The sequence below is a fragment of the Panicum virgatum genome, chromosome 9K, assembly GCF_016808335.1.
Source record: "Panicum virgatum strain AP13 chromosome 9K, P.virgatum_v5, whole genome shotgun sequence".
Lineage (NCBI taxonomy): Eukaryota > Viridiplantae > Streptophyta > Magnoliopsida > Poales > Poaceae > Panicum > Panicum virgatum.
This window is the reverse complement of record NC_053144.1, coordinates 64,619,719-64,688,393: the sequence shown is the minus strand read 5'-3', so window position 1 is coordinate 64,688,393 and position 68,675 is coordinate 64,619,719. Positions and strand designations below refer to the sequence as shown.

Genomic DNA, 68,675 nt, shown 5'->3' with positions numbered 1-68,675 from the left:
GCGCTGCCGACATGGCTTTGGGCACTGAATAATATCCCGCGCGCCAGCTCCTCCTGCCGCCCACTCGCCCAGGCCCGTGATTGTGTTAAGGATCAGCATGGCACGCACGCACGCACATGCCTAGTTCAGTGTACCAATCTGCAGGAGCACACAGTTTTTTCAAAGGTAGTAGGGTTCATGCACATTCAGCACTGCTTCACTTTCAGAGTTTCAGGTTCCGATCCATTGTCCATCCATCTTTCTGTAGTGTGCCAATCAGAACCGTCCAGCAACTCATAAATCACAATAATGGTTCTATCCTCTCTTTTCCTCCCTTAGAGTTGCATTAAAACAGCAGTAAGATTGAGTCCAACAGCATGAGGCAATCGCTTTTTTGCCTCGCGCTGGACACTGTGCCTCGACGAGCGCCGCTCCAACAGCAGAGGCAGCGGGCGAAGCATTTTGCTTCGCGAGGAGAGAGGAGAGCCAAAAATGAATCGCCTCTCTCCTCCTACGCATTTCTCCGCGCCCACGGGCGAGCGCGAGCGCGGCGGTGGGCGAGCGGCGCGGGCGCGGGCCGACTGGCCGCGGCGGCGGGCAAGCTCGGGGGCGGACGCGGGCCACGGGCACGACCGGCGGTGTGGCAGAACCGCCTAAATTATCCCGGCTCAAGTGCGCAGGCCATCACCATAAAGGCAACATTAGCTTAAACGCACTTCAAACGGAACAATTTTTGGTCTGTCGGGTAACGTCCCGATACAACCACCGATTCTCGGATCGAACAAGCATACCCCGCACGAAGGCGAGTTCAGAGATATTACAACCATAATTTTACAACACATGCATAGTAATGATTACAAACCAGTAAAAATCATTATTTACAAGGCCAACTTAAGTAAAACAGTTATACAAACCATAACTTAAGTTCAGAGTTTAAAACAGCGGAAGATAAAACATGACTGCTACAACACGTCGCAAAAGGACACCAGGCTAGCCCAAACATGGTATCACTCGTCATAGTTATTGCCGGTCGCAGACGTATCCCACTCTACGGACCAGCCAGGAGGCAACGAGCAAGGGTAGGTTAAGCTAGCGATCTGATCCTCGAAACTCATACCTGAAAAAGGGTTTCAACAGCAAGGCTGAGTATTCTAAAACTCAGCAAGACTTAACCGTCAACGGGTATAAGTAGCCCACTTTACTAGACTATGCAAGGTTTTGTGAAGCTCTAGTTTTCCTTTTGCTGAAAAGCAATAAAGAGTATGTCCTTACTTTCAAGTTTTAGCTTTCAAGATTCTAGTTTGATTAACCATTCTATGTAAGCAACTACTATCCAAACATGGTAGAAATCTAAGCAAACATCAAGATTGATTAAAGTATTGTTGCTCTTCTTACTCTGTGTGGCAAAGAGATCAAGCAGTCTCATTTCATCGTGAGAGGCGGACGATTCTGAATCGAAATTCAACCTTGCAAGGGTAACCTAGTACACACGTCTGGAACACCGTCGGGTCATTCCCAAACAACCGTTGACCTTTCTTTTCGGCTTGTGGATAGGAACACTCTCCCCGACTACAGGGCTCCAAGGTCCACCCTTCTACGAGGTCCACCCTTGTCCCTTGAAGTCGCAGTGTTGCGCAACATAAAAATAAAACCTATCCCTAAGAGAGAGTGTCAGGTATATCCACTCCCCGGTCCAATCGGCTACTAGGCTTGCCGCGTACCATATTGACGGCATGTGGCTAGTACTTTCAAAGACTTAACCAACGCTACCACACACCGCGACCTTAGCAAGTTCATTAACACAGACGGGGTCTCACATGAAGTTATGAAATCGATCACAACCCCGTCCGTCGTTCTTATATTGTTAACAGAAAGTAAACAGGCAATTCCTATAAAGCTCGCGAGTGACAGGCAATCACTCGACTTTTACCGGTCCTATAAGCTTAGCAAGTAGTCGAACTCAAGTCTAGTGTTCAGTACATAGGTTCCTAGGATCATGCATCTAGGGTTTCAATTCAAATCCTAAGAACTGTAAATGCACAAGTAAGTAATACAGTAAATGATATTAATTTGAAATATAGGTTATGTCCGGGGCTTGCCTTCTCGATAGTTGCTAACTATTTCAGCCCTAGGCTCTTCCAAACTTTAGTCCGGGGCTTCAGTTAGTTCAGCAGTGTTTACTTGAGCTTCGAGATCACCTCCGTCAGACTCCGGGATCAGCTCGTACGTCCCGTCCGATAAGGCAGTCGTGTCTATATGTAATGCAAGAACAACATTAAAAACAGACATGGGCAATCGCTTATAGAGTAGTTAAATAACAAATTTAACTACACAAGGCATCATGATCAACAGCACAAGCAAGATATACTAACTTCATAAAATGAGTGGTGTTTGATTCCTATAGCACTTAACTCAAGGTTTGCTAATTAAATCAACCACTCAGATCACAAACAACAATAAATTTACCAAAAAATATCCTAAACAGACCATGAACAGACTAAGCTACCCTGCAAAAATCATGCCAAGATATGTAGCCAATTAAACACAATAATTCTTTCATTCAGATAACACCTAGATAAAAATTGAATTATACAGGTCAAACTAGAGCAAAGTAGAAGCTCAAAATTTAACAGAGGGTCAACACAGAAATAAACTAGCAACAGTGAATTTTTCATGATTTTATCTTTACAGAAATAAATACGAGAAAATAAACAAAACAGACAACAGATTAAAAAGATTTATTTTTAGCCCCTGATCTAGCAACGAACTGAAGCTCAAACTTCCTGGAAAAGATAATATACTCCAGATGAACACTCAGGAATAAATTAAGGATTTATAAAGAAAAGAAACTATTTATCATAAATAAAGTCTATTAAAAAAGGATTAAATCAAATAAATAGCTACACAAGAGAACTGATCATGAATTTTTTATAGAAAAACAAGTGTTACAAGAGTGAACAACCATAAAAGTTTCACTGCAAGACATGGCTTTATACAGTAGTTAAGAAAAAGATGAAAACAACTAACATTTATACACTAGAAACATAAATCAATTTCTACCGCAAAAACTTGCAACTAAAGCCTAACATATTATGGTTCTACTGCATAGATCTCTTCAAGAGGATTCCAAAACATCAAGATTTGCTATTTTACGAATTTTCTACGAATTGATATCGAATTTCAAAGTTCACTGAAAAACATTACAAAGCAGTCCCTAAGGCACTATTCATCTGAGTCTAGGCCTATTCAAATAACCCCCCGGGTTCTCTGGAATTTCAAACCCGAGGTCCCTAGGCCGGGTCAGAGGGGGAGCGCGGGTTTGACCGGCGGTTTTCCGGCGAGGGGCTCACCGGCGGCGAGGGTGGAGGGGTGCGTGAGCTTCACGGGTTCACGGCGCACCTCTAGGTGGTCTAGGGTTGCGGGGAGGGGCTCGGAGGCGGCGGCTCGACGGAGCAGGGCGGCTTGGCGGCGGAGGCAAGCGACGGCGAGGTAGCTCCGGCGAGGATTGGGCGATGGGAAGCGGTCTGGGAGCTGCGCGAGGTCGAGGCGCGGCTAAAGGTGGGGGCTATTGGGGTGGAGCGGGCTTGTGGTGGCGGCTCCGCGGCGGGGTGAGCTCGCCGGGGTTCGGGTGGTGCGGCGGCGGCGTTCCGAGGCGGGGGAGCGAGGGGAGAGCAAAAGGGCGGTAGGAATTGGTTTCTGGGGTATTTGTAGGGCTCGGGCGCTCGCTAGACGAGGACGGCAGCTGCTACAGCTGGCTCTCCACCGCGACGGCGAGGTGGCGGCCGTCGGGGCGGTTCTGGAAGCGGCGGGGCGCGTGGCACGGCCGGGGAGCTCCAGCGCGAGGCAACAGGCGGGGGAGGAGCTCCGGGGCGACGCGTGGGTGACAGCGCGAGGCGAAGTAATGGCCGGGATGGCCGGGAAAGCTTTCCCCGGCGCCGGCGGGGGCGCTGTCGGTGGGCGGCGGCGCAAAACAGAGCAAGGGGGTGGAGGTGGAAGACAAGGGTAGTTTTGCAATTTCCAAAAATTCCAGGGACCCCACTGTAAAACAGCGATAACTTTTAAACCAAAGCTCAAATGGAAAAGTGCCCAACATGAAAGTTGTTCAACTTTTCAAGATCTACAACTTTGATGTTGTGCAAAAATTTATTTGACCAAAGATTCAAGAGCTAAAATTAAAATCATTGAAGGGATTTTGAATTCTAGGAAATTTGTCTTTTTTCAAAGCAAATTCACTTCAAACATAGACTTAAAAGTAAATTTTGCTGCCATGCATTAAATGCACTGAAATTTTGCAAAAACACCCTCCATAAAAGCTATATTCAGAAATAACTAAAGAAAGGACCTTGCATAAAATCATAATTACACATATAACCTTTCATAATTACAAAAAGATCCTTTTTTAAGTAACTCAAGCACATGATGCCTAGCAAACATACACAATTACTGTGCAGACACCTATTTAATTACTGTTCAGACACCCGGGGTGTTACAGGCGGCCCCCTACTTCACCTGCTCCGGCGAGCGGCGGGCACGCTGGCCGGAGCGTCGCGCGGCGAGACAAGCAGCGGCGAGCTTCGATGGCGGCGGCGAGCAGGCGAGGGTGGCGTCCCCTTCTCGGCCTCCCCTGCTCCCCTGCTCGGGTGCGGCGCGGCTCGGCCTCCCCTGCCGCGGCAGGATGGGGAGGAGGCGGCCTCCCGACGGCGGACGGCGAGCAGGAGGAGGGCGGGTTCTTGCGCCAAGAGGTGCTCCACTCTGGGTCTTGGGGCGGCGGCCGCGGCGAAGGCGAAGGCGGCGTACAACGCGCCACGCGCGCCGGTGCGTGGCGTCTCCGACGAGCGGGACGACAAGGTGAGGGCCGTGCCCTCGTCGCCCCCCTGCAACGATCCAGGCCAAGAACGGGGCGGGCTCCTGGCGGGATCCAGCCGGGGCGGCCCTGCGTGGCGGCGCGATGACGAGGAGGACGAGGGCTCCGCACGGCGATGGGCACGATGACGAGGACGACGAGGGGCAGCAGGATGATGATGATGATGAGGAGGAGACAGGTCGAGCTCGAGGCAGCGGATCCGCGGAGGCACCACGGCGGATCGAGCTCGAGACGGCCGAGCTCGACCTCGCGGCGCGGATGGCGGCGGCGAGGTCGGCGGGGTCCTGATGGACTTCCGCTCCTCGCCCTCCCCTGCGCGGCCGGGGCGGAGCGGCCGATTCGAGCTCCGCCGCCACCGAATCGAGCTCCGCCGGCGGATGGGCTGGCCTTCCTCCCCCCCCCCGCGCGGCCTCCCTCTGCTCCTGCGACGGCGGCGGAGCTCCCTCTCCTCCGGCGGAGGGGGCGAGGCGCACCGTCGGACCGTCGGCGCAGACGGTCCGCCACCGGAGGACCAAGACCACCGGGGCCTTCTGCGTTAGCTGTTGGAGACTGTAAAAAATGCGTGGGGAACGCATCCACAGTAGACGATGCAAACGAACGGATGCATGTCCCATTTTGCGTATTGTTGTTGAAGTCAGCCTAAGACGATTCAGATTTCGCATTCGTACTACAGAGTTTTTCCCCCCTTCTGACGTTTGGAGTTCGGCAAGTGACAACCGAACCGAGTAAGTCAATCAGATCAACACTCGCTGGCTCCTACTTCGCCCAGTTCCAGCCACACGCGACTCAGCAAAGTCTACAGTTTGTGCACCAATCTCGCATCAGAAACGCGGTCAACAAAGGAAATGACACCCAAACGGCTTATGGAAATGTAGCATAGCCTTGATAAAAGGCTTCACAAAGCATATGAATACCTGCTTGCTTTACCCGGGTCAACGTTTACCAAGCTAAGCTATACAGTGATATGTCATGATCAAGCCTATCAGCCTAAGTGATTGCATACATTATCCCTAAGAGGGTAGCCTTTTCTTGCCAAGTGAATCTTGTTGTCATGGCCAACTCATGGGTTGGATTGTTGGATGGGTCTCTGAAAACGATCAGGTGCTCTAGCCTAAGAGGGGGGAGGGATGAGAGGAAGCGAACTCTCGACACGAGGATTTATCCCATGGTTCGGATTGCCACAAAGGCGCCCCTACATCCACGTTGTTGAAGCACTCACGAAGAGTATCGCTTCTCGGCAATCAAGTCTCTTCCGTGAACACAATCACGGTCACCTTGATCCCGATCTTCACTAAGGGGGATTGCCCACGAAGGAGGGGTCTCCGTCCCCCGCACAATGTCGTCGACGCCGCTCCACACCAAGCCGGAGGGTCGTTGACTTGCCGGCGAGCCACCAATTGCTCAAGGGGACGGCGCACCGTAATACAAGTGTGGTTAACTCTAGAACCATCCACAAGGATCTCAACCTTGCTTGTTCACTCACTCAAGAGCTAATCTAGCACTCACACTTTACAAAGCTAGTGCTAAAACCTAAGGATATGATCAATGAGCTCTTGTATGGTTTGGAGGTGTTCTTGGGTGTGTGTGTGTGTATGACTTCTAGCAACTCCAGCAAACTCAAAATGGCAAGGGTGAGGCGTATATATAGGCCACCAAGTCTTGTAGCCGTTGCTCCAACGGTCAGCAGAAATCAGCATACCATCGGATGAACCGATGCCTCTGCAAGGGGTGGCGTCGGTTCATCCGGTCACTCTCAGACCTGAAGTAGCCGTTGAGCTTCTGACGCACGGTCTGCAGCACCATCTGTTTAACCGATGATTATGTGTCGGTTAAACCGGTCACTCACAGCACTCAACTAGCCGTTGGACCTCTTTCTCTTCTGCTGACGTCATTACACCGGTGTTATGTTTCGATGCACCACCGGTTCAACCGGTGCTGAAGACTTAGCTCCTGCGTGCTTGACATCGTCTCTAGAACTTAGTACATCAAATGCACCGATGCCTAGCTTGACGCCGTCGGTTCAACCGGTGACCTGACTATCTTGACTTGGTCTTCGCTTGATCTCCATTTGGTGCTCAGACCTGCACCGATGCCAGGGCGTAGGAACTTCCGACAACCATCGGATGGACCGATGCTACATGCATCGGTTCTTCCGGTGCTACTGGTTTCAGTAGAACTCGTCCAATTCAGCGTTTCTTTGAGTTCTTTCTTCGTGTATTTGTTTGTATGGCCTTTTTACTTCATCTCTGGGATCTATAAATATTCACTTAACAAAATCATTAGTTCCATTGATTGTGTTGTCATACGATCACCAAAATCACTCGAAATGGCATAAATGGTGCCATGTTCATTACAATCTCTCCCTCTTTGGAATATTTTTCCTTCTTGGGAACATCTCTCTCTTTGTTGGGAACATGCTTTGCTTTGATCCACATTTCTATCCCTTTGGAATCAAATCACCTAAAAGGTCTTGTACCTAAAAGGTCTTGCAAAACAATATAGCTCAAGAGAAGATTAGTAGCCTAGGGAGTTTGTTTCATGACTCATGATCCAATTGTATGATATCAATGAAGATACCAATTGAAAATTTACTATGGTGGATCACAAAATCACGAAACTTGCATGACATGAGCTAAGCTTTCCACAAGTGTGTGCACAAAAGGATAATGTGAAAGTCAAGTGTACAACTGGATGTTATAACTAGAAAGCTTAGATCATATCATGCACGGAGGTAGCTCTAAAATAATAAGGAATGACAAATATACCGATTGAATGAATTTAGAACTTTGCATACCTCCAAGGGAATACTTTGTTTACCTTGCATGTACCAATTGAAAGTGACTTGCAACCAATTGAAAGTCTTTAAAAAAAGAGCACTTGGTACACTAAGGTTAAGCTAATGTATGAGCACATAGCCTATGAACTTAGATATGAGCATTTAAATTCAATAGAGCATGACTCAATATGCATGAAGCACAATTTATCTAATCACTCTTATAGAGTTGTTTGTTCACATTGAGTGTGAATAACATTTTCTTAGAGTATTAACTCCATCGTGAGACTACAAAAGATAAACTTGCAAACATGTTAGTCTCAAAATCACAACCTATAGGATGAACTCCCCCTAAATATGTGCATTTAGTGTTTGAATCACCAACAAAATATATGCACATAGATTTTGGCACAATTGGGAAGTTTATCATATAACTTGTGTTCATGGTACACATATGAAATACATACCTCATGAGATCCATGTATCATGAAGGGTAATTTTGTGTAACTTTCTACACACTTATCAAACCATGTAAATTGCTCATGCGTTAGAATCATGACACAAGCAACCTACCATATATAACACTAGGAGATGCAAAACATGCAAACATCCTAGCAAGAGCAATGGAGCTACATGATGCTTGAATTTAAATCTAGCTACAATTATCTTATGGGGGACTTGGGCAACGAATGTCCAAGTTGTGAGCTTAGCTATTTTGGTTTAAACCTTCACTTTAACTTGTGAGCTAAGCCTCCAAATCCCCCGAAGCTATTCTTGGGCTTCAAATCTCCTTTGGAACCCACACCATTTTAGACCCCTTCATATTGATGTTGTCGGTCGAAACCCACCGGCGAGCAACGACGGGCAACACGAAGAGCCGGGAGGTTGCTGGTGCGCTGGCAGGCACTGCTTCCTCGTCGACGGCCTGCAATTTCCGTCACGCGCCCGGAGAATGTGTGAAAGCCGGGCGTGCCACCTGACCTATACCCGATCAGGAGGGTGTAGACGTGCTCCGAACAGTTTCCTGCATACAAAGACATATGTAAACGTAAGTCCGAGCCGTGGTCGGCTCCCCGGGACGACTCTTGCATCGGCTTTGAAGAGCCGATCGAGTCCCGGTGTCAGACGGGATCTGATTGTATCCGGATATGATAAATAGAGCAAATCACTATAAAACTGCTTCAATCAAGTCTAATTAACCGAAGGAGAAGACCTCCGACTCCTGTTCCAAGAAGAGTCAGAGAAGGACGAGGAAGAAGACCCCTCATCGGACGGAGTCGACTCTTCCTCGGAAGAGGAGATCGACTCCCCCTCCGATGACGAAGAGCCAATGGGCGGAAAGCCCTTCCAGTTCCTCGGGTCCTCCGAGGAGGACAGCGAAGAGGAGGTCAGCGGCGATGACGGCGGCTGGAGCGACTCCGGGTCTGAAGGCGGCAGCAGCGCCTTCAGCAGCGACGACGACGGCAGCGACGACAACGGCAGCGGGGATGTGCCAGCCTGAAGCCCCAAGCGTCGTAGGTACTAGGTACCTACGAACAGTAGTAATACCATAAGGGTAGAATCACAAAGCCGAAGGATTGATTCCTTTGTAAAATCGGCTTTCCCTATAATAAACTTTCCTTTAATGAAATCGAGTTCCGTAAATCTTGTGTGTCTTCATTTACTTTCCCAAAAAGCTGATGGCAACGCATCAGGCTTCCATAAATATCCAAGAGCCGACGAAATTCAAACTAGAAGTAACCCGCACAAGAATAATACTTCCAGTCTGAACCAAACTCGACGAACCCTCAAATTCGAGTGCAATTCGAAAACCAAACTCTACAAATCCGAGCAAGAACTCTCCAGGCAGCCGGAATTCGAACCAGAATCTCCAACAACCAAACCCTAAGTCCACAGATCTGTGACCATGGCGGATTCTGCAGTTCAGACAACAAGCTCTAACGATGCGGCAATCCATGGCCTGAAGGTAATATTTGGCCTAATCTTTTAGTTTTCTTCGGCTCACTAAGCTTCTGAATCTGAAACTCTGAAACATGACACCAAACGCATATTTCTGAACTTCTGAACTTCAGGTGTCAGACATCCTTCTGCCGCATCCCTCGAATCCAAAATCTTTTTGTCTTGGCCCACAAACCCATGAAACCCCCACAGATTTGATCTCTTGTGAAGCAAATAGGATTCCTTTTGTGAGCCAAAACATCGATTTGAACCTCTGGGCCGACTGCTTAAGAGCCTGGCCTAATCCACCTGAAAGCTGGATAACATGGTATAACAGAGTAGCAAAAACCCACATGCCCTTGTGGCAAGATTTGAGCATAGCCGATGCACTTAGCCTATCACTGTCACCCCTTGACAAAGACGAAAATCTTCTGAAAACCATCGGCTATTTCTGGTCTGATGCTCTGAATTATTTCCTTTTTGGTCACGGACCATGACCCCTACTCTGCTAGATGTTGTCATGATCACCGGACTAGACATTAGCTCTCCTAATCCTGCTGCTCACAAAATGGCAGAAGTCCCCTTTAAACTTTCTTCCAAAGTCAACTGCACAAACTGGGTACTTACATGAGTCAGCACATGAAAACAAAAGGTCCAGTGACTGAGAAGGAACACACAGCATTCTTAAATCTTTGGCTAGAGCACTTCTGTGGCCCTTCTTTAGCTCCAACTAAGAACTATCTCCCCTTGGCCTATCACCTGGCCCATGGTAATCACACTGGCCTAGGCAAACTTTTTCTTGGAGAAACATATAGATATCTCCACCTAATGACATCCAATCTGCTCAACCACAAGAAACTGAGAACTGGAGGCCCTTGGTGGTTCATTCAGTTATGGGCACAGCTGTACTTCCAGCATCATATTCCCAACTTCCAAGGCCTGACCAAGAACTCTTTCCCTGATGAGAGTGGCAAACCAATTAGATGCACAAGCTATGGCCAAGCTTTATTCAGTCTCCCCGGCAGTAAACTGAACTCAATAGATGCAGCAAACTGGTTCAGAGTCTTCTACAAAGGACTAGATAATCCCCTCTACTTCCCATTTACTGAATCTGAATCCTTCGAAAACCCAACTGCCTTTAGATTAGATAACTTTGCCGATGACGACAGCACTCGGCATCTGTATTCTTTGATGATTCGACCTAGCTTCCTTCCTGTTGGCATCAGCACCTCTAATAGAATTATCAAGCCAAGCTATGAATCTTACCAGCCAGTCGTAGCAGCTCGGCAAATTGGTCTAGGACAGGTCCCTCCCCACTTCCATATTCACCACTTGGTGGAGAGCAGAGCCGATCTGCCCGATGGTCTCACCAGTTCAAGATGCTACAGCATGTTTGATGACCTCCACATCCCAATACTAGCCGATCTGTTCTTTATCTCTTCATCAATCGGCTTTGATACTTGGTGAAACATGTGGAGAACTCATGTCTTCAAAAAAGCTCTAGGTCCTCGACTGCAGCAAATCGATCCTGAATATGTAATCCTCGAGGAAGAGGTTCTGAATTTGTGCATTTTATTCTTCCTAAGTCCTCTATCCTTTTCTCTTGGCTAATCCTGCTCATCCTGTTAGCAGCAACAAGATGGCCCAGAACCCATGACCAGTACTGGGGAACCATTTCACCTTCTTCCAACTGCTTCTGATGTACTTTTCTGCAAAGGATCACCACCAATGAAGAAAGTGATAATGACTGTCCAGCCAGACTTACTTCAGTCGGCTTTCAAACGAAGACAAACTTCTGCAGTAGTTGCCCCCCGAGTCTTGACCAAGAAAAGGAAGATGATCACCAGGCGAGTGATCAAGAAACCAGTACCAACTTCTCCGAGCCCATCAGAGTCCAACACCAACCAGGTAACTCATCATTCAAGAACTTCTTCTTTATTTCAGACATATATACTCTGGTTAACTGTAATTCTATTTTCAGGATGCAGCTGAAGAAACCTCCAATGCAGAAGGCCTGAATCAACATGAGACAGCTGCAACTCCTGATGCACTGATGGATATAAACGAAGAACAAGCTGATACAGTCGATGCTCTTGACGCTAATACCAGCTCTGATAGGATGATTGCTCCTGAACCGACCAACACTTCTTCTCCAGAACAGGTGACATTACAAAACCAATTCTGAACCAGCCGATAACTTCATAAATGCACATTGTTCTAACTCCAAAGATGTCCATAGAGCTTTGACATTTCAGGTTTGCTTTCCTTCGACCCGTCATCAATGGGTCTGATTGTCCCTGGAGCATAAACATTATCTCTGCAGCAATCGGCTAACTTGACACATCAGCTTCAACTCATCAAGGATCTTCTATCCGCTCCAATCACCGCTCTGGTTGACGATTCCAGCAAAATAAAGAATATCTTCGAGCAAATAGAATCCCAACTTCCAGAGCCATTGCAAATCAAGCTCTGGTCAGCCAGCAACCTCCCATTCTTTTGGATAGAAGTCAGTAAAGCACAACAAAGGATGGAAGCACGTCGCTCTCAAACTTCTATGAAAGCTGACATTACCCAAAAGTGCAAGGCCCTCAACCAGAAGAAGGCAACTCTAGATGTCAAAGCTGACGTGTCTGCCAATGTGAACCGACTCAACCTCCTGAAGAAAGAACTGGCGGAACTCGAAGAGAAGGTCCGCACCACCAAAGAACTCATCCAGGCCGAAGAAACCTCCATCGCAAACTCCAAGCAAGAAACCCAGGAAATAGCCAAGCAGATACAAGCAGAGTTTGCAGACATCAGCACCTTGAGTCGGCAGATAGTCATAGGCGATGACAAGGATGACGAAGCGATTGTAGCACGAGCAGACGCCGTTCGTACTGAAGCCATCCATGCCATAGTGGAATTCCTGAACCAGTAGATAGGCTCAAGAGAGAATTAGTACCGCCTGTTAATTTGAGACTTGTAACTATTCTTTTAAAACATCTTAAGTCGATGGTCACACATCGGCTGTTCGCTTTTCATATTTTTCACTAGCCAACTCAAAGTGTTGGCCTGTCATGATTTTTTTTTTACTGGCCAACTCAACGTGTTGGCCTTTCATGACTCTTTTTTTTTACTGGCCAACTCAACGTGTTGGCCTGTCGTGATATAGCCAGATGGACGTCATCGGCTTTCATTACCCGCCTTCCCACATGCTCGGGAAATACCTCTTGAGATGCTGACCATTGACAGCAACAGGAAACTTGACACCGTCCAATTCCTCGAGCATGTATGCGTTCCCAGGCAAAACCTGATCAACCTTGTACGGCCCATGCCAAGTTGGAGACCATTTACCAAACTTTTTGTCTTTAGTTCCCAATGGCAATACCGCCTCCCAAACCAAATCTCCAACTCGGAAATCCTTAGGCTTGACCTTCTTGTTGTATGCATGGTCAACTTTAGCTTTGTTCTCTTTGATTTTTTCCAGCGACCAAAGCCTTAGCTCTGTCAGGTCCTCCACGTTATCTTTCATCAAGGCTGCATACTGTTCGGCAGATAGATCATTCTGAAACTCAACACGCCTTGATCCAGCCGTGATTTCCCATAGTAGCACAGCGTCCTGGCCGTAGACTAGATGGTACGGCGACGTCTTGGTGGACCCATGACATGAAATACGATATGCCCACAAAGCTTCTGATAACACCTCATGCCAGCGCCTAGGATATTCATCGATCTTTCTCTTTATGAGCTTGATAAGGCTCTGGTTGGATGCTTCAGCTTGTCCATTAGCTTGGGCATAATACGGAGATGATCTGATCAGCTTAATCCCCATGTCACCGGCAAACTTTCTGAACTCCTCTGATATAAAGACCGATCCTCCATCGGTCGTAATGGTCTGAGGGATCCCAAACCTATGAATGATGTGTTCTTTGACAAAGCTGATCACATCTCTCGATGCTACTGACCTCATGGGCACTGTCTCTACCCACTTTGTGAAATAATCTGTGGTAGCTAAGACCCATTGGTGACCCTTGCTAGACGACGGGTTGATCTGTCCAATCATGTCCATGCCCCATCCTCTGAATGGCCAAGGTTTGATGATAGGATTCATCACTGATGCTGGCACTATCTGAATTTTGCCAAACTTCTGACATGCTTGACATCCCTTGTAATATTTGAAACAATCCTCAAGCATAGTGGGCCAGTAATAACCCGATCGCCTAATCAGCCATTTCATCTTATGAGCCGATTGGTGAGTACCGCAGGCTCCTTCATGTACCTCATGCAAGAGCCAATTTGGCTCTGAAGGCCCCAGACATTTGAGCAGTAGTCCTTCCAAGGTCCTGTAGAACATGTCATCCCCTATCAGAACATACTTCATGGCCTTGAGTCTTATCCTTCTGGGTGCCCCCCGAGCCGAAACCTTCAAGTAATTGAAGATATCGGCTCTCCAGTCTCCGGGTTCTAGAAACTGAACCTCCACATTGACTCCATCGGCTGCTTCCCTGTACCCGGAAGCCATCTGTGCCAAATCATTGGCTTCATTGTTCAGAGTCCTGCGTATCCAGTGGAAATTGATGTATCTAAATTGTGACATCAACTCACGGCACTGCATCCATATTGAGAAAAGAGCCTCGCTCTCACATCTATATTCCTCCGTGAGCTGAGAAATCACCAATTTTGAGTCCCAAAAATTTCCACCGCCTTTGCTCCAGCTTCAAGGAGTAGTTCCATCCCTTTGCGAACGGCTTCATATTCCACCAAATTATTGGTGCATGAGGCAGTCATTCTGATGGAAAAAGAATATGTCGCCCCACGAGGCGAGACCAACAGAATTCCCACACCGCACCCATCATCACAAGCCGATCCATCAAAGAACATAGCCCAAGCACGAATAAATACTGCAGCAATATCAGTGCTGATCCTGTCCGCAACAAGATCCGCCAGTGCTTGTCCCTTGACTGCTTTTGCAGGCTGGTATCGGATATCAAACTCTGACAATGCAAACATCCAAGTCGGCCTTTCAGGACAGGAGCCGACAGCATGTGCTTTATGACATCTGATTTGCATATAACAATTGTTTCCGCCGAGAGCAAAATATGACGAAGCTTTGTACATGTAAAGTATAAGCAAAGGCAAAGCTTCTCGATTTCAGGGTACCTGGTCTCGGCGTCTAACATGCGTCTGCTGAGGTAGAAAACCACCCTCTCCTGGCCGTCATGCTTCTGAACCAACACTGAAGCAATAGAAGTGTCACCCACGGATAGATACACATAAAACGGCCTATCATGCTGAGGAGGAACCAACACTGGAGGCTTTGACAAATATTCTTTGATTTCATCGAAAGCTTGCTGTTGTTCTGCCCCCCAGCGAAACTCATCATCAGATTTGATCTTCACTAGACCCATGAACGGCTCAATGCGCCCAGACAGATTAGAGATAAACCGTCTGACAAAGTTGATTTTACCGATGAGCTTCTGCAATTCTTTCTTCGTAGTAGGTGGCTTCATCGTCTTCACAGCTTCTTGACTCTTTAGGCCGATCTCGATTCCCCGTTCATGCACCAGGAATCCCAGAAATTGACCGGCTGTCACAGAACAGTCCAAATAATACCGATCAAGTGCACTATTAACCATTTAACTTAATCCTCCGATACTGCACTTCACCAGTACACTCAGACTGCCTGCTTTAACCAGGATCGATTGCACAGGAACTCTCGCCAAAAGACGAGCACAGGTGATTACAAGCAACAAAAGTTTTCAAATTTAACTTACAACCAGAGTTAAACAAAAGTCTCCAGATTAAATTACAATAAAGTTTTACAAGCCAGAGCTACATTTCGATTACAGAGTTTAAACGCAGCGGAAAAATACAAACAATTTGAAATAAGCTTCAAAATACAGTACGATAAATAACGTTGATGACCAAAAGACGAACTTCACATCTTGCCCAATGATGTGAGGCCCACCTGCCTTCACTTCATGGAGAAGACGGAACCCACTCAACCGTCCAACCTGGAGGAAGAGGCTGACCACTCCAGGACGCACTGATTTCCTCGAAGTCTTCCGGAATACAACCTGCTCAGAAGGGTTACAACCAAACCCTGAGTATTCTAATACTCAGCAAGGCTTACCCGTCTATGGGTATACTTAGCCCATTAACTAGACATGCAAAGCTTTTTGGCTCTGGAGTTCTTTTGCTGAAAGGCTGCTAGAAGTGAATCCTTACTTTCAATATTTTAGCTCCATTTAGTATACCAAGTATTAACTAAATTCGCCTAATCATCTAGAGCACGCATGGTGGAACAGATTATCCTTCAGAACTCACAAACCAACATTTTTCCATTCCGTTTTCAATTCACTTTCTTACTACGATGTGACGCAGTGACCAAGGTTCTCTTAACCGAGAGAGACGGCGAATCGATCCGATTTAACCTTGCAAGGTGGACCTAACTCACACGACACATGTAACCCCTGTCGGGCCATGCGCGTCAACTGTTTCCACATTACCACGGCATCTGAACTACGCCTGCTAAAACCCAGGTGATGGGCCCCTCGCAGTGAACTCCCGGAGAACCCGGAGGCGGCATCCTATCCAACACCCGCCAACTCCCACGCCCAGCGTAGCATGACGGAATTCAAATCACCGCTGTAACGTGGTACACAGCTTACCGGTTTCGACTACCTCCTACTTCCGGTATGTGGTTAGTACTGTTCAAACTCGGTCATCAGGGCCAACAACGGTACGGTCCTCAATCGACACAGGCGGAAGTTCATTTTCTCATCTATACCAACTCATTCCCGCCCGGTCTCCAATTCTTTTTACTCATCAACGTATTTCCAAGCCAAAGCTAAGGGATCAAGATCCTAAACTTGCGAGTGACAGCAATCACTCGACTTCTACCGAAATCCTATTTAGCAAAGCATTTCTATCGACACCTGCATACTAGTATAGGCCCACGGTACCTAGGGAAAACATGCATACTATGGTTCCATTCAACTCCTAGAACATAAATGCACAATACTTAATTAAACATTGAATAATTTAAATTATGGTTATGCTCCGGGGCTTGCCTTGCAAGTCAGCGGGGTTAGCGATTTCTTCAGGTGCGTGCTCGACTGCGTCCTCCTGCTGTTCTCCCGCTTGCGGCTCCTGGATCGGCTCGGCAACCAGCTCGTAGGCGACTTCGGTGTCAGCGGCTACACGAGGAAAAATATGCCATGCATGAGATTCACGAAAAGATACAATGCAATGCAGCACGCGCAACTAGAGTTATAAACAAAACCGATAAACCACACTTTCAAAACTACAGTCCAACGGAATGGTGTAGTGCTGAGATGGGTTTCGGTTGCTAATTCCTTTTAGCCTGAAGTGTTTCCTTCAAACATCAACTACTAAGTTTGCTTAGGGCAGCACGGAGTAAGACAGGAGTTTGTTTTGTTGAGGTTACACATGCATGAAACAATAATCAAATAACCACACTTATAAAAGAAAAGTGTAGCTAGGAGCCAAATAAAAGCAAGGACTCGACATGCAGATATGATCAAGCCACAAGAAGTTACCAAAATAACATGATTTTGATAAGCATGCCACAAAAATTTTTCCAACATTTATTGACGACAGAAAGTATTTATTTTAACCCTAGAAAAGAAATCAAACACTAATAGATCCACAAAAATGTACACAGGCTATGCACCTGAAACTTTTTCAGTGGACTACACATTCAAAGATTAATCTACTAAATAAATTTCATAATTTTTAGAGCAACGGAACAACCGGTATTAAATAAACTAGTTTAAACACAAAACATAATTTAAGCAGGGGCAAAAGTGATATTTTTCATGCATGAGTATTTTTCTACTGAAGATCTTGATTTTATAAACCTAACAAAATTTGTTTGGCATTTTTCGCATTTTTCTGTGAATTTCTAGGCAATTTAGAATTACCAGCCGAAATAATTGAAAGAAAAACATAAAAGAGAGGGGGCTGACAGCTGGGCCCCACTTGCCAGGGACCCAGCCCGCCCCCCACTCCTCTGTTTTGCACCGCACGGCCCAGAGCCATGGCCGGCGGCGCATCCGGGCGGCCCGCGGCGGCGCGCGGCACCGGCCCCCGCCGGCGGCGGTCGGCCAGCGACACGGCCGCGGCCAGGGCGGCCTGCAGAGCCGCGGGACGCGCGCCAGGTGGCTAGGGCGCGTGCGGAGCGGCGTGGGGGCGTGCGCAGGGCGGGGGCGCGCGGCGGTGCGCGGCCGTTCTGGCCGGCGCAGCACAGGGCGGCAGAGGGAGCGGGCGGCGCAAGCTTCAGGGATGCCCAACGGCCTCGGGGCGCGCGGTGGTGGCGCACAGGGAGGCGCAGAGGGGGGTGGCGGCGTGCGCGCTCGGCGGGCGGCGCGTTCGCGGCGGCGCGGCGATGATTCGGCGGCGGCCGCCGCGGACTCGGTTGGGGAAGAGGTCGGGGAGTAGGATTAGGCCGCGGGGAAGCTCACCGGGGGTTCGTTTTGCGCGAAGGAAGGCCGGAAGGGGGTCGTCGACGTGAGGGGCGAAGCTCGGAGTGGAGCTTGACGGAGGTCGGCAATGGCGGCCGTATTCTGGAGCTCGGTGATAGGCCGATTCGGCCGGGAATCAACTCAATCAGGCACGGGATGAGGCGGAGGAGGTGGAGGGCAAGGTGAATCGGGGTTCGGGAGGATCGGGGTGCGAGGAACGACGGCCGGCGCCGAGGATGACGAACTAGGGTTCGCTCGGTGCTGCTCGCTCGAGCTCGGCTCATCGTGCACTGAGGAGGAGAAAGGAGAATTGGGACGGCACGGGAAGCTTCGAGGCGTCCGCAAGAGGAGAAGAGCGGCGTCGGGCGCGATTGCTGACGCGTGGATGCGCTCGCCGGCGACCACAGCGGCGGCATGGGCGTCGGGGCACAGTATCGAGCAGGAGAAGCACTGTTTACTCGTTTGAATGATTTAGGCTCGAGTTTGAACAGTTGAAACTCCAATTTTCATATGGGAACATGAAATTTGGCCAAAACAGAAGTTGTAGAGGATTAAAAGATCTACAACTTTCGTTTTGGTCGGAAGTTGATTTGGAGCTCAGATCAAGGACAAAAACGAGATCGAACATCGCTAAAACAAAGATTACTATGCGAATCCGATTAACGCTAACGACGAACTTGAGTCCACGATTAGCGAAATAAATCGTGATTAGCGAGCACAATTAACACAGGGGTGTTACACCGGCCGATACACCGAAGGCCCACTTCTTTGGGTTCATTTTGAGCCCGAACCTTCGAGTCCGCTCCATAACTTAACGCAGATCTTCTAAATGCTCCGCAGTTGACTTGGACTTGACCACAACGTCATCAATATAAATCTCTACCAGCTTGCCGATGAGATCATGAAAAATGTAATTCATAGCACGTTGGTATGTTGCACCGGCATTTTTCAGTCCGAAGGTCATAACCAAGTACTCAAACAAGCCAACTGCACCTGGTACTCTGAACGCAGTCTTGTTCACGTCCTCTGGGGCCATGAAGATCTGGTTGTAACCGGCGTTGCCATCCATAAAACTCATCATTTTGTGGCCAGCAGCGGCATTGATCAACGTCTCTGCAACAGGCATTGGGTATTCATCCTTCGGAGTTGCTCTGTTGAGATCTCTAAAATCGACGCAGACACGCCATCGGCCATCTTTCTTTTGTACCGGCACCACACTGGAGATCCATTCTGCATACCGGCACGGCCTGATGAACCCAGCATCCAGCATCTTCTCCACCTCTTTCTTAACTTCTTCTAGGACTTCGGCCTTCATCTGACGTGCTGGTTGCTGAAACGGCCGAAACCCCTTCTTGAGCGGGAGCCGATGCTCGACGATGCTTCTATCCAGACCGGGCATTTCAGTGCAGTCCCATGCAAAATAGTCCCGATACTCTTTCAGTAATGCAATCATCTCCTCATGCAAAACCGGATCCAACTTTTTGCTGATAAATGTCGGCCGTGGCTTATCCCCAGAACCGATGTCAACTTCTTCCAAATCGTCAGCTGACGTGAACCCGTATCCTAGTTTGCCGTCGTCTGAGAAACCAGCTGCGAACGCAGGCGAGTCTTCATTGTCTGCAAGATCAACGGCAAACATAGGGAGATGACAAGAAAAATTATTTGGCCAACCGCATGGGCTGGCCGCCTCTATACTTCCATTATAATTCGAAATCAAATAGTGGATGAGTGGCCAACTGCCAGAGCAGTCCATCGTGTGTACATGATGTAACAATTCCGAACCCAAACAGGATTTTCCCGTGGCATGCCAGGATGCATTTACTCTGTGAGGCCAGTGGATAAGACCAGCCTCAATCCGTTTTTTGTCGCCTCGATCCGATCACAGTCTTCAAGGGCGATCCCTGAGATCGGCTCTTGTCCTTCTGCATCCCAAGCATGCATATCCGCGACGGAGACTTCGCTGGAATCGTCTGCAGGGACCACTTCTACTTCATCGCCGTCCCATTGGACGAGGTACTGATGCATTGTGGAGGGGATACAACAGTTGGCATGAATCCAGTCCCTTCCAAGCAGCACCGTGTATGTACCCTTGCTGTTAACGATGAAGAACGATGTCGGTACAGTCTTGCGGCCCACTGTCAGTTCCACATTAAGAACCCCCATTGCTTCTGATGGTTGTCCGTTGAAGTCATTGAGCATCACGTTGGTCTTGATCAGATCAGCAGAAGAACGACCCAGTCGGCGCAGCACAGAGTACGGCATCAAGTTGACTGCAGCGCCAGTGTCGACCAACATCCTGTTCACAGGCTTGCCGTTGATGAAGCCCTTGAGATATAACCCCTTCAAGTGTTTGTAGCTCTTCTCCTTGGGCTTCTCGAAAATGAATGGCCGTGGGCCGAGATCCAGCTGCGCGACGACCAATTCCTCCTGTTGGGGTGCTCGAAACTCCAACGGGAGCACGAACACCATGTTCACGTCAGCCGATGGCTTTTCATCGGCTTTTGTCTGCTTGGGGCGCCACTCCATCCTCGGGGGGCGCCTATCTTCCCTCTGCGGTTGCCTAACTTGCTCCGCGAGATCCGGACGCGCTTTACTCAGCACGTCAAGATACTTTGCTTCTGCGTCTTTGAGGTTGCGCAAGTGCTGTATTCTGCGCTTCTGCGACCGATTGAGCCCGTCAGGACACCACCATGGGCGATGGTACCTGTCTTCTTCCTCTAGCTCTGAATCACCTTCGGATGGGCGCCCCACATGGTCGTCCTGACGTGCTCTGGGCCCCAAACGCCGGAACACCGATGTCTTGTCTTGTTGATGCCCTCGAGGCCTGCACTCCAAGCAATCATCTATAGTAGGTAATCGGCTCATGCCGGAATTCCAACAGTACCTGAAGAACGGGCAATGCCAGTGGTCGCGTGTAGCCTGGCGCCTGCCCAGTGTCCTTCCTGAGCGGTGCTCGTACTCGTCTTCCTTCGATTTGTATCGGCGGTGTAGCTGATACTGGTACTGGTATTTCTCCAGAAGCCGATTAGAAGCTGGAAGCTGATTGCGGATGTGACGTACTTGCTCTTCAGTCACATGCTGATGTTCCAACTCACGTTCATCTTGCGGCCGTTTGCCAGAAGCGGCCTCTCTCCTCTGCTTGTTATGGCGGGGCACAGGTCCCACCATGTTGATCTGGAATGCTAGATCCTGGCCTTCGGATCCGAAGTCTGACAGCTCCACAACGTTAACCGGTGGGAAGGGCTTCGTGTCAACCTTCATGGTGTGTTGAGCCAGGATCAATCGGCCTTGTTCGATAGCCGATTGGATCTGTCGACGCAGCTCCTTGCATTCACCCGTGGCATGAGTGAACGAGTGGTACCATTTGCAGTACAGCCTCCCCTGCAGCTCTTGTGGCATCGGTAGCTTGTGGTTCTCTGGGAGCTTCAGCCGTTTTTCTTTGAGGAGCAGGTCGAATACCTGCTCTGTTTTGGTTACGTCGAAGTCGAAGCCCTTCACAAGCCCCTGCTGCTTGATCCACTTGCATGGGACAGGATTTGCTCCCCGGGTCCACTCTGCCACGGCTACTTCTTGCTCTTCGCCAGAGTCGTCAGATTCCTCAGCTTGTGCCATGTTTACATGGCGCTTGAACTTGTCCTGGTACAGCTCAGGATGGTAATGCTCGTACGCTGTAAGCTTCTGCACCAGGTGAGCCAAAGATGTGAACTCCAACTGGAAAGCCGCATCCTTGATCGGCTTAGCGAGTCCCAGGACAGCCAGATCGACTGCCTCCTTCTCTGTGATGCGTGACGAGTAGCATCGGTTCTTGACCTCCCTGAAGCGCTGTATGTACTCTGACACAGTCTCTCCTCGCTTCTGCCTGACTTGGGCGAGGTCGGCAATTCCGGCTTCTGCAGCTTCCGAGTGGTACTGGGTATGGAATTGATCTTCAAGCTGCCTCCAAGTCCGGATCGAATCCGGAGCCAGTGATGCATACCATCCAAAAGCTGGGCCTGTCAGGGATTGGCCAAAGAACCGGACCCTCAATGGATCCGATACTGAGATCATCCCAAGCTGCGTTAAGTATCGGCTCACATGCTCGATGGAGCTGGCTCCTTCTGACCCGTTGAACTTGGTGAACTCAGGAAGCCGATACTTGGGTGGCAGTGGGATCAAGTCATAATCACTTGGATACGGCTTGGAATAGCCGATCGCTTTCCTCATGGGCAGGATGCCAAACTGGTCTCTCAGTATTGCACTGACCTGCTCCACACTGAGAACTCCTGGGGCCGATGGCTCAGCATTCGGCCCAGTAGCGTACTTTGCCAGCCACGCTTGTTTTTCCGCGTCTGCTCCAGGAGCTCCTGGGTTCACCATCTGCACCGAGCGTGCTGGACTGACGCTGTCAGGGATGTAGGCGCACGTGTAGCCGTGCGGAATCTCCTTAGGTGGCTCGGTGAGGAACTGGCCTTCTCCAGGATCACCGCCGATCTTGTGGACGACGTAGATCGGCGAGCTGTGTGGTCTGGGAGCTGCAAACGAGAATGGCAGTTGCGGCCTAGAATGCAGTGCAGCTTCCTCTGTATGACTCCCCAGGATTGGCCCGGATGGAGAGTACTGGTTCTTGATTATCTCCTGGATGACGTGATGCGCCATGCGTTCGAGTTCGTTCATCAAGCTCTGAGAGTGCCGATGAAGCGCATGGGCCACCATGTAGTTCATCTCCTGACGCAGGGCCCTGGTGCATTCTTCAGATGGTACAGACAGATCTACATTGTCCAGAGCGCCTTCTGGTGAGAACCCCTTCCACTTGATGCCATGGTTGCGAGTCCTCTCAAAAGAGCCGATGAGATCGGCTTCCAGCAGAGCTTTGATCTCATCGCACTTCTTCTTGTGTTCAGGAGGAAGCTCATCATATGTGATGGGCTTGAGAGCGGGTTCTTGATCTTGAGCTCCGGTCATCATTGCGGTGGATGTTGTTGCCGAGTGTCCCACCGAGCGTGCCAGAATGTGTTGTCGGTCGAAACCCACCGGCGAGCAACGACGGGCAACACGAAGAGCCGGGAGGTTGCTGGTGCGCTGGCAGGCACTGCTTCCTCGTCGACGGCCCGCAATTTCCGTCACGCGCCCGGAGAATGTGTGAAAGCCGGGCGTGCCACCTGACCTATACCCGATCAGGAGGGTGTAGACGTGCTCCGAACAGTTTCCTGCATACAAAGACACGTGTAAACGTAAGTCCGAGCCGTGGTCGGCTCCCCGGGACGACTCTTGTATCGGCTTTGAAGAGCCGATCGAGTCCCGGTGTCAGACGGGATCTGATTGTATCCGGATATGATAAATAGAGCAAATCACTATAAAACTGCTTCAATCAAGTCTAATTAATCTTAATCCACGATGGTAACAGCTTCACTACTAGATCGGAACATCCTACACGTGACTAGGCCTAGCGAACGTAACAGACAACTAAACCACAACCTAAAACAGAGGCCTAAGAACTAGCAAGAGCCGATTTCCAGAACAATCCCTATCAAGGCTAAGATAAAGCATCTATTACGCCACCGGATCATCCAATCCGTTTGCAAGGCCTAACCTAGCAGATATTATGCCAACTCTTAGGATAAGAGCAAACCATAACAGATCGGATCTACTAAATATGAAAGAAGCAGGGTGTTGTCCCTGTGCGACTAATTCTATGCAATAAGAACTAGCGAGAGATTGAAATGTGACTGCACAGAGACAACATGATATTCGCAGATGATAAGCAACAAAGCACAAAAGATCTACTAAAAGCCATGCTACGAACATCATGATAACTAGTACTACTCGCCATCAAAAACGCTTCAGTACGAGTAATACCAAGGTAAAAGCAAGAACAATATTGCCCTGATCGCAAGAAGCGATCAGGGCAGCATGGCACTTACTTGGTTGAAACCCTAGGATTAGGGGTGGCGATGCGCCGAGAGTTGTTGTTTGCGAGTCGTGATGACGCTCTCCTTACAAATAACAAAGGATACATATTTATAGTCCGGAGACTTGGGAAACAATCTAAACTAATCTTGTCCCGATTGGACTCTATCTCTAATCTTGAACTAAATCTAAGGATACACGGCCAATGTGACCCATATGCCCACGCAGGAGCCGATTTACAAGCCTTCCTCAATCTTCTGCTTTAAGCCCATCTTGCTTTCGGCCCATAAATTAACCCTTGTTAATTTATGGCGATAACAATTGGTGATGATGTCCTTGGGCACCCAAATGGAGTGGTTCCAACTCCTTTCCTTCTTACCAACCTTGTGAGAAACCACCTTGCCATTGGTCTTCTTTTTGATCACATAGGAGGTGCTATTACTTTTGTTCCTCCGGTTGGGCTTGGTGTAGATGAGAGAACTCTTAATTGTGAGCTTCTTTTTGTTCCTCTCATCCGGAAGCTTCTTCCTTGGTTGAGGACACTTGTTGAACTTGTGGCCTTCTTTGTGGCACTTTGAGCAAGTCACGGTGGACCCCTCCTCAAGCTTTTTCACCATGTCTTCACGGTTATCTTGAGAAGGTTGGACATTGCTCTCTATGCCTTTGCCCTTCAATCTATACAAGTCCTTCATGAGCCTTTCCACTTCTTGCTTGAGCTCATCATTTTCCTTGGCAATGAGATCATCACATGATTCTACAACAACATTCTCATAGCATTTCTCATTGCAAGGGTTAGAGCAAGAATCATCAATTAAATCAATGCAAGAAGTTGAAGCACCTATCCTAGAGATAGGAATTGCACAAAGGGATAGTTTGCTTTATTTTCAAAGAGTCATTAGTATCATTAATGCTCTCAAATTTTAATTTGAGCTCTTCATGCTCCTTGCTAAGCAATTTGAATTTGCACATCAAATCATCAAAATTTGTAGCAAGAGAAGCATTTTGATCTTTGAGAGCATTAAGATTTTTAATTTCTTTTGATTGCTTCTTAATGACTTTTTAGTGCTCATGAACAAGGTCAAGAAGTTCATCAATTAAAGGAGAGTCGGAGTCATCATCACTTACATCGCTATCCATACATTTGGCCATAAAGCAAGTGTTGGATGATGATCCCATGCGAGTGGTGAATTTCTTGTTTGATTCATCACTTGAACTTGATTCTTCACCACCGCTAACCCATTCACTAAATATGGCAAATGATTCATGCTTGGGCTTCTTCTCCTTCTTTTGCTTGTTCTTCTTGAACTTCTTCTCAACCTTCATAAGTTGATGGTGAGGTCCATCTTTGAGGAAGACCATATATGCCATTGAGTTGATTTCCTTCAAGCATTTGTTCATCTTCTTTACTTGCTTGTAGAGATTGGGGTGCATTGGCTCTTTATCATCACTTGAGGAGTTTCTTGCATCCTCTTCTTCCTCATCACTTGAGCTATCTTTGATGGCCATCTTCTTCAACTTCTTGAGTTGTTTGCATGCAAGAGCGCTATGCGTTGGTGAAGAAGAAGACGCTTTTGGCTTGATGTCATTGCGTAGCTCATGGGCGATCACCTTGTTGAGGACTTGATTTGGTGTCATTGTGGTGAGATCTTTTTCATATAGAATTGTTGTCACCAAATCATAGTCCGGCCTTCGGAGTGAGTGAAGGATCTTGCGAATGAGTTCCAAATCTTCAATTTGCTTCAAACCTAAGGAATTAATCTCATTCACAAGAGTGTTCAAACGTGAGTACATAGATTCGACATTCTCATCATCAAGTTGCTTAAAGCTATTAAGCTTATCAATGAGAACATAATATCTTTCGTTGGCTACATCCTCCGTGCCCTCATGGTTCTCAATGATAGTTTTCCATAGCGTTTTAGCATTTTCACAAGAATCAACCCGGTTGAACACATTATCACTAAGAGAAGACAAGATTATGCATTTAGCGGTGACATCATATTGCTTCTCTTGTTGACCATTATTTTTTACACCTTCACTCACAACTCTCCAAACGTTTAATCCCGTTGCTTGGAGATGGGCTTACATCAAGACCTTCCAAAGTTGGAAGCCCGTGCCGTCGAACCGTGGAGCGGGTCTAAAAAGATCCATCCTTTACCCCTAAGAGCTAACTCACTAGGCGGTGAAGCCTACCGATCTAATGAGCCGGTAAACACAAATTTGCCAATGGAATTGGCTTTCTTTGTGAGAGAAGTGAGTCCCGGCTCTGATACCAATTGAAAGTGATCGGGTGCTCTAGCCTAAGAGGGGAGGGGGTGAATTAGGCACTATTAAAACCTAAACCTATGGCTCCAACTAGTTTGCACAAAACTTAAACTAATTCAAGCTATCTAGATGTGCAACTACGGTTCACCTTAGTGTGAAACCCTCATCCCAAAAGAGTTTTGCAACCTATAGCCAATCCTAACAAGATACTACACTAAGAAAATAAAGGCACACAAGTTGCAATATGAAATGCGGAAGCTTAATGAGAGGGATGAGAGGAAGCGAACTCTCGACACGAGGATTTATCCCATGGTTCGAATTGCCACAAAGGCGCCCCTACGTCCACGTTGTTGAAGCACTCACGAAGAGTATCGCTTCCCGGCAATCAAGTCTCTTCCGTGAACACAATCACGGTCACCTTGATCCCGATCTTCACTAAGGGAGATTGCCCACGAAGGAGGGGTCTCCGTCCCCCGCACAATGTCGTCGATGCCGCTCCACACCAAGCCGGAGGGTCGTTGACTTGCCGGCGAGCCACCAATTGCTCCAAGGGGCCGGCGCACCGTAATACAAGTGTGGTTCACTCTAGAACCAGCCACAAGGATTTCAACCTTGCTAGTTCACTCACTAAGAGCTAATCTAGCACTCACACTTTACAAAGCTAGTGCTAAAACCTAAGGATATGATCAATGAGCTCTTGTATGGTTTGGAGGTGTTCTTGGGTGTGTGTGTGTGTATGACTTCTAGCAACTCCAGCAAACTCAAAATGGCCAGGGTGAGGCGTATATATAGGCCACCAAGTCTTGTAGCCGTTGCTCCAACGGCCAGCTGAAATCAGCATACCATCAGATGAACCGATGCCTCTGCATGGGGTAGGGCTGGAAAAATAGCTCGAGGCTCGCGAGCTGGCTCGAGCTCGCTTTGGCTCGGCTCGGCTCGGAGCGGCTCGCAAGCCTCCAACGAGCCGAGCCGAGCCTACTTCTCAGGCTTGTGAAAATGACGAGCCGAGCCGAGCCGGCTCGCGAGCTCAGTCCACTGAGGCTCATAATGGTTCATAGGCTATTATGAAACACTCTAACCCTAACTTGTGGTGTGACAATATCAATATTAATCTATATCTATGCTCTATATGATTATTGTTTATTGATTACTTTCATTTCAACACATGTATGCGCTTTATATATTTATATGCACTAGTCAATGTCTTATAATGTGTATACTAAATGCATAGTATATATTTTGTGCCAGGCTCGCGAGCCGGCTCGAGCCGGCTTCGAGCCGAGCCGAGCCTCCTCAGCGAGCTCGCCAAACTACCGAGCCGAGCCAAGCTCGGCTCGCTCATGCACCGAGCCTCGCCTCGCCGAGCCGAGCCTGGCTCGGCTCGGCTCGTTTCCAGCCCTAGCATGGGGTGGCGTCGGTTCATCCGGTCACTCTCAGACCTGAAGTAGCCGTTGAGCTTCTGACGCATGGTCTGCAGCACCATCGGTTTAACCGATGATTATGTGTCGGTTAAACCGGTCACTCACAGCACTCAACTAGCCGTTGGACCTCTTTCTCTTCTGCTGACGTCATTACACCGGTGTTATGCTCCGATGCACCACCGGTTCAACCGGTGCCAAAGACTTGGCTCCTGCGTGCTTGACATCGTCTCTGGAACATAGTACATCCAATGCACCGATGCCTAGCTTGACGCCGTCGGTTCAACCGGTGACTTGGCTATCTTGACTTGGTCTTCGCTTGATCTCCATTTGGTGCTCAGACTTGCACCGATGCCAGGGCGTCAAAACTTCCGACAACCATCGGATGCACCGATGCTACATGCATCGGTTCTTCTGGTGCTACTGGTTTCAGTAGAACTCGTCCAATTCAGCGTTTTTTGAGTTCTTTTTTCGTGTATTTGTTTGTATGGCCTTTTTACTTCATCCCTAGGATCTAGAAATATTCACTTAACAAAACCATTAGTCCCATTGATTGCATTGTCATACGATCACCAAAATCACTCGAAATGCCAAAAATGGTGCCATGTTCGTTACAATCTCCCCTCAATCCCAACTACCTTTTCAATGGGTCGTTTCTTTCAAATTTTAAACCAATCCTTGCATTAGCTCACAGTCTTCCTTTCTTAGGTCTCCAGCCTTTGAGATCAACAAGAAGTCAACTTAAAGCTAAGCAATGGACCATCATGGGATTGGCAGGTGGCAACATAGTGGGCATCCCTGCCAATCTCCTTGAGTGCTCTAAGAGAGCAGCGTTGACATTGGGACAGGGATTATGGGGTTGACCTCACCTGACAATAGCTGAGCATTATTGGTGCTTTATGCAAGCTCTGGTTATTATCTATAGCCTCCATGAGAGGATATGCATAGGAAAATATGAATGGTCAATGCCATGATGGACTAGAGCATGAAAATGACCACAAAAGCAAGTTGTGGATAGACCATACTGATCTGTAAAGTGACATAAACCAACCAGGATTAGCAAGTTGAGCATTAGTAGTTTAAAAGCACCAAAAATATATTATCAGGACCTTGATCTTCAGTCTCACATATTTAATAATCGGTACTATGCTTGTAATATATTTCCGTGTGGTAGCTAGGTTTTATGTTGATGAAACCAACGGCAAACAAGCTTGTTAAATGAATGTGGTCTCTATTTTTCAAAAAAAAAAATCCAAAGCTACAGAGAGAATACAAAGCTACCGCGATCAAGCTCGAAGTTCTCTAATGAACCAAAGATAGAGCCAACTGCCAATTAACGCGTTTCTCAAGGTTCATGCATCAACCAAAAGGCAAACGAATTGTTTGATAGAAGCGACAAAGTTACACTGAACGGTGTACAATGAACTTTGAGAGGAACCATGTAAATTGTGGCGATTGCCAGCAAATTACCTGGTTTTCTCCTTCTAGGGAATCGGATTAGCATTATATTAAGCGAAAGCAACGTTGTGATAACGTGGAGTCCTGACTTCCCCACATGACACTCTGGTCCTTTTAAACTAAGAACAAGCGAAGAAAGAGATCCAGATGCTTTCCCTCCTATGCTGCAACAGATATATAAAAATATCATTTAGTACTATTCGAAATAAGATATGTGCGGCAATGAGTAGTACAAGGTTAGTGTGAAGACCAGATCAGTTGCTTCAATTTTGAGCTAACAAATTCCAGAATTCGTACTCTGAATTAGCAGAAGTAGCAAACAAGGTTTGTATACACAGGGTTTTTTTGAATTGGTTTGGAATATCTTTCTCCACATCAAACTTTTACATGGAGTTAAAGCTTCTGGACATCAAGTTCTGTGATAAACTGACAAGTAAAATATACCCTACGAATTTTTCCAGGTTAAAATGCTTTGGGATCATGTCAAGTCTCAAGTGGTAAAGACTCAGATCTGTGCAATGACATAAAAATCGATTATGAAATTGAAATGACAAGATTACATCATTCCAAAAGATAAAGGCGAGGCAATTCCGTGGTAAAACCATAAACCTTCACATCTCAGTGATGCAACCTAACACTCGTAGCAAATATCATGTTTTGAACCTTTTGAGCTGATCCTAGTCGAAATGTGTTTCTTCGTCGCTACGGCTAAATAGTCTACATATTGAATCACGAACCTCATACTCTACAATTCCCGCCTCATTCCGGTTTTGCTATCATGAACACTAACATATAAGTACAGAACAAAAAAGAAAAAAGAAAGATAACAGCCGTTCTAGTGTCACAAAGTGGTATTTATTTGGATCATTGCAACTACAGAGTGGATTTCAAATGTATATACATGAGACCTTTGCATGCATAGTAGTAATTTCCTTAATCCAAAGTGCGGGAGAGACCTCCTTCCTGGCAATGCCATTTAAGAAACCAAGCAGACCAGGGGTTGATGCTAGACATGATCAAACCCAAAACCTAAACTGACAAGTACCTAACCACCAAGACAACCACTTTGATCTTTGGAGCTGTGATTCTGTGAAGTACAGAGCAACCAAGAACAGTTTGATCAGGAACTGCGGGGACGAGACGAGCAGAGCCTTTGCATTATGAAAGGATGGATTCCCAGTCGATCTCCAGCGAGGGGTACTTGCGCAGGTGGAGGCTCTCGGATTCGTCCCATGGCGCTTCTGAGAAGTCGAGGAGCTGCATCTCCGGAACCACGTCGGAGGAGTCGGTCGAGGACACGTCGCCATCCGCGGACGACGAGCTCTCGGACCCGGAGCAGCCCGGCTCGATCTTGATGTCCGGGCTCGCCGAGGAGAATGTACTCGGAGTCGTTGCGGCGGTTGCCGCAGTGGCGTTGCTCTGGCTCTGGCTCTGGCTTTGGCTCTGGCTCTGGCTCTGGCTCTGGTTCTGCGGCGCTACGTCCGTGCCGTTGCAGATGGCGTGGAGCTTGGCGTCGACCGCGGCGTGGAGCGGCGGGCCGAGGTGCGCGCCGCCGCGCCTGAGCTCGGGGAAGTTGAGCTTGGCGGAGTCCCCGCGGAGGCGGAACGCGGCGCTGTCGTAGGCGAGCGCGGCCTCCTCGGCGGTGTCGAAGGTGCCGAGCCAGAGGCGGGTGCGGTTTCGCGGCAGGCGGATCTCCGCCACCCACTTCCCCCAATGCCGCTGCCGGACGCCGCGGTACAGCTTGGACACCGGCCGCGCGGGGAGCGGCGCCGGCGCCTGCCGCTTCATCGGCTGCGTGGCCACCGCCGCCAGCGCGCCGCCCGCCGCGGCGGGCCGGCGCAGGAACTGGAGCTGCGACTGCACCTGGAGCACCTGCGCGGGCGTCAGGCCGCCGGCGCCGGCGCCGAGGAGCGAGCTCGCCGCGCCCTGCTGCTCCACGCCGCCGGAGCACGGGTACGCGAACGAGATGGTCTGAGGCTGCTGCTGCTGCTGCACGGGCGGGGCGGCGACGGCGAGCGCGCGCACGAGCTCCTTGCTGTCCGCCATCTCGTACAGCGCCGCGTGAAGCGCGGCGCCGCGGCCGTGCCAATCTATCGTCGTAGCCATGGATCCTCGCGCGGAGGGGATCAGGGGAATTAACAGAAGAGGGCACCGCGCGAATCTACCGGAAGATTTCGAGGGCAGAAGCGCAAGCGATTTCGGGAGTCGCGAAGGCTGGAGTGCGATCAGCAGCCGATGAGCAAGAGCGGCCGTTGCCCGGGCTCTTTTATAATCGAGGAGGGAGTCCGCGCTCGTTTGTTACCGGCCAACCGGAGGGCGCCAGGTGTCCGCGCTCGTTTGTTACCGGCACCAGTCGAGACCTTTCACCGCTGAGGGACGAGCGTGTCCAGGCAGGTGCCGGTAAACGGGTGGGTACCTGGAGGCTCCTGATTGGCTGGGGAAGCAGTGTGACCTGGTAAGATCGATCTAGCTGTCACATGGCTGTGTTGAGTGAGCGAGCGTGGTCGACGCGGCAGCTTGTCTGCTACGGCCTCCGAGTGCCGAGAGTGGTGCTGGGTAGTATCTCGACGCCGTGATGGAGCAAATGGTTTAAAACTTTAAACAACCATTTATCTCGCCAATCACCTCTCAAACCCCCGGATCTCCAGGTGCATACTACTAGATTAGCCAATCTCAGTGGGAGTATCACGATAGTGTCATGTGCATTAAATTTACTAACATGTACTAATAATATGATGAGAGAGAAAAGAGAAGTGTTATGAAATGTGAGAGAAGTACCATCACTGTAATATTTCACTGGCACAATTTTTAAGATTTCAATATAGATAACTATGTCGATGACACTCCCAATAAAACTGGTCTAATCTTTGTATACAAACACCTACTAGATACGACAGTGACGTAAAGGCAGCCGAATCGTGCGATTTGGTGCCCCCAGGGGCGGATCTAGCGTGGGGGCTGGGGGTGCGCCAGCCCCCTACGTGCTTGCACATCAAGGAAAAATAGAGGAGGAATGAGGGAAAGAAGAAGAGAAGAAAGAAGGAGAGGGAATGCTGGAGGAGAAAAAAGGATGTCAGCCTCCTGTCCATGAATCCTGGATCCGCCGCTGGGTGCCCCAGTGTCTTGCTGCGCGATTGATTCTTCTTAGCGGCATTCTTCACGATGTTTGCGATTGCGATCATGGTTTTCACTAGCGATCGGACGCGGACGGGGCTTCTTCCTCTGCACAGGAGAAGGGACACGCGAGGCAGACGATTCCGTTTCCAATCCCGAAAAAGACGATATGCCGCGACCAACAGTGGGCGAGGGACACAATGGAATGTTGACCAGACAAATAAAGCTGTGATCGCCACATTGCACAAAACCTTTCCACTCCCTCCCCTCCCAAGGAGTTCTGTTCGCTTCAATGATCCCTGTTCGCTTCAATGATCCCTAGTAGCCCTGCCACGTCTTTTCCTTTTTCGCAAGTGATGGATCGGAGCCCACACGACAGCGCGGGCGCGCTCGGGTCCGGTGCCGAAAAGAAAGTGGCTTTCGGTGCTGTCGCGGTCTCGCGGAGCAGTCTTCTCCTCGTGCCCCTCGTGCGGAGCTTGTGGCGAGCGGCAGCGCGCGTGCTCCGGCCGCCGCTGCGAGGCGGAGGCGGAGGCGGAAAGGGAAAGCGAGCGGGCGGGGAGGGTGGAAGGCGTCTGCAGCCACAGAACGGAGGCCGGAATCGGCGGGGAATATCGACGTGTCGGGCGGAGCCTCGTTGCGGGCGGGTGCAGGGTACAGCCCGAGAGAACCAGTCGTGGGGATACGCGATCCCGGAGGTGGGAGTAGGGGGTGCCTAACCACAAGATCGCTGGCGTTGGGCTTCCGGCTACCTTTGCTGAAAAGGGGTTTTGTTTGCATCTCCAAGCCCGAATCAGAATTGATTCCCGGTGAGTTCGTCGCAGCAGCAGCCTCCTCCTATAGCCTGACCTCAACACCACGGTTCCTACAGCGCATGCATGGTCTTCCAGAGACCCGAGAAATCTGTGGAGCTGGGATGTGACGGGCTTGCCGCGAGAGTTTTAGAGATGGGTTAAGGAAACATCCAGAGGCGAGCTGGGGTTTCCTGTTGCTTCCTGCGAGGCTCTGGATGAGCAGGTATGGTAGCCTGAGCAGCACGGTGTGTTACAGTAGTATGGCCTTCCGTTTCATCAAGACCCCCCGAGCAATTTTCCGAACAGTGAAGTGATAGGCTCAGCACAGGGATCGGTTCTGGAGAAGGATCGCAGAAACATCTCGAAGCAAACAGCGCGAGGGCACCACCAACTAAACCACCTCCTGGCCACTTTCCCGGGATTAGAAATCACCATCTAACACTTAGACCACAGCTAGACGTAGTAGGCCCACACAGCAACCATCACCTCTCGCGAAAAGAATGTACAAAAACAGAAGCAGAAAGGTGATGGGTCTGCAATACTTATCAATGTGGTGCCTGCCTTGCTCCATCCGCACAACACAGCAGTCATGTTACGCTGGGTGGTCGAACATCACACGGGCGGAGATAATGTTCTAAAGTGCAGGTCAAAAAATACTACATGCGGGTGATAATCTTTTAAATAAAATCGTGGCTGTTGTTCATCAAGGGGCGTAAATTAAATGCATAGGGGTTAGTGGCCATTACGCTGCCCCGAGGGGAAAGGCTAGGGCCTAATGACGCAGCAGCCAAACTGGCAACAGGCTAATCAAGCACTCCACGAAATGTTAGGTCTCCATGCCCTATCAGGTAACATGTGACAAATTTGATGATGCCATGCTGCTCAGCAGCAGCTCAGATGATGTAACTAAAGTAGTCAACAGATTAAAAAAAAACTAGCATGATAAAAGATTTGGAAAAAAACTGAGTATGGCGACATGACAATTGACCTCACTACTTTGGGCATCATTCACTACCGTAGAACCAGAAAGGGGTCACAATGGCCCCCACACAACTACTCAAACTAAAACAGGTGTTCTACAAAACAAGGGCTGCAAAAGGTGAGGTTGGGCATCTCCAGTTAATCATCCCATGCTGATTACCTTATAGATGAAATGCGTGATTACTATTTGACCAGGTAGAAACTATGGACACTGAAATTGCAGTACAATATTCCTAAGACAGACATAGACTAGTCTTTGGTAAACAGGTCCGCAGAAAAGGCACAACTTTTTAGTTGAAGAGCACAAAACGTTTATATACTTGATGCCTCTAGGATAATGTTTATAAAAAAACATCAAATATGATATTAAAGATGAGGGTTAAGCGACTCATGATAATGCACAAGAGAAGAAGCTACAACAACCACCATGACAGGGAGCTCTTCATTTGTCAAGAAGCCCATGAAATTTGAAGGTTCCGACCATCATATAAACAATGGCAATCCATTATCTGTTAACTCCTACATTTTAGTGATCATAGTTGGACGCCATGAATGTGGGCGTTCAACAATAAATTATTTGTTGATTCAAGATTGATCCTGCAGGTCACTATTGGCTGGAGCCGAATTGTTTATCTATCTGCATATTATCTCTGCCATTTCAATTTGCTTAAGTAGTTAAACCTAATGTTCATGTAAAATTATTCAAGTCAAATTCAAAGATAGAATAGTTTATATTAAAAAAATATGAAAACGTGTATTAGCCTTAGAAGCACCTAATTGATGCAAGTCAACACATAGATTATACTAAAAAATTGCTTTACTGAATGAAACTAGCAGAAACAACATAAATAAACAGGACAGTCATCATTCGCATTGAAAACATAGGAGTATCACAAATATGGTTGAGGAAAATAGAACAAGGACAGGAGAGCAATTCATTCATATGTTAATAGACAGATGATGACGATAAATCATTTAATAAACAGTTTATTAATACGCTGATATGCTCTGATTCTATGAACATCAGTTCAATGTTGCGCGCTTAAATTATCACAGAGAAAATATACATTCTTGATTAAACATCAAAGGTTACCAGATTCAACATATCTACTTTCAACAAGGTCATCAACTATAATCAAACATATTAGCTCTAATGGGATGCAAAAGAGGGGAATAGCGAAACATAGTGATTCACTGATTTGCAAAAGCGCATACTGCAGTCTGAACCATAGTCACAAAGTTCCTGGGTCGACCGGGTCGAGGAACGGGGTCGAGGGTCGAGGGTCGTCACTTTATAAAATTATGGTACGAAGGGGGTATACATCTATGGAACGATAAATTATTATGTGGGACGCGACCCTGATTCATCGGGGTCGATATCTTCGGGTCGATAAAGACAAAAACTATATATATGCTACTAATGAAGAAACTAATCTGCACAAGCATATAAGAAACATATAAAAGAGTATATTTAGACCATGCTACACGTACTCAGCTCATTGTCTAACAAAAATCACACCAATCCACTGTCCTTAACCTCTTTATCCCAATTAAATCTGCTAGCAATGGGGCTGCGACCCCTTTCAAACCGGGACACGATCCAACCTTGAATGGGACACTGACCCACTTCGACCCCGACCCTCGAATCGGAACGACGTTCCCGGGTCGAGGGACGAGGCATCGACCCCGAATCCTGTGACTATGGTCTGAACTAGGCAGAAAACATTGCTCAAGATGGCTATGTAGTCGATGTCATCTTTCTGTTGCATAATGAGCAAGCTTAAGTCTTACCTCCTCAAGCTCAACATCTTCCAACTCATCATTGCTTGACCATGAAGATAGGCAGAAATTAACAACATCAATACCAGCACTTATTGGAGAAAAACCATCAACATTGGTAAGTCGTCCAAACTTGAGAATGTTTCGTAGATTTGCAGAAGATGGATCCTCTGCAAACTTAAGAAGGATGTCCTTCATAGCAGCAGACCAGATAGGCCTAGCCATCTTCAGGAAGCAGCACAAAGTAGTAATAGCAAGCTTGACCGTGCCAATGTCAGATTCATCTTTCCTGCCTCTTCCATGAAAATCTGAACCTCCGAGTTTCAGCAGTCCATACTTCTCAGCTAATTCACTAAATCCTGTACAAAAAATATCATACTGAGAAATGACCAAAATACCCCCCAACATCTGCTGACAAATAAATTTTAGTGCATGAGGAGTCCTTCATCCTATCCCAAGTTACCACAAATGAAGTGTTAAAGACATACCATCAACCTTTCCATCACTTCTGTAGATCTCCATACCATTAAGGCCAGCACCTTTTAAAGACCTGATTATTGCATCCGGGTTCTTCAATGACCAAGGATGAGCAAGTGCAGATATACCCCCAGTACGACTAATTAACTGCGCAACGGTCTCAGCAAATGGTTCACTTCCTCTGCAAAAAACACAGGTCTTGTTATTGACGGAAAAATCTTTCTCAACATAGGACATGCAGATTTGGGATGAAGCGTTAACCTGGCATATGCGGGGCCATCATCAGCAAGGTACTTGTTGAATGCTTGCCTTACATTCTCTACATAACCTGCTTCAACCATAGCCCTTGCTACATGCAATCGACCAGGTGCCACTCCCTCACCAGCAATTTTAGTTAAATGCTCCCACTTTATTGGCACCTTGAGTCTATTTAATTTTGCCAGCATATTCTTTGCACGTAAGTATCTCCCATCTCTAATGTTCAATAGCATGCTGTACAACTCATCAGGCCTTGATGGACCGCACGTACCATAGTATGCAAGGATATGGACAGGCTCACCAGCACCAGCAACTTCCCTTATAGACAATGAAATTCATAATGTGGATCATCATATGAAACATCCGCGGTCATAGTAAAACTGCTTAAATGCTGTTTCCAGTAGCATTTTATTAGAAAGGCAATGGACCGTTAAAACAATATTGCAGATCTGTCGACGAGAATGTGCAACGAGAATATGATTGATACATTATATTAAATTGCATGATATGAATAATTTTTATTCCAAGCATAATAGAAAATGTATTTTCAGTAAAAGCTAAAAGGCACTTACCTTGGATTATATAGCGCACTGATTTCAACTCCAGGAATTATTCTCATGCCGAATTTGGAAGCTGCTGAAACAGCTTCCGGTATGCCAGCCATGGTGTCATGATCTGTTAGGGCAAGAACTTTGACCTACACCACAAACATATACAGTTTAGTCACTCATATTTCATTATTCAAGATTTACAATGTGCAGCCATCAATATATAACATTTAGTCAGCACAACCATACCAAAACTCTAGGAGGTAGGTTAATAGGTCATGGTATATAATGCACAAATTCTTGGGGAAATAGACACCAATGCATATCAATCATTTTTTTAGCAGCACTTTGCTAAGCAATGCACTGTCTGAACTACCTAATGCGTGTCCAAAGATGACAGCTCCCTGAACTACCCAATGCGTGTCAGAAAATGACAGCTTCATTCAATTCAAACAAACCGATCACTGGAGCAGAGTTAAAACATACAAGGAAACTGCTTCCCAGTTTGATAAAGCAGTCACCAGTGCAGCACTTCCAGGTACTACGACAGGGGAACAGCCCTACAAGGATGCTACTTATTTCTACACAACTACGCACATTGGCAGGTATAATACGTGTGCAAGTTCAAAATGTAAAGCGTACGCACACGATGAGGCAATCGAGCTCGAATCCGACGTAGAACAGCACAATGCCGCCGAAACAAACCTCACGAGCATTTCCCCAAACACCTAGCGGGCAAACGGACAAGTGGTCGTAGAGGGCTTATTCGCTTACCCCGTTGCGGTGGGCGCGCTCGACGAGCGCGGAAGGGGAGAGGAACCCGTCGCTGTGATTTGAGTGGGAGTGGAGCTCAAACAGCACGTCGCCGCCGCTGCGCGCACCCGGGGCAGGCAGGAAGTCGTCAGCGTCAGCATCGGCCGCCGAGGGTTCTGGAGGTGGCGGCGCGGGCTGCGCCCAGGCGCGGACGTAGTCTAGGGCTAGGGCCTGGTCGGCGCTGGTTCTGGCCTTCTTCTTGCTCCTGCTCGGCTTCGATTTCTTCTTGCTTCCCATGTCGGGGACTCGACGGAGGGAGACGCGGCGCCGGTTGGGACTCGAGAGGGAGGTTCGGAATGGATCCAGATGGATGAGTCTCCTCTGAGTAACTGCAGAGAGACTCGACCACTGCCGTGTGGCACGGGTGATCAACTGGCCCGGGTGACAGCGGCTGAGTCCTCCAACAGTTACTGCAGAGGATTTGTTCCGATCCGGATTGGGTGACTTGCGGTAGACAAGTCACAGCGTGATTGGCGGGCCGATCTGGGACCTCCATGATGTATCCAACGGCTGAGAAAAGAGGAAGGCAAGTTATGATTTTTTTTTCACTGCTAAACATTCATCCGAGCTCGTTTTGCCCCAAACGGATTCGAGGAGGACGGCGAGGCGCCGCACCTGGCCGCCGCAACGCGCCGACGCCGCCTTGAGGGAGGCGGCCCCATGCCGCACCCGACCGCCGCCGCGCTGCACTGGTTCGCCGGCGCGAGGGAGGAGAGCAGCCGCGAGCTGGGAGAAGGGCCGTCACCTCACGGGCTTGCCGCCATGCCCGTGCACCGCTGCTCGCTCCGTCGTTCCTCCTCCAGCATCGTCTTTACCCTCCTCCTCTCCTTCCTCGTCGCACCGCCCGCCGCTGCCCAGCTACCGTGGACGCACTGTGGGGACGGCGGCGCCTTCGAGCAGAACAACACGTAGTCACGTACCATTCCAACCTCGAGCTGGCCTCCGCCGTCCTCCCCGGAACGCCTCCTCCTCCGCGTCTCTCTTCGCCGCTGCCGAGGTCGGCGCCGCTCCGGATGCGGTCTACGCCCACGTGCTCTGCCGCGGCGACGCGAGCGCCCCCAACTGCGCCGCGTGCCTCGCGGTCGCGTTCCAGGACGCGCAGCAGGTGTGCGCCAACAGCAGGGAGGTGGCCATCTACTACGACCTCTGCTACCTCTGCTTCTCCAGCCGGGACTTCCTCACCGTCGCCGACGATAACGACGAGATGTACCTCCTCAAGACGGAGAACGTGAGCGCGCCAGCCGCGGCATTCAACGCCGCCGTGGCCGCGCTCCTCAGCGCGACAGCGGACCCGACCAGGCGATTCGCCACGGGCCAGGAGACGCCAGGCGAGGGCATCCCCGCGATTTACGTGCTGGCGCAGTGCACGCCGGACATCACACCAGCGCCCTGCCGGAGCTGCCTCGCGAATATAACTCGGATGGCGCCCTTCTCCCAGTGCAGCGCGGCGGCTGCCGGGTGCGGCGCGGGGCCGCCTCCCTCAAGGTGCGGCGGCAGCCGAGTGCGGCGTGGCGGCGCCTGGGTTCGACGCGGGGCCGGCCTCCCTAGCGGCGTCGGCGCGTCGCGGCGGCCGGGTGCGGCGGCCGGGTGCGGCGCCTCGCCGTCATCCTCGAACTCGAGCGTTTGGCCCAAAACGAACTGGGAATGAATGTTTAGCGGTGAAAAAAAATCAAAGTTTGCCTTTCTCTTTCCTCGGCCGTTGGATACATCATAGAGATCCCAGATCGACCCGCCAGTCACGTTGTGACTTGCCTACCGCAAGTCACCCAATCTGAATCCGTTCGGAATTGGGGCGGATGGATTCTAACCCATCGCTTCGATATTTTTATTTTTAAATTAAGAACCGCTTCGATTAGGGATGTAAATGGATCGGATACGGACGGATATTGTCGATATTGTATTTGTTTTCACATTTTCTATCGAATTCGGATTCGAACACGGATAGTCTCGGATACAAATACGGATTCGAATTGCTTTGGTTACGAATACGAATAGATGTGTATCGAATACGGAGGGAACCAGATGCGGATCATGTCGGGCACGGATATTTATTCGGATATTGAGTAAAGACAACATTTATTCATATCGCACATGTTGTAACGCTCGAACATCATATTTCAAATTCTAATTAAATTATACTTAACGAAGCAAATTAATAAATAACTTTTCCAACTATTACATAGATGAGAGAGATTCAATTACATGACATTCTAACTTGCACTCAGATCGATTCATCTATTTTGGAGGCCGGATTTGAATTAAAATCATGCTTGATTATAACAATAGATGACATACCATTTTAGCCACTCAACTACACGACATTAACATTCTAATTTATTACATGCATAATATATGTAGGAGATATCAATTTATTACTAGAGTTTGACTTATTATACGATATTTGAGTTTTTATTAAAATGGAACGTCGAATCATTGCTAAAGTTTGACTTTAGTTCTTAAAATAGATTAAGAATAAATAAGATTCAACTTCTATAGAGTGGCAATAGGTAGATTATATTTTAGAAAATTTTTGGTGCTAATTTTATGTTTTTCTGATTTCAAATGAATTAGTTATAAACTTTTAGAGACAAATTCAATTTATATTAATGTATATATTTTACATTGTAAAACCAGAGTAGTGGAACTAGGTAGATTATATTTTTAGAAAAATTTTGGTACCAATTTAATATTTTTCTGATTTGAAATGAATTAGTTATAAATTTTTAGATATTAAATTAATTTTTTACTAATATATATTATAAACTATCCGAATTTGATATCCGAATCACCTATCCGGATTATCCAACCAGATATTGCCCATATTGTATCCGAATCCGATATCCGAATAAAGTATCCGAATTCCTATCCGATATCCGAAAAACATCCGGATATCCGAAAATAATATCCGAATCACTATCCGACACCTCTTGGTTGGTCGGTCGGTCGAAAAATATTCGTACCATTTACATCCCTAGCTTCGATAGTTGCTTGTCTAGATTTGGAGAAAGACTTCAAAACTTGGAGCCTTTTGGTTGCGATACATCTCACGTCGGTAATTTGAAACGGATTGCAAAAATAAGTACAACGGTATGGGGATCTTCGATACATGATTAGATTTTCATAAAATTCATTGGTGAAAGAAAAAAAATATTCATGATTAGATTTAACATCGATGTATTTTTTTAAAAAATTGTTCTCATAAATATCTTACATTGTTTCGTAGTCCATCTTATGCATTTACAAATATTTTTCAATTACTTTCCTATGAGTTCATCCGCATTCACCAAAACCATAATAAAAACCGGAATTAAATTCACTACAGATATATGTTTGCCATCATCAGCAAATGTAGCATACGTATAGTGAAGTAAAATGGATGTAGTGTCGTTATATTTGCCATAAAAGTTTGATCTCTTGCTTTTTTTCTCCCGACTCTTCTGTTAACCTTCTGCATGTACACATGACTCTTCTGTACACCATTAATCTCTTGCTTTTTTTCCCGACGAACATTAACCTCTCGCTCTTGTTAAACAATACAAAAATTATCTAAGCAATTCTGCAAAAACCATGGTCCTCGATGATGACCCAACGCCATACCAGTGTATTTTTCGTGCAGTACTGAACTCTGCATTGTAACTAAAGGCTTTAGGTGTCAATTGCACAGAGATACGAGCGACCAAACGAATGGGCTAAAATCGCTGGAACAAAACCACCACCTGCTCATCAAAGGGTGAGAGGACAGGCCTATAATTGGCAAAGACATCTCGACATGCTAAAACCGCTGGCTGTTTCGTGGAACGGGCACCAACTATAACGAGCCCAAAATTTAGCCTCCCGAAAGTCTGTTTCTGTCTATAAATCCGGAGCTCGAGATCCACGCCGGCACCACGCACTTGTTTTCATCGGAAGCTACGATGGCGGCGACGAACGCCATGGCGCTGCGCCTCTCCGTCGCGATCGTCATCTCCGTGCTCTCGCGGCAGGCCCTCGCCGCCGGCGAGGGATCCAAGGAGGCGGACAGGATCCCCCTGTTGCCCGGGCAGCCGTCGGGTGCGGTTCTCCAGCAGTATTCCGGCTACATCAGCCTCAATGACACATACGGGAAGTCGCTCTTCTACTACTTTGTGGAGGCCGACGCTGATGCTGCCAAAAAACCGCTGGTTCTCTGGCTCAATGGAGGTGAAATTCTTTTCATGCATTCTCAACCTTTGCAGTTATAATCTGAAAAATTTGAGTCCTCCGTTCATATGATCTATAGATTCACTCACTCGGGGTCTTATTGATCTGTCTCTTACGCACGCAGGGCCTGGCTGTTCGTCGTTTGGGATCGGAGCGTTCCAGGAGATCGGGCCGTTCCGCGTGGACACGGACGGCAAGACCCTCTGCAAGAACAAGTACACCTGGAACTCAGGTGAGGCCTCTGCACAAATGACAAACCGAACCGCCCGGTACGGTCGTGGTGTTTGCGTTCTGAAACCAACGACGGCGACGCGGCGATGTGCAGCGGCGAACGTGCTGTACCTGGAGAGCCCCGTGGGCGTGGGCTTCTCGTACGCAGCGGACACGGGGGTGTACAAGGTGATGGGCGACAACATGACCGCGAGCGACTCGCTGCAGTTCCTGCTCAGGTGGCTGGACCGGTTCCCCGAGTACAAGGGCCGCGACTTCTTCATCGTCGGCGAGAGCTACGCCGGGCACTACATCCCGGAGCTCGCCACCGCCATCCAGGTCGCCAGGATCACGCGCCCCGCGGAGACCCCCATCAACCTCAAAGGAATCTCCGTAAGTAGCTGGTGATGCCGGTGGAGTCGCTGCGCTAGCAGATCATGCATGCGCTGCTGACTAACATGGTGCTGCAGATTGGGAACGCGATCCTGGAGTTCGCGGCGGAGCAGAGCACGCTGTACGAGTACCTGTGGCAGCACGCGTTCCTGTCGGACACGGGGCACACGCTCATCGCGCAGAGCTGCAAGGGCATCGACGACAACTCGCCGCTCTGCTCGGGGGCCAAGGACACGGCCTACAACCAGCTCGGCAACATCGACGTGTACAACCTCTACGCCGGGACCTGCCACGACAAGAAGGTCAAGCCCGTCGGCTCCAACTGCATGGACCTGGCCGACCCCTGCGCCCAGTACTACGTGGACGCGTACCTCAACCAGCCCGAGGTGCAGAGGCTCATCCACGCCAACACAGGGCTCAACTACTCGTGGACTAGATGCAGGTATGTACGGCCGGTTTCGTTTGTTGCCACGACGGCCCACACACTTACACGATCGAGCAAGCTAAGTACTCGTTGGAACAAACTCTCAACAGAGGCAGCAACTACAACCTGTTCAAGTTCGGGGACTCGCCCTACCGGTCGATGCTGCCGTACCTCAAGGCCATCGTCAACAGCGGCATCCGCGTCTGGATCTTCAGCGGCGACCTGGACGCCATGGTCCCCGTCACCGCCACCAAGCAGTCGATGCACAAGCTCGGGCTCCCCGTCGTCGCCGACTGGCGCCCATGGTCCACCGACGGCCTGGAGGTAACCTAATAAGCACCGACTTCTATCTAGAGCGTTCGTTGTGTGGTGACCACAAGGATGGGTGACGCGTGGCAGGTCGCCGGGTACGTGATCGAGTACAAGGGCCTGGTGTTGGTGACGGTGCGCGGGTCCGGGCACATGGTGCCCATCGACCAGCCGGACCGCGGCCTGGTGCTCTTCAAGTCCTTCCTGGAGGGGAAGCAGCTCCCCAAGTCCGCGCCCATGGTCGACGAATGACAAGGCAACGCAGCAGTCGAGCCCAGGGACTCGCCACCGGCACGGCCGGCCGCCGGACTTCCCCGTTCAGATCAAGTCGGTCATGCGTGGCGCGTACGAACTTTTAACTGCCGGATTGTACCGTCCAAAGCTCTGCGAGTTGTACACTGTATACAATGTTTCGATGGCGTCTAAGAATTAATTGTCTGACATTTCTTGTTTGAGAAAAGAAAAAATTGTCTGCGATGTCTCGGCTGTCAACGTTCAGTGCCCAGTGCCAGGCATATACTATTTTTTTTGGAAAACATGTCCTACGATACAAACATTAATGGTCCAAATAAATTTAACATGTAAATTATTTAATCAACATTTCAGCGTCTTTTATTTAGTGATGAACAAAATAGGTGGATGACAATTTTAGAAAAAACATTTCCGGCACTTCTTTACCTTGTCCTATCATTTTTGGGAAGATCAAAGGTATTCACCAGCTGTTCCATCTTCAAATAGGTGTAACAAATTTGGGAACATTTAGTTTATAAGACTATTGGGAATTTTAGAATGAGATTAAACATGAGAGGGGGGGGGAGCTGAAGTAATACAAACCAATGTTTGAAATTAAAGCCCCGAAGGTTTCAAAAAAAAAAAGAAATTAAAGCCCCAGTAATACAAAATATTTTACTAATACGCCTAAGGGATGGGAATCATGCACCTGTGCTCAAGAACAAGAGCTTACCACGCTTGAAAGTTGAGACTTGTGTCATTTGTCCGATTTTTCTGCAGGAATGAGTACGATTGGCTTCTTGTTCTCAAATTTCCTTAGATCCGAGAAGCGTCTCAAAAGAAACCGAAAAAAAACATCAGTAAAGATGAAATTGTAGATCTGTGATTGCCAACGGCCTGCCTAGCAGGGGGCAAAGCAAGATGGTTCTTGGCGCAGCCGGGCAGGCGGCAAGGCCGTTGCAAAGATAGCCTGGCGCAGTGGCGCTGGCTGCCCAGAGTGGCAGCAGCGCCCGGCAGGGAAAGCACTGCACGCCCGACGCTGCATGACTGGGAGGCCATGGCCCATGGGCGCGGCGCGGGTGGTGCGTCAGCCGTGCCCACAGGACAGGATCCAGCAATGAACGATGGCATCCAGCATCCAGCATCCAGCATCCATGTCTATCTTCTTTCACCGTCCTCCTCCCAGTCCCAGCACAGCTGCACGGTGATTACTGACGAGTTGGCCCGTGCTAACGCTACGGGTTAAAAAAACAACACATGTAATATTTATGTGTAATAATAATATACACTAAATAAATCAAAATTGTACATTTGAGCAACAACATCAATGCAATTTTATGTTTTTGAACTTCTGAAACTCAACTAAAATGTTTATAATTGGACAAATATTCAAGAAGAAGCAACCAATACACTAAACCATTGACATGGCCTTGATCATTGGCATTTCTACGTTCAGAAGTGATGACATAGTTGTCTAGTTCGAATTACATAACAATTGATACCTTGACCAAACCACGGCAATTAACATTAACTCTGACCATGGCAAGTAATATTAACTCAATCAGATTAGAGCAGTAAAAAGGGGAACCTGTTGGCATGTGGACAAGGCTTGATCATCATTTGCCATGCATAGTATGCATCTGCAGTACGTAGTGGCAAGCCCAGGAGCCCTCTAGAACCTGAAATCTACAGCAACATTAGCTATACATGAGACGCTATGTTTGTTTTTATTCCTTTTACGTTGAGCAGCATATATGGAGTAACAGGATTTCACAATCTACCATCACAACTCAGTTTCTCTCATTGCTTGATGATTGAATGATTCAGATAAAGGAATAAAAACGCTTTCCATATTGCAATGAACCCTAAATTGGTTTTTACAAGATGATATACCGGAAAATGTTTCTTCAAGCACAGGAATTAGTAGTGCCGGTACATCAATTTTTGCCTAAACATCTTGAGCACGATAGTAACCTGAAGGATAAGAGCAATATAAGTGTCAGCAGATGCATCTTCTGACAGCCAAGCTCAACATAACCCATTCTTTTTTATATATATAATCCAGAGTATGTTTTTTATGACAATCCTAGGATTGGATCGTGCACTGTCTACACAGTGCATTGATCTCAAGCTAACAGCCAGGTAACAAAGAGAAACTATTAACCCCCTCAAATTAGTCCTCGGCAGCATTCAAGTTGTTGCAGTACAATCTGAATTAAGAAAACTGACCTAGCCTAACTTAGTTTGCTTGAAAGAAATAACAGTAAGATAGTTGTAATAAAGAATTACCAATCCCTCACAGCTTAGAGCATCTCCAAGAAAAAACAGAAACAATTTTTTATGCAAAAAATCCTGTGGCAAACTGAAAATTCCATGTGTGCTGAACTACCCTTTCAAACCCAAATCCTAATCAATTTAACAATAAAAGTCCTAAAGGCTGTCACCTCCATATATAGCTTACACAACAATACAAAGTAAAATATCCTCCTAAATCAGAGTCTATCCATAAAAAATTGGTGTCTGCAACTGATCCAAAATTAAGTTCAAAATCAGCTAACAAGCTACAATATTGAACAAACCTGAAGCTTTAACCTTTTAAGTTTGCTCCAAATCTCTTGAGGTCCCATATCTGCTATGATCCTATCTTGTCCTGAATGGCTATGTGCACACCCCATTTCATCAACTGAAGTATGCACGACAGGAACATGAGCAAACAAACAAGGAATTACGCTGTGGAATTCTAAAAATACCACTTGCACTATTACAAAAGTCACCTAACAATAAACACACAAAATGTGGCATTTGTATCAGACCATCCAAATTCCTTGTCACTATCCTAGATTGAAGACTTGCAGTCAATCAAATAATATGTGCAACACACAGTCCCTAATCCAAAGGTCAAGTAAATTAACAAATAAAAAGCAGTACAATCACCATAGAACAAATCAGCAAATCACCAAGATGCAGGTCTGGTGTTCAATGAAACATACCCGCTGATCTAGTGTTCAATGGAAGCCATCAGGATGCAAGCTCACTAACAAATATGAGACTTTCAAATTCTGGACAAATGTTTCAAATATCAAATATATGTTTGACACCATGGCATTGCATCAGAAAACATAATGAAAATGCAATCATTAATTCTTATTACAGTATAACAGAATTAAAGGCAAAAAAATGAGAGGGAGTATACCTCATGTTTGAGCATGCAATATCCTTGGTACAACAATCTATGAGATACACTGCTCCCAAGATGGCCTTGAAGACATGGAGATACACATGTATCAATTCAAAAATATTCTGATTCCTTAAAATCTGTAAGGCTCAACATGCATAGCAGTGGGGCTATGGCCGTTCCATAGCAGTGGGGCTAAATATGCATTAGCAATTTAGCACATTGCCTACTCAATTTAGCACATTGCCTACTCAATTTAGCATACAGACCTTGCTTTTGTTTCACAGAACATCAACCCGATAACCATTATTCAGCAATTGAATCTATAAGGAAGAGCCATGTGTAGGAAGATAAATTGGTCTTAGAAAGAGAAAAAAAACTATCGACCTTGGCCATCCAGCAGCCGGACAGTGGGATCCTGTGCAGAGCTCACGGCAGTGATGTCTCCGGCATCGTACCTTGTCTGTTCCTGGAGGGGGCGATGGCGTCTAGCAGGGTGGGGGCAGCTACCGTCCAGCAGGGAGCGGCGTCCTTCCTGTAGGAAAAGGGGGCCGATGTCATTAGCGTAGGGAGGCACCAGGGTCGGGGGAATCGGACCGGAGGGAGGCGGAGGGAGGCTCGACAGACCTGGTCGGCCGGCCTAGGGAAATCGGACCGGGGAGGCGCCGCTGGACGGAGTGCTTTAGGCCTTCTAGGGTTAGGGCACTGGGGGAAATCGGAGCGAGGGGTGCTGCCGGAGGGGAAGGCGAGGGGGAGGAAGCCCCCTCCCAATGGCGGGGTGGCGCGACCAGGGAGGCACCGGCGGGGGCGACATGCCGGAGTCGGGAGGGAGAGGGAGGCGCGGGTCGGGAGGGCGCGCGGGCGAGTGGCCGCGGTGAGGAGAATAAGGCCATGTTTGGGAACGCTTATGATTGGATTATAAGCAAAATAAGCCAAATAATCCCGCCAAACGGGTTGCTTCTCAACTTGCTTATTTGGAACGCCACCGCGAAATAATCCCCCTCAACACTGCGTTTCGAAACGCGGCTGTCTCCTCGCTTTTCTCTCGCTTTTCCTGTGAGCCCATCACCTTCGTTCCTCCCCCACCCCCGATCAGATCCGCACCTGGCCTCCTCCTCCTCCCTAGCGCCGGCCGCCGGCCCTCTCCTCCTCCCTAGCTCCGGCCGCCTCCCTCTCCTTCCTCCCTGTCGCGGCCGCCCTCTCCTCCCTGCTGCGCTCCGGCCAACTCCCGCTCCTTCCTCCCTGTCGCGGCCGCCCTCTCCTCGCTGCTGCGGCCGCCGTTTTCCTCCTCCTGCTGTGCATTCCGCGGGCTGCAGAGCAAGCGCCGCGCGGCGTTCCCAGTGCACCTGCAGGCCGCGTTTGGGAGCCGGCGGTACACGCTGCCCTCAACAGGAGCAGGTGCCCGCGAGCCACGAGCAGGCAGCGCCTCAAGCTCCTCCCTCCAGAAAAGTGCAGCACTTTCCTTCGAATCTGGTGCCGCGGCGATACTGCAGCCGCCGCCGCACCTGCCCTTCGAGACCATCGCCGGCGTCACCACCCTCTGCAGTGGTCCATGCCAAGGAAAATCTACTAGAAATAATCAGGCAAGTCAAACGTCTCGCTTATTTGGATAGCGGATTCTTGAGATCGCGGCGTATGAAAAAATCCTGCTCAGCTTATAAGCGAGTCTGAGATAAGCGTCCCCAAACAGGCCCTAAAGAGAGGGGGAGAGAAAAGAGAGAAGAGAAGGGGAAAAAGAAGGAAAAAGATATGGCCCAAGATTCGAACCGCGGGTGCGGCAGGGCGACGAGCGCGGGAGGGACGGGTTGAAGCTTGCGGATCCTTAGAAGCTGAACCGTTTGATCGCGTTGAAGTCCGTTGGTAGTGTTAGTAGACGTCGATTTTGATGGAATCGTTTCTTTGGGTACAATTCCTGAAGTACACAATGGTTTGGATATGACTGCGGGGTGCAATTTTTGGGGTGGCCTTAGGGAAGTTTGATTGGTGCCTTGATGGACTCGAAGCGAAACGAAACCAACACTGATGAAATTGGCCACCGGCTAGCTTACTGCTACTCTCTCGCTCTCTGAAACTAACAGCTGCAAAGGACGATGCCCTGATCACTACAGATCTAAAGATGCTAAACACACCATCTAGTGTTCAAAATCAAGCTTTGTGTTGCACACAGGTAGAGATAAGAGCTAGCTAGACATGTTTAGTTCCTGCAAATCTGATGATGGAAGGCCTCCGGCCGGTCTGGTCCTGGTGATCTGGTCTGCTACTTCTGCGGCGGCTGCTTCTTCCTGCCGGGGATGCACCGTCCCCTGATCCCTCCTCCGTCGCCTTCCATCTGCTCATCCGCTCCATCCTCGCCGATCCCAACGCCAAGCCTCCTGGAAACCAAGCAAGAATTATTCATCGATTCTGAATTCCCATGGTACGCGCGCGCTATGTAGCGTAGCTAGATGGTAGATGCTACACGCAAATGCCAAACATTAATCACGTGCGTGCGTAAGCATGGATAATCTTATCAGCTACGTACGCGTGCTACAGTGCTAGCTCTACCTCGTTTGGCAGTGTATCGTGTAGCTATGGAGTGACCGACTGACAGTGAGCTACTCCTACTATACTGTACAGCTACACTGCAGGCACAGGCACAGTGCACAAAGTACGGTCGCAAATGTGCAGCCACAGCCCCGGAGCAGTGCATGTGTGCATGTGCACATGGCCCCGTCCACACTGCACGACGACGGGCAGCATCCGGACCGGCCAACGAAACTGCTACTCATCCGGTGCTTCACACAGGAACAGTATACTGCTGCTGCCGCGTCAGCATTCTCTGCCGTCGCTTTCCTCCGAACATAAACATTTATGGGCGTACATTGTCACTGCTCATTTGTTGACCTCCAAGTTGTGTCACGGCTAATCTCCAACCTTTCCCGTTTAGTCCTAACATGCCATGCTACACCTACGTGGCTACCGTTTACATGTGTCCGAGCACCAGGAGTGAGTTTTTTGGCTAGACGTGACCACACGAAAGCAACTACCAAGAATATGAGTTCACAAATAAATTTGCAAACGATTAATCCTGTCGTGACATTGTCGAAAAAGAATTTCTTTCAATAAAAAAATTGTAGAAAAAAAACAATCATGCGATGACAAAAGCTACTAGTAGAGTAATAAAGATCATAGAGATAACGACGACCAGTCGTACGGTATGGAGGTTACCTCTCCTCATTGTACGAGTTGGACCGCTTGAGCGACGACGCCGGCAGCGGCGTGCCGCGGCCGCCGGCGCCCTCCACGATGCTGCCGCTGAAGTACTCCTTGTCCGGCACGGCGAGGTGCCCGAACCGGCGGCCCATGTCGGCGCCCCCCGCCGCCGCGTCCTCGTCGTCGTCCTCCTCGTCCGCGCCCGCGCGGGCCGAGAGCCGGCTCACCAGCCCGCAGCTGCGCCTCGGCTCGGCGCGGCAATTGCCCGAGCCGCCGCCCGCCGCCCCCGCCGCCGACCCGCACGCGATCAGCTGCAGGAGCACGGAGCCGGGGCGGTTCGGCTCGGGCTCCGGGTACTCGGCCCGGCCCGGCTGCAGCGGCGCCAGCGCGGGCGGTTTGTCCGAGGAGGTCGAGGACGGCGGCGAGGTCTCCTCGACGGGGAGCTCCACGGGGCGGCTCCGGTTGGTCCGGGCCGAGACGGCGGCGGGCTTGTCGGCCCGGGCGAGCCGCGCCCCCGCCGCGTGCGCGCCGGCCCGGCGGTGGTGGTACGAGTAGCCCAGCTCGTCGTCCTCCGGATCCTCTGCGGCGGCGTCCCGGTAGGCGTCCACGTACTGCTTGTGGCTGTGGGGCAGCGCCATGGGCTTGGTCGGAGACCTGTCCGTCACGCGGAGGTGCTGGAACCGATCCGCTGCGAGGTTCAGAGAAGATGTCAGCGAGAGAGGAAATTTTTTTTTAAAGAATTGAATGATCTGGCGAGACAGGTGGCCATTAATTCAGATGATGGGCACGGCCGATGAGAAGTCGGGTGACGGCCGGCCTGAGCCTGACGGGTTCACATCACAAGTCTTCGCGAATTACGAGGTGGCGCAGGAAGGCAGCGTGCACGGTGGGAAAAAAAAGCTGCGCTCGCATTTACCAGCCAACCATAGTCGGGGGCGTATCGCCTTCTGCGATTGGAAGACGTTCAATCGCAATCGCAGAAGGAACACCGCCCCCGGCGACCCTGGCTCCGGCGGACTACGCCAGGCCGTCTCCACCACCGCCACGTCTTCTCTTCGCTCCCGCCATCGGCACCGCCCACCGGAGGGCTGGGCGGGGTGGCGCGGGAGCGCCGCCACGCCCTCTGTCGGCCAAACCGCCTCCACCGCCGGGCCGCCGCCACCCCGGCCCCCAGGTCCGGTGATCATAAAACTCTCCCGAACCCCGGCAACCCCGAACCCTAAAGATCCGTCGCCTCCACCGCTACCCCGGCCGCCGGCGACCTCGCCGCCGGCCGCTCCGCCCACCCAACACCCCTCCCGGCCACTCCTCTCCCTCCCCTAGATCGCCGCCGCTGCTCCGCCTCCCCCTATCACCCCGTGTCGCGAGGTTGAAGATGAACAGCACCTCTGCGACGCGTCGCGCGTCGCCTCCCAGCTGTTCGCGCGATAAATAGATTTCCCCTCGTGGTCCAACCGTTTGACGATTAGACCCGAGCAACCGAGAAAAACAAACGAAAATGGAGCTCGGCTTCCGGGAGGCAGCGGTTAAGGCCGTACCCGAAATTTGAAATTCGCAGCAGTAATTATCAAAAGCAGCGTGTTAATGTGCATTATCCTTTATAGTATGTTCCAACCTTTTGTATGCATGCAAGCCATAGCCCATGGGCCATGGCCATTTTTTAGCATGGTCGATGCTACTACTACTTCGTATCTCGGATGAGGCAGAACAAGTGGTGGTCAAACACAAACTGAATGCAGGCCGAGCAGAGGGAGACGGTACCTGAAGAGCAGCCGGGGAAGATCTCGGAGCCCTTGAGCACGTACTCGACGCCGTCGGACGGGTAGATCACGTCGTTCTCCGACAGGTCGTTCCACACGTACCCGTTCTTGTAGTTCCTGCAGCACGTACAGCAATCATTTGCAAGATCAAGCGCTCTCACTAGCTAGAGTTATACAATTAATGCCGCTAATCTAAAGAAGCGGAAACCAGTAGAGGCTCGCCGTCTACCTCTTGCAAGACCATGAGAAGAGAGCCGGCATGCCTTTGCCCCGCAGCAGCGTGAGCCTGTCCATCACATCTTCACGGGCCGCAAGAACAAACAGACAGCATCACCAGCATGCATGTGTAAGGAGGACAAGAGAATCTAGTTGCCCACCACGCGCGCGAAGACGAAGCATGATGGTATGGTACCTTTGAGCCGGAGGGGCTGGTGCGGGTGCTGCGCGATCTCCATGAAGTGCGGGTGCTCCAGCTGCCCGTTCCTGCAGAGGTAGTAGATGATCTGCACCCTCCTCATGGGCCTCGCCGGCGCCGGCCTCGCCGCCGCCGCGTACGCGGGCCGGCCCCGCTCCGGGCTCGCCTCCACCCTCCCCGCCGCCCGCCTCCCTTCCGCTCCGCCCGCCTCCATCATTCCGCGCGCCTCCCTTCCGCACGCAGCGGCGGCTTTGGCTGCAGGAACGGGCGACTCTGGCCGCAGGTTCCACTAGAGAGGAGGCGACGAATGGAGTGGGAATGGAACGTCAGCCGGGTACGGGCGCGCCCATGTTCTCCCCCTCTCTCGACGCAGGAGCACTTTTTATACGTCGCGTCGCGCGCTTTACGGATTTCGAAAGAGCCAACCACCCACACCCGGCAGCTGCGCGAAAACACGTCAAAACTTTAACAGTGCCGGCCACTCGGAGTGGCTGTGTGCGAGCGCACGGCGGCGACCTGGAATGGAAGAGCCCGGCGGGCGGCGGGCCGGGCGGGCATGCAGATTGCAGAGGGCGTCATCGAGCATGTACTGCGGCGCATTGATTGCGCCTGCCCCGCTGGGTGCAGGAGGACGCACGCAGCGGCAGCGCGCTGCCGCGGGCGGGCCGGGGCCCGGGCCGGCGTGATGTGGACTTCTGCTGCGGTGGGGAGGAGACGGGAGGGGGGACCCCCAGCGTGGCCCCCCTTGCTGCCCGTGCCTCTCCTGGCCGCGTCGCCTGTTCCGCACGCGCTCCGGCCGGCCGCCGGACCAACTACCAGCACGACCTCGCCGGCTCTCCCGGGCTTTGTTTTGTTTTGCCGTTGCATGCAAGGAAAAGATCAGGACACGGTTAGGAAGCGTCTTGTGCGAACGACTAGTGCAATGCAGCGAAGGGCTCGTGAGGGATTGCATCTTTTGGAAACTAGCTAGAGCCAGCCCAGCCAGCGCCCAACCGCAGTGCGTGCGCTCCGGTTCCATCTGATGGGATGGGAAATGGCAGGCTTGGAGCCGGACGAACGAACCGGTGCCTGTCTTTCAAACTGTTTGACTGATGTCCAACCTCCATGGCCAGCCATGTCGAACAGTTAACTAGTTGCTGCTTAAAATCCGAAACTCAAATGCAAATGCTCCGTGCCGGAATTCAAAACATCAAGGGCCATTATTATTATAAATTGAATTATGGACTACAAACATCAAGGTACAGAAGGCATATCAAATCATGGAGGTTTTGGTCATGCAGTAGTTATTTGCCAACCATGGATGGAGGTTTAGTAATAGAATTTGTTCTTAATTAGTGTCTTCATTGAACTTTTGAGATGACTATCCTCTTTTGTTTAGTTTTGTCATTATGATCGTAGATGGAAGAGTAGCAAACTTTATAATAATCGGTTGTAGCGTCTTTTGAAGTTAAAGTTAGTACACTTTCTCATTATCTAAAAAAAGTCAAGGCTACCTCTGATAAGACAAAAAGAGAGTAAAGCATTGAGAGCAGCCATCAAAAGCTCATCGATGACGCATGTCCGGAAAAGCCCACCGATCCATCAATGATCTAATAGCTCATCGAAGGTACTTGTGTTAAGAAAAAAAAAAGAAAGACCCATCAAGACCAAATAGTGCTATATACTGGAGGAAGATTGATTGAAGTCTCCGTCCGTTTCATAAATCATTCAGTATTTCGCCAGGCATGCATTGAAGAGATTTTGCTGCTCGTTCTACATGACTACGTATATGGCTGCATGCTGCAATGGCTATGCTTACTAGGATTAATAAATTGCTGCCCTTTCTTCGCTACGTATATGGCCAGGCTCTGGAGCAGCTCCTTAAAAAAAGAATTGATAATAATAAATCTCATCTGCTCTTGATATTTAATTCATGGGGGCACAATATAGTATAAAAGTTACTTTACACTGCAGGGCACTGTATGCCCGCTCTGATGAAAAACGTAGTTTAATTATCAGCAATAAATCCCCTGAGGATTCTGCTCCTCTGCAGCATTGAGCGCGCTTCTGTTTCCTCGTGAGAAGGAAAAAAGCACTTGTTGTGTAGCGTTTGTTTGTGTGTAAAGAAACTAGAGCTGTACTCCTACAGTCCTACTAGGTGTAGCTATCCATTGCTACCCTTTTTCATTTTTCGTGATATTTGGTTCCTACCAACATACAGTAGATCCTTTTTGGATTATGCCACGCAACATTCTAGTATGCTAGTATGAAACAAAAAGTGGCAAGAAGGGTGATGGATCACGCCAAAATGCATTGGTCTGAAGCAAATGCCTGGGTTGATTTGGAACGGACAAGAAGGAAAGCATGGCAGCCCGGTGCATCAATAATGTTGAGAGCATAGGTACAGTCCACAAGAGATGGAACCAGAGCGCAAATTGCCTATTTGCCTTTCCCTGACTGGGGCGCTCGGTGCTGTTCGACGGCTACGGCTAGAAGGGCTAGTCCCTCTGATCAGAAGTTCAGAACGCATGGCTGGCTCTACTATGCCTAAGTGCTGAGGTGAGGTGATGAGGTCAGAGTGGGCAACAGCCAGTACATCCTCAATAACTGCATATTGCCGTTCTGTAACTCCATACAAGGTCAAAGAATGTAAAAACCTTTTTCCCCTTATAAATAAAAAAGTATGTAAGAATTTGGCAAAAACCTTTGTCAAAGCAAAGTGTCTTTGTTTTCATTGAAAAATCAATGGTTAGACTGAATGCTCAGGAAAACATTGTGGGGAAGCAGCAGGTGCCGTGCTTGGTTTCATTAGCATTTCGTTCATATTTTCGTTCTGCTCTGATTATTATTAGCAATGTTGACACCTCCTGGACCCATGCTAATATGCTGCAAAAGGGAAGAGGCGCCGCTAATCCAGCGAAACCAACAAATCAACTGCGACGGAAGGAACACGGCCCTATATATCAAGGAAAAGGCAGCTACCACACCTAGAAACGTCGTCTCTGCTGCGACTGCTCCTCTAGCGCAAGTGCCCAACACATGCATAGGCAGTGCGCCTGTTCCGCCGTGGAAACGGTTCAGGAAAGAGGCTGGGGCAGGCTACACGCACGGAGCAGAAGAAGAAACCAAACCAGGACGGCAGAAATGGCCAGAAGGGCAGCGACACGAGAAGCCAAGACCCAAGGGTTGCAGTGCCCAGTAATGGCTGCCGCAGGCAGGTCCTGCCAGGGCAAAGGCCGGCCAGAAGATGAGAAAAGGCCTTGGCATCCAGATCCAGCCATCCATGGACCACGGCCATGGCAGCATGGCCCATGGACCTAACCAGACATCTCCCAGGACAAAAGGCCTACTCGACCACTCATCTCCATTTGGATCCGTGCGTCTGTCTGTGCCTGCCCGCTGCTTCGACAGCGGCACAGCGCCATGCACGCTGCTCGGCTGCTGTAAAGAATGGCGGCTTCGGTCTCCCTCCCCGGCTCCTCGAGCCTTCGTGGATCGTCCTCGCATGCGCGCCTGCGCCTATAACGAGGCTCTGTTTGGTTCTTAGTAGTGCTAGTAGCACAAAAATTTTGACCAATAATTAGGGGTACTAAATAAAAGTAATTTATAAAACTAACTCTACAGCGCTGCTCTACTTCGCGAGACGAACTTAATGAGGTCTTTGACCGCACGATTAGAGGATGGTTACTGTAGCATCACTGTAGCCAATCATCGATTAATTACTATCATTAGATTCGTCGTGAAAAGTTACACTCATCCGTAAAAAGGTTTTGCAAATAAACTTCGTTTAGTACTCCATGCATATAGGATTCTTTTTTCGGGAATTGTATGCTACTAGTACTAAGTAAGAACCAAACAGGGCCCGAGTCACAGAGATCACAGAGGCTGCGGCCTCCGGCCGAGGCGGCTGGCATTGTTGCTGACTCGCTGCTGCGATGTGCCGGGGCGATGCAAGCAGCGCTGCAGCACTTGAGCCGAGCACAGGGTCAATGATGAGGACATGACCAATACGCATATGACCAAGGCCCAAGCGAAGATAGAGTTCAAAGCCCAATCCACATTGAAGTCCGATTTATTCGCGAGTCCGGTTCGGACTGCAGGAGCAGGCCTCACAAAAACGGACGCCCAGGCCACATACGGGCTCCGTTTTGGGCGTTCTATATATCGTTGGAAAGCTAAGGAGATAAGCTTTCCAACCCAACTGATCCCATATCAAAATACACTCGGAGTCGATGGGAATCATCGAAACAACATGACGACCAGAATCTGCCTGGATGCAGCGACGCCAGTTTTTGGGCCCGAAGGCCTTGTACTCCCTAGGGTTGCCCGGCCACCCCCTTGGCCGCCGCCCCTAGCCTCTCTCTTCTATATACACAGCAGCTGTCATTAGGTTACTCGGGTTTTGCTTAGATTATTCTGTCGAGAACAGTTTCGCCGCCGTGTCGGTTTGTGGGACCCCAACTTGAGATTAATCTTTCATTTGCAGAGTCACTTCAATTGAGCTGCGTTCTTTCGAGTTCTTGCTTGTGTTCTTCGTTGCGCTTGCAGGGATTAGCCTTCTTGGCGAGGTCAACCGGGTTGTGACACGGTTGATAACCAGAGGAGTTGTGGTGCTAAGATTGCTGGATTCGGGTCTTAGGATCTGAAGCCGGATCGGTGTGTCTCGCTCCGCCTACAACGAGAGTTATCCAGAACCTGACGGAAGATCGGGAACCCACATCCCCATTATTTGGTATTCAGAGACTCAGGTTTACTGTCAGGTTTCACATCTATCTTTAGTTTCATCAATTTCGTTATTGTCCCACAGTCCACCAAAAGGCCCTAGAAAATTTTGTGTTCGTGCTGTTTTCCCATCCCATTAGCCCTTTTAAGCCATTGCATATTTTGATATCGGAGTCCGCATCATTGAGTTTGTGTCCATAGTCGTGGTCTTGTTGCTGGTTTAGATCGAGTTCTTAGATTGGTTTGAGTTTTGCATCGTGTCACCGTGTCCTTTTCCATCCCTTCATCACGTCCGGTTCGGACTTGTCTCTGTCCAGTTCGGTATTTTGTTGATATCTCTCGCATACGAACTCGGATTTTTGTGTTCTACTACTTTCTGGAAAGCTTGTGAAATTATCTACAACTTTATCAACTGTGAGAATTCCAGAAAAAGTAGTTATCTGCGTCTAATCTGTATTGGAAGTCAATCTGTTGGTGACCCAGAAATTTCTGAGTAGTTTGTATTTCGGGGTCAATATCTTCTACTTCCTTTATCCAAAAGAGACTTTCCATATATTGCAAAGAAAGAGAAAAGGGGGATCTACAACTTTCGTGTTGTAAGTTTTCGTGTTTGAGGTCTCCAAATTTGACAAACAGCCCGTATAAGTTTGTGTAGCAAATCTGTAATTTACAGACAATAATTTTGTGATAGTGTGGAGTTGTCTCTTGCTCTTGTGCCACTTTTGAATAGAAAAAGAAAGAAAGAAAAAGGCAAGTGCATAAAAAAGAGCCGCACAAAAAAAAAGAAAAAAAATCAGAAGTGCTTGCATCCTTTTGTGTCCTTTGTGCTTGGTATATGTCGCTTGCTTGCTTGAACTAGTTCTAGGAACACGTTTAGGCCAGCAACATTGATAAGTACTTTGGATATTTATTCAATTTTTGCTATCTGATTTTCAATTGTGCTAATCCTTGCTACTAAATAAAGCCTCCCAAAGCTCTACATATTATCTTCAGATCAGTACACCCAGAGGATCTTGCAATCTTGGTACCACTTCCTCACAGGTATAACGAACCAGCCACCGGTTGTACCATCCTCTGCTTTGCATTGGTAAGAACACTTGTAAGAGCTTGGTAAGACGTGCGAGATTGTGTTTCCACCATCCACATCCACATATAGTAGTTGATAGGGATAACCTTTTGTGTTTTCTCTTGTCTACTTACTAACAATGTCAGGAAACACTGAGATTGCTCAACGAGTGTTGAGTTCTCAAATGGAGAAAGTGGAGCAAAATCAATTCAACAATTTGTTCCAGACTTTCTTTGCCGTGATGGAACGACGTTGCCGAGTCATCATTGATGGTGAGACTTGCACCAACCTTGCAAGTTTAGAGCTAGTCGAGAAGCTTGGTCTGACCACAAAGCCACATCCACATCCATACTACATGCAATGGGTAAATTCTTACGATAAGATTAAGGTAACTGAAATTGCACATATTGAATTTAGCATTGGTTTTTACAAGAGTAGTGCTAATTTTGATATAGTACCCATGCAAGCATGTCATTTATTGCTAGGAACGCCATGGATTAATATAAATGATGTGGTACATAAAAAGGTTGCAAATAGATATTCTTTCAACTACAATGGAAGAAAAATTACACTTAAATCTATGACTGCAACTGAAATTTTAGAAGCCGATCTTGAAAGAGCAGAGAGAAGAAAGAATGAGCCTTTTAGAAAAGAATGGATTATTTCAGATGTTACAGAGTCTTCCTCTAAATCTGATTTTGTACAAATTAAAGATGTCGCTTTGTCTTCTGTTGGACCTAATATTTTGCAGCATGTATCTAAAACAGAAGACAAGGTGATAGAGAATGAACATGTAATTGTCTCAGGTAAGAGCTCTCTTGATGTGCTGAAATTGTCCACCACTCATGCTATAATAGAGCAACATTTAGTGGACACCAAATCTAAATTGACTTTGTCACATGATAAATATTCTACTGATTTTTGTGATAAAAAAGAGTTGTGTGATAGTTCTATGTTTATCACTGTGCCACAACTTGTGAAGGAAACTAATCCTTTTGTTTTGGAACCAAAGACTTATGCTAAAAATAAACATTTGATTCCAATTGCTACAGAAAAGGATGAAAGGAAATTATTGTCTTCTTTAAATACTTTGGGTTATATAGAGTTTGATACTTTGTGTGCACTTAGTAGTTTGGAGGAGAAATTTAAATGTGTTGGATTGCCATGGTTATCTCGATGTACATATCACTTTATTGGCAATTATAATTGTAAAGGAGAGTACATGGTGCATCGTGTTTATATGTGTTCAAATCTGAAATCTCCTTTTGCTATGCAACAATTTGATGAAAAAGAGGGCTATTTTAAGACTAATCCTATCACGCAGAGTTCCTCTTGTTCTTCTTTGTTTGTTTTGTCACAACAGGTTCAATTTCAAGAAGGGGAGCAACGCAGGATCATGTCAAGAATGGGAACAACTACTTCCGCAAGCATCAGCGACTTTGAGTCGAGGACGACTCAAAACCAAGAAGGGGAGAATGATGAGGACATGACCAATACGCATATGACCAAGGCCCAAGCGAAGATAGAGTTCAAAGCCCAATCCACATTGAAGTCCGATTTATTCGCGAGTCCGGTTCGGACTGCAGGAGCAGGCCTCACAAAAACGGACGCCCAGGCCACATACGGGCTCCGTTTTGGGCGTTCTATATATCGTTGGAAAGCTAAGGAGATAAGCTTTCCAACCCAACTGATCCCATATCAAAATACACTCGGAGTCGATGGGAATCATCGAAACAACATGACGACCAGAATCTGCCTGGATGCAGCGACGCCAGTTTTTGGGCCCGAAGGCCTTGTACTCCCTAGGGTTGCCCGGCCACCCCCTTGGCCGCCGCCCCTAGCCTCTCTCTTCTATATACACAGCAGCTGTCATTAGGTTACTCGGGTTTTGCTTAGATTATTCTGTCGAGAACAGTTTCGCCGCCGTGTCGGTTTGTGGGACCCCAACTTGAGATTAATCTTTCATTTGCAGAGTCACTTCAATTGAGCTGCGTTCTTTCGAGTTCTTGCTTGTGTTCTTCGTTGCGCTTGCAGGGATTAGCCTTCTTGGCGAGGTCAACCGGGTTGTGACACGGTTGATAACCAGAGGAGTTGTGGTGCTAAGATTGCTGGATTCGGGTCTTAGGATCTGAAGCCGGATCGGTGTGTCTCGCTCCGCCTACAACGAGAGTTATCCAGAACCTGACGGAAGATCGGGAACCCACGTCCCCATTAGTCAACGGTGCGCCGTACGCGGCCATGCGGGCGTTGGGGCCCAGGCAGGCAGAGGCACGTCAATTCTTGAGAACAGCGCATCGGCTTTTCAGGCAGATCCGATCCCGTAAACACGCAAAAAAAATTACATCGAATATTTCGATACATGCACGGAGTACTAAATGAAGTCTATTTACAAAACTTTTTACATGAATGGACTGTAAATCGCGAGACGAATCTAATGAGCCTACTTAAGCCATGATTTACAACAGTAATGCTACAGTAACCATCTGCTAATTATTAATTAATCATGGATTAATTAGCATCATTAGATTCGTCTCGCAATTTACAACTTATCTGTGCAAAAAGTTTGTAAATAGATTTCATTTAATACTTCAAATTAGTAAAATTCCTTTAAAAAAAAATTGCAACGAAACTAAACACGGCCTCATTGATGCAGGCAGATTCTTGGAGCATGTAGAGCCCAACTGTGTAACGTAGGAGCTGGGCTGTAGCTTGGCTTTGGTTTGTTGCGGCGAGCCGGTGACAGGCACTGACTGTGCCATAGCTTTTGTTCTGTGGCACAACTTCGGTAGAGTTGGCGTACAACCACCAGGTCATGCAAGTGCCAGAAGGCAACTGTGATGGTGAAACACGTCAAAGATTAAGGGCCTAAAGTTCACAAAAAGTCTATCCAAGAAATCGAATCACCACCTTAAGACGCTCTTAGAGTGAGAAAATAATGAAATGACGTTACATCGACATCAACGTGCAAGCACAGTTCAAAATTCGGAAGACAAGGAAGGCGGCTTGATATGTCCAATTATTAACCAGTCAATTTTCATACACCACGACAAACACAGAGGTGTTTAAGGAGTCACTCCTTGGTAAAGGAGAAAATGAAGGTACCCAGGTTTAGAAGCCTTATATTCATGTCCTCATGACATGATGAAATTATCAGAGCCGGCAGCAAGCCCTTACCAAACCTCAGGGCGGAGTTCACCAGTAGCCGGAGGCATCCATTTCCCAGAGTTGTACACGCTCTCGCCAACCTTCCATCCTGGAACATCTTTCATGATCCTGGCCTCCTCCTCAAGATACTTCTTCCACTCTTTGACAAATCTACAATAGTATCATGGACCATGGATCTCAAGAGTTACATGAATGCCGGAAGAAATATAACACCAATTATAATGACATACAGCATTGAGTTACCTTTCATCCTCTTCAGCTTGGAGCATCGGCAGTATAGCACTACGGGCAGCAATCTTCTCTTCTTTGAGCGCACTGCATGCAAAATGTCAATCCATGAAGCGAAGACTGATGAACCTCAAGGCAAATATAGCATAGATGTGAAAATTCAAATGAACTAATAAGCCAGTTAGCAAGCTCAGAAGTAATAAAGAGAAAAGAAATCAAGAAACATAACAGAAGGAAGACATATGTGATAGCTTATTAGAGTTTGGTGTTCCTAAATCTATCCATTAAAGAAAACTAACTGAGGAAAAAGGGTATAATAATCATTCAATAATCACATCAATTACAAATCCATTTTCAGGTCTTTCAACAAAGAAAAACAAATCAAATTTCACAATTGAATAGTAAAGTCAAATGAGAGTGGAAGCGTTGAGGTCCACAAATTTAGGAGTTAAGCCTACCAAGCTAAGCTATTACAGTCACTTTCACCTAAATTGCGTGTGAGTATGCTGGTGGCCACTATAATTTACGGCAACTTGAACTGAGAAGGAAAACTCTACATTTCAACCTTTAAATTTTGGCATCTCTCAATTTTACAGCAGTAAACCTTGCAACAGAGTGGTTAGCGAAACCTCTTAACAATCACATGTGTCTACTTTGCCCCCACTCCCAAGTCCCAACCACCGCTACCAGTCAGGACTCAGGAGTACAACCTCGGGTGCTTTTGTTCAACTTGACACTAATGTGGCAATGATAAGGTGGGTTTACCTGACTTGGAGGCCATATGTTACCAGAAACTGCTATGTTTTGAGATAAAAATCAAGATGGTACCTAAGTTCAACGATACAATCAGATTTAACGAATTGATACGGATATTATATAAGCAATATTTTTGCAATTCACTTCTACTTCCATAGCTAAACAATTTGAGTAGATGATATCCAGGACAGTCTAAATACAGTTGAATAATCAACTAAAACTTAGGTACATATATAGGAAGTTCATCACATGCATCTGTCTCTCTAATGCCTCAAATAAGATATGCAGAAAACTGGACTATTTTTCATCTGTTAAATACGTATTTGTACATGGCGTGCAACCGGAAAACATGTATTATTGCAATACGAAGATGCATTGATACCACATGTTTCAGAACCCTCAGTACACATATGGTTTGAAACTACCCGGCTCTTAAGTTAGAGACGCAATTAAAGTACAACGATCTGGTTAAACCGAAATTAGCCAGCTAGTAGCAGTTTGATAGAGTGATGTTACATCAGTTACAGACTAATTCAATGACATATCAACAGGAATGCAATACATCGATTTCCATTGGAACCAACGTTGATCCATTTCCGATATTATACTGAGAACCGCAATGTAAGTGGCAGGCAGCGAAATGGGCTTGGTGAGTGCGCACTTACCGGCGGACCTTGTTCCCCTGGCCGACCTGGTACATGCCGTACGCGAAGGCGCCGAAGGCGGTGAGGAAGATGGCGGTGGCGCTGGGCCCCGATGTGGGGATCCGGCGCGCGTAGCGCACGGGCGCGAACCCGCCCGGCGGCGGGCCGTCCTGCACCAGCGGCATCTCCTTGACGCTGGCCATCCCCGGCTTGTTCCGCACCCAGGCCTCCGTCATCTTCGCTTGCCGATCCGGACGCCGGGCAGCCGGCCTGCAGATCTGGAGCTCCCCGCGGGGATCAAGAGAGGGCGCGGCTGTCGCTAGGGTTAATGGAGGGTAGGAGAGGAGACGAGGATGGCAGGATGCGGTGTGAATTGGGGGCACTTGGCTAGTTGGCTGGACCGCTGGAGGAATCGCCTCGGGGAAGCCCGGCCAGAAAGATACTCGTCAATTTCAGAGGTCTCCAGGGTCTATTTCGCAAGAGTGCACTTGGGCTTGGTTGTGGTCTTGTGGAATTTTTTAGGCCCAGCAGGCCAGCTCCTGAATGGGCTCACGTACGTGTACCTGAAACAAGACCATTCTAAAAAAAAAAGATTGAATATGCACATACACATTTTTCCTGTAAGAACATACAAGCCCTTCTCGACTCTTGAGATCGATTTGACGCTACTTTTTTGAGGAAAGATTGATTTGACACTGTGCCTATTTGTGCTTGGTCGATTTACAAATTTCATTTGCAAACAAACTAATAGTGTAGATATGTGCCAACCTTAATGCACTTTCTTTATGAGTTTGTTTCCACCGTTGGAAGGATGGGCCATGAAAATGTAGCTAAAGAAAACTTTGGTGCGATGAAATGAATGGCCATTTTTCTAATGCTACAACTACAAGATACTGTTATTTTCATGCTCTATTTTGTATATCTCGTTGCTGTAAGTTTGCTTCCTTTTATATCCTAGACAAAATTAACGCGTACAGTTTGATATGTTTTACTATTTGTTCCGAGTAAATGCTTGATTTATTGAACCTTAAGACACCATGAAATCCTCAATCTGATTTGTTTCATGTGCTCTGATGCACTGTGTTTAATTCTATGCCATGTGACTACTTTCAAGTACTCAAGCCTTCAAGCTAATTTCCCATCAAGTCATACTGTCATAGTCCAACTATTTTTTTCATGAAGCATTCGAATCCAAACGCATCCAAATCGAGACAAACTTATACTCAGTCGAACGTATTGGAAAGATGTGAATTCCTACAGGGGGTTTTGTTTAAATTGTGCAGAGGTCTTTTCGCCAGTTCAAATCCAGCCCGTCAATTATAGATAAAAAAAATTCCCCAAATCCAACCGCCCGCCCAAAACCCACCGCCGTGGCGCCGTCTCGCCCTCCCGTCCCCGATCGCGAAACCCTCTCCGCCGCTTGCCGGCGATGGAGGCGCCGGACGAGGAGGCTGGGTTGAGGTTACCCGAGGGCGAGCGGCTGCTGGAGGTGACCCTCATCTCCGCGCAGGGGCTCAAGCCCCCCTCCGGCCTGCGGCGGCGGCTGCAGGCTTACGCCGTGGCCTGGGTGGACGCCGGGCACAAGCTCCATACCCGGCCCGACGCAGCGGGCGGGCTCGACCCGGCGTGGCACGCGCGGCTCCTCTTCCGCGTGCGCGAGGCCTCGCTCGCCGACGACTCCCGCGCCGCCGTCTCCGTCGAGATCTACGCGGCCGCCGCGGGCTCCTGGCACCTCGGCGGGGACTCGCTCGTGGGCTCCGCGCGATTCCTGCTCGGCGACCACCGCCTCCTATCCCGCCCCGTCGGCTCCCCCTCCATGTTCGCGGTCGGCGTGCGCCGCCCCTCCGGTAGGGTCCACGGCCTCCTCAACGTGGCCGCGAGCCTCGTCGCGGTCCCGCCGTCCCCGGCCGCCTGCCACGCCCTCCACCTCTCGCCCGCCGTCTCTCTCAGCGGCCTCTCCGTGGCGCCCAACCCGAACCGCGTGCTCCGCGTCCTCAACCGCGCGCACCCCACACCTCCACCGTCCCCGAAGCTACTTACGCCCAAGAAGCAGCAGATGGTGGTCAAGCCGAACAACAAGGTCGCGGACGATGGCAGCGATGAGGAGGGGGGCGAGGAAGAGGCGAGGGGGATGGGCGGGGTGATGTTCTGCGGGCCTTGCGTCTTACCGTATCCAAGAAGGATACACACAAGCCCCTCAGACGAGAACCTGCAGGCCTTCGCTCGCATCTTCTCTGGCGGGCTCAGGCATTGCCGAACGGAGCCCTCATTGCCAAGAAGCCCGTGCAAGTAAGCTCCATTCTTTCAGTTGATTCCTTGTGAAGATAGTCTGTTTCCTGTTGTTGGCAATTAGCTTATTGACAATGAAGATATAGTGCTGAGTTGTATCATAGCATCTCTTGTTATCACTGAGCATATGTTACATCAGATCGTGTGGATTTAATGGAAATGTAGAGTATTAGGGCTGCTTGGACCAACCTTGAAATTCTTTGTTGGCCCCTTGTCTGTGATGTTGGAAGTGTCAAAGCGCATTGCGCTGTCAGCAAACCCTTACATATAATGGTTCAAAGAAACAACAAAACGCCACAAAAGAAAGATAGATTCATGGGTATTTACTCCATTTTATCAAGAATGATTTCAGGTCATTGTACCTTCAAAGTGGTCTGAATTACATGGTCCATGATATACAACTTGTTCATTCAAAAATCAAAATATTAAATTCTTCCTCAGTTCTTGTTGGCATATAGTGTTTTACAGCACCATTGAATGAATTTTGAGCTGTCATAGCCATTTGTGCTGCCACCTTCAAGAGACAAACCGAGCTCGCATTTAGTTAGTTTATCTCCATCTGTCAAGGAATTTTGAATAAAGTCATGCATATGAGCATATCACACTGTACATGTCAGCAAAGGAGCTATAAATCAAGATAAAAAATGTCATACGTGAAAGGCGTCTAAACATGTTTGTATACCTGGACCCACACAATAAAACATAAATGGACCTTGACATTTAGCATAGTTTATCAGCAGAGAAATTATACTATTGTATTTGGATTTACGTAATCAAAAGTCGTGAAAGAAAACAACAGAAGTACCTTAGGTATTAATTAGCTTTATCGTAAAGTGCAAGCTACCAATGTGATTGACAGAATGAAATTCTATTCTTCTAGTGCAGAACAATTTTCAGCTGAGACAATCATAAATTGACTGGAGGACTGCAATTGAACATGGAAATTTTTTAGTGGAAAATTGAGAAAATCATCTCTCTTATATGAGATGATGTCGGTTAATATGTAAGGCAATGGGCTAACATATATTATGGCATCATATAACCTATCAGTAAAGGAAATTTCCGGTGATATATCAGACAATGGAAGAAATACAAACTGTTCTAAGATATATTTCAGTTTGCAGTCTATGCTCTGTGATCCATTCCTTTACCTTTTTTAGGGAGCCTTTTTGGTATACTCAGAAAGGGGTATAATAACCTCTGCAGTTAATCAAAAAAAAAAACCTCTGCAGTTCAGCATGGCAACTCTTTTCCGTCGCTTATTCCCAGTAAGAAACACAAAAGGAATCTTGAGAAAATGCAAAACATCAGGGGGGTCTAAATCACATGTTTGGTTGAGAAGACGAGATGAGGCTGCAATCAATTGTAAGTAGTTTCACGATAGTAGTTTAGGGCCCTATGTTACTATGTAAACCAGAGGTTGCGTGACAAACCAACTGTAAATATCAAGTTAGCATTCTTCGCTCTTACTTTGAGATGAATTTGGTGTTTCAAAATGCAATGCTAGGCAGATAGTTAGAATGAAATTGATTGGCAAATTATGTGCCTGTGAAGATGTACTGCATGAATACCTGCAGCGAGTAAAAATGGCTAATTTGATTACGATCATGAAGGCTAGCAACGCCCTTCCTCTGTGCCAAACATCAGAATAACATCTGGAGAAAACATGCAGCATAAATGTTGACCGGTAAGTTTCGCTGTCGATCACTTTGCTAATGTCAGTAATTTCAGTCACTACATGGGGTAACTACCTGACGAATTTGTTCACATCAGAACATGTTGGGCATTTGCCTGTGTTTTTCCACCCACATCCTTGTCGTGCATCGCGTCTCATCGCCTCATTGGGTTGGCAGGACGTTGGCAGTTTGTGCGTGGTCGCGCGTCGCAGGGCGAGCCCTTGGTTCACAAACTAACTGACCATGACCTCCGCCTCGTCGAGACGCGACGGCTCCGTCGTCGACTAGGACACGGTGCCCGCATGATTTTACAGCACGCCGGGCCAGTCAGATGACAGAATACCAGCGCGCTACTTGTGATTTGTGCAGTTTTTTTTTTTTTTTGAGAGGATGTGATTTGTGCAGTTGAGAGGTCACGGCCCGTGACGCGCGGCCCATGGATGATGCGCCGGGGCAGCCGCAACGTACCGGCTGTCGGTGAGAGCCGGGCCGCGCCGCGCCGCGCGCACGGCGGCAGCCGGCAGCTGCTCACGGGTGCGCTCTGCTTGTGGTTGGTAACTGAAGCGACGCCCGCTGTGCCTGCCGTGGTCAGTACTCAGTAGTAACTCGGCAATCTTCGGCACGCGTGGCCACGTACAGGCCGGGCCGCGCCCGCACGCCTCGGCCTCGGCCGGCCTCGCGCGCGGCACACGGCCGCGATCTCGGCGGCGCCGATGGTCTCGTGCCGGGACACCAGTTTCCAGCCAAGCTCCTCGATGCGAGTAACCAGCCACGCCCGCCTCGTGCCCCCTGCTTACTCGGCAAATCACGCCATGCGTCGAGGTAGCAACTGCATCCGAACTCTGAAGTGAGCGGCGGAGGCACAGGTATAACCTGTGCAAAGATGAGCGCACGAGGCCACGCGCTGCCTGAGCCGGGGCCGGGGCCTGAGCACCTGTAATCCAGCGTATCCATGGGCACTGATGAGCCCTAGCCCAGGCTGATTGTAACCTTGCAAATTAGTAAAACTCTTGTGATCTGCTCTAAAAAACCTTCAATATTCAGAAACGATTCCTCTGCAATAGTGTGTGGTCACTAACGAGTGGCATCGGCTCCATACGTCAGTGAGCCAACGGCACTCTAAAATACTGCACAGGAGTCTCGCGGCAATATTCGTGCTGATCTTCAGGCTGCAAATCGCACAGACATGTCTAGCTAGCGTCTGATTATCCGGGCAGATCGGGACTAGCTAAGGCCTTATGGTAACTAAGCGAGCAGGATGCGTGCCATGTGAGGGCCGACCGACCAAGGAGGAGGAACATTGGGGTCGAATCGCTGAAAGGTAACTGTAAACAATCTCTTCGATCCTAGTCTTCTTTAACCCTCGCATGGTAGATCGTACTGACAGTAGACTTGAGAACACCGCACGCAAGGAACGGAAACGAGCTCGGATCTTGAGCCGAGAGTGGCACCGACAGCATGTGCCGCGCACGTGACCTTTCGCCGGTGCTCGCGAGGAGCACGCTGCTGCTCCTGCTTTGCTGGCGAGCCACCGATGAGATGCTCGCACTACATTCCGAGCTTCTGACTTGTCCCTGGTGGTGGTTGAAATAAGAAGGGCTGTGTTTAGTTCTAAAATTTCTCTCTATAAATTTCACTATTCACCTGTCACATTAAATTTTTTGTCTCATGCATGGAGTATTAAATGTAGATAAATAAAAAAATTAATTGTATAGTTTTGATGTACACGACAAGATAAATTTTTTAAGTCTAGTTAGGTCATAGTAGAACAACAATTATCACAATCAAACGAAAAGTGCTACAGTGTGCTACAGTGTCTGATGTGGCCCTTTTACCACTATTTTCTGACTGTCCCTAGTGGGTAGGTTGTGAAAAGGAAAAGACATGGCTCATACTCAAGAATGGAGTAAGGAATCGGACAAAAAGATAACACGAGACAGTGTCCCGATTTGTGAAGACAAAGCAGTTGCAATCTTCTGAGTTAAGCTCAAGCCAGTGCAAGTGCAGTGTCGTTTCAGTTGGGTGGAAATACAGAGAATCCGCCTCAGCGACTGCGAA

At 48.6% G+C, this 68,675-nt stretch overlaps 7 protein-coding genes and 1 long non-coding RNA gene across 12 annotated transcripts; 2 read left to right on the top strand and 6 right to left on the bottom strand.

Moving 5' to 3' along the window:
* Positions 1-29,876: 29,876 nt before the first annotated feature.
* Positions 29,877-31,294, bottom strand: LOC120647022 (ethylene-responsive transcription factor RAP2-13-like). 3 transcript variants are annotated; one of them, XM_039923619.1, is made up of 2 exons: positions 30,490-31,294; positions 29,877-30,459 (listed from the first exon to the last, which is right to left on the bottom strand). In XM_039923619.1, exons 1-2 carry the CDS (start codon positions 31,147-31,149, stop codon positions 30,202-30,204), a joined length of 918 nt encoding a protein of 305 aa, XP_039779553.1. In that variant the 5' UTR covers positions 31,150-31,294; the 3' UTR covers positions 29,877-30,201. The 3 variants fall into 3 exon arrangements, with proteins under 3 accessions (XP_039779553.1, XP_039779552.1, XP_039779551.1); XM_039923618.1 differs by having other exon boundaries at positions 29,877-30,478; positions 30,509-31,293; XM_039923617.1 differs by having other exon boundaries at positions 29,877-31,293.
* A 3,596-nt stretch (positions 31,295-34,890) lies between these two features.
* Positions 34,891-38,119, bottom strand: LOC120647020 (5'-3' exoribonuclease-like). The gene is made up of 6 exons (XM_039923615.1): positions 37,766-38,119; positions 37,016-37,140; positions 36,447-36,761; positions 36,197-36,366; positions 35,642-36,067; positions 34,891-35,156 (listed from the first exon to the last, which is right to left on the bottom strand). Exons 1-5 carry the CDS (start codon positions 38,039-38,041, stop codon positions 35,682-35,684), a joined length of 1,272 nt encoding a protein of 423 aa, XP_039779549.1. The 5' UTR covers positions 38,042-38,119; the 3' UTR covers positions 34,891-35,156; positions 35,642-35,681.
* Positions 38,120-41,608: 3,489 nt separating this feature from the next.
* LOC120647021 (serine carboxypeptidase II-3-like) lies at positions 41,609-43,899 on the top strand. Its single transcript, XM_039923616.1, has 5 exons — positions 41,609-41,983; positions 42,108-42,215; positions 42,309-42,586; positions 42,664-43,028; positions 43,121-43,899. Exons 1-5 carry the CDS (start codon positions 41,719-41,721, stop codon positions 43,341-43,343), a joined length of 1,239 nt encoding a protein of 412 aa, XP_039779550.1. The 5' UTR covers positions 41,609-41,718; the 3' UTR covers positions 43,344-43,899.
* Positions 43,900-44,883: 984 nt separating this feature from the next.
* Positions 44,884-45,638, bottom strand: LOC120647019. Of its 2 annotated transcripts, none has more exons than XR_005664655.1 (2): positions 45,444-45,638; positions 44,884-45,236 (listed from the first exon to the last, which is right to left on the bottom strand). It is a non-coding gene; the product is annotated as an uncharacterized LOC120647019 (long non-coding RNA). The 2 variants fall into 2 exon arrangements; XR_005664656.1 differs by having other exon boundaries at positions 44,884-45,229.
* A 785-nt stretch (positions 45,639-46,423) lies between these two features.
* LOC120648236 lies at positions 46,424-48,247 on the bottom strand. The gene is made up of 5 exons (XM_039924970.1): positions 47,948-48,247; positions 47,353-47,694; positions 47,113-47,260; positions 46,744-46,808; positions 46,424-46,609 (listed from the first exon to the last, which is right to left on the bottom strand). Exons 1-5 carry the CDS (start codon positions 48,245-48,247, stop codon positions 46,556-46,558), a joined length of 909 nt encoding a protein of 302 aa, XP_039780904.1. The 3' UTR covers positions 46,424-46,555.
* Positions 48,248-48,729: 482 nt separating this feature from the next.
* On the bottom strand, positions 48,730-52,605 carry LOC120647018 (protein SOSEKI 2-like). Its single transcript, XM_039923613.1, has 5 exons — positions 52,090-52,605; positions 51,907-51,976; positions 51,679-51,794; positions 49,933-50,605; positions 48,730-49,097 (listed from the first exon to the last, which is right to left on the bottom strand). The coding sequence occupies exons 1-5, from the start codon at positions 52,307-52,309 to the stop codon at positions 48,983-48,985; spliced, it is 1,194 nt and encodes a 397-aa protein (XP_039779547.1). The 5' UTR covers positions 52,310-52,605; the 3' UTR covers positions 48,730-48,982.
* An 8,179-nt stretch (positions 52,606-60,784) lies between these two features.
* Positions 60,785-63,070, bottom strand: LOC120647017 (NADH dehydrogenase [ubiquinone] 1 alpha subcomplex subunit 13-B). The gene is made up of 3 exons (XM_039923612.1): positions 62,674-63,070; positions 61,268-61,339; positions 60,785-61,174 (listed from the first exon to the last, which is right to left on the bottom strand). Exons 1-3 carry the CDS (start codon positions 62,886-62,888, stop codon positions 61,030-61,032), a joined length of 432 nt encoding a protein of 143 aa, XP_039779546.1. The 5' UTR covers positions 62,889-63,070; the 3' UTR covers positions 60,785-61,029.
* Positions 63,071-64,013: 943 nt separating this feature from the next.
* LOC120647015 lies at positions 64,014-66,437 on the top strand. 2 transcript variants are annotated; one of them, XM_039923611.1, is made up of 2 exons: positions 64,014-64,941; positions 65,827-66,437. In XM_039923611.1, the coding sequence occupies exons 1-2, from the start codon at positions 64,082-64,084 to the stop codon at positions 65,840-65,842; spliced, it is 876 nt and encodes a 291-aa protein (XP_039779545.1). In that variant the 5' UTR covers positions 64,014-64,081; the 3' UTR covers positions 65,843-66,437. The 2 variants fall into 2 exon arrangements, with proteins under 2 accessions (XP_039779545.1, XP_039779544.1); XM_039923610.1 differs by having other exon boundaries at positions 65,822-66,437.
* Positions 66,438-68,675: the final 2,238 nt, after the last annotated feature.

Excerpts from the sequence above, each read along its gene's own strand:
- LOC120647022 (XM_039923617.1), bottom strand. The coding sequence starts at position 31,149 with ATGGCTACGACGATAGATTGGCACGGCCGCGGCGCCGCGCTTCACGCG.
- LOC120647020 (XM_039923615.1), bottom strand. The coding sequence starts at position 38,041 with ATGGGAAGCAAGAAGAAATCGAAGCCGAGCAGGAGCAAGAAGAAGGCC. Across the intron at positions 37,141-37,765 it reads AGCGCGCCCACCGCAACGGG|GTCAAAGTTCTTGCCCTAAC; the intron begins GTAAGCGAATAA and ends TTTGTGGTGTAG. Across the intron at positions 36,068-36,196 it reads AAGTGATGGAAAGGTTGATG|GATTTAGTGAATTAGCTGAG; the intron begins GTATGTCTTTAA and ends TTTTTTGTACAG.
- LOC120647021 (XM_039923616.1), top strand. The coding sequence starts at position 41,719 with ATGGCGGCGACGAACGCCATGGCGCTGCGCCTCTCCGTCGCGATCGTC. Across the intron at positions 42,216-42,308 it reads CAAGTACACCTGGAACTCAG|CGGCGAACGTGCTGTACCTG; the intron begins GTGAGGCCTCTG and ends GGCGATGTGCAG. Across the intron at positions 42,587-42,663 it reads TCAACCTCAAAGGAATCTCC|ATTGGGAACGCGATCCTGGA; the intron begins GTAAGTAGCTGG and ends ATGGTGCTGCAG.
- LOC120648236 (XM_039924970.1), bottom strand. The coding sequence starts at position 48,247 with ATGGTCTCGAAGGGCAGGTGCGGCGGCGGCTGCAGTATCGCCGCGGCA. Across the intron at positions 47,695-47,947 it reads GGAGGAAGGAGCGGGAGTTG|CAAGTTGAGAAGCAACCCGT; the intron begins GCCGGAGCGCAG and ends GTTCCAAATAAG. Across the intron at positions 46,610-46,743 it reads ATTGCATGCTCAAACATGAG|AATTTGAAAGTCTCATATTT; the intron begins GTATACTCCCTC and ends ACATTTGTCCAG.
- LOC120647018 (XM_039923613.1), bottom strand. The coding sequence starts at position 52,309 with ATGATGGAGGCGGGCGGAGCGGAAGGGAGGCGGGCGGCGGGGAGGGTG. Across the intron at positions 51,977-52,089 it reads CCAGCCCCTCCGGCTCAAAG|ATGTGATGGACAGGCTCACG; the intron begins GTACCATACCAT and ends CGGCCCGTGAAG. Across the intron at positions 49,098-49,932 it reads AACTCGTACAATGAGGAGAG|GAGGCTTGGCGTTGGGATCG; the intron begins GTAACCTCCATA and ends CTTGGTTTCCAG.
- LOC120647017 (XM_039923612.1), bottom strand. The coding sequence starts at position 62,888 with ATGACGGAGGCCTGGGTGCGGAACAAGCCGGGGATGGCCAGCGTCAAG. Across the intron at positions 61,340-62,673 it reads CAGGGGAACAAGGTCCGCCG|TGCGCTCAAAGAAGAGAAGA; the intron begins GTAAGTGCGCAC and ends TTTTGCATGCAG. Across the intron at positions 61,175-61,267 it reads CAAGCTGAAGAGGATGAAAG|ATTTGTCAAAGAGTGGAAGA; the intron begins GTAACTCAATGC and ends ATACTATTGTAG.
- LOC120647015 (XM_039923610.1), top strand. The coding sequence starts at position 64,082 with ATGGAGGCGCCGGACGAGGAGGCTGGGTTGAGGTTACCCGAGGGCGAG. Across the intron at positions 64,942-65,821 it reads TTGCCAAGAAGCCCGTGCAA|TGCAGAACAATTTTCAGCTG; the intron begins GTAAGCTCCATT and ends CTATTCTTCTAG.